The sequence below is a fragment of the Zalophus californianus genome, chromosome 11 (genome assembly GCF_009762305.2).
Source record: "Zalophus californianus isolate mZalCal1 chromosome 11, mZalCal1.pri.v2, whole genome shotgun sequence".
NCBI lineage: Eukaryota > Metazoa > Chordata > Mammalia > Carnivora > Otariidae > Zalophus > Zalophus californianus.
In genome coordinates, this window is record NC_045605.1 from 25,767,819 (window position 1) to 25,839,907 (window position 72,089).

Consider the following 72,089-nt stretch of genomic DNA (forward strand, 5'->3'; position numbering starts at 1 on the left):
TTTCCCTCTGCATCCTCCCCTGGCCTGTCTCCTTCTCTTAAAAAAAACATAGGGGGGAATGAAAAGACAATACTTATTAAAATGTGCCACTCACCGAAGGAAAAGACAATGCTTAAAATTTACCCCCTTCCTCTCTGAACTTAATTCTAAAGTGATCTAGTAGCCTGGGATCAATGAAATAATTTTCTTTGCCTGTTACTCATTCTATATAGACCAATTATCATTAGAATCCACATCAAGATGAATCTAAAGTTAGAAAAGCCCTTCCTTTAGGCTCTCGTAGGCTCATTACCTAAGCAATGAGCCACCTGCCACCCCGGCCCCATCCCAGCCAAGTACTGGTTTTCTACTTTCTGGTTGTAAGATATTACTGAAATGCTACCAACAAGTCTCTCATCAATAAACTACAACTTCAGAAAGATTCAAAGCAACTTCTAAAGATGCAACCCACCCCTTAGGAAGTAGTCTTGCACAAGAACCTGCTTCAATAGCTCTAGGATCTGATGAGTTTCTCTAACTAGCTTCCTTTTTATCCCTTTCAATCTTAGGGACAGGGGCGCCTGGGTGGCTCAGTCGTTTAGCGTCTGCCTTCGGCTCAGGTCATGATCCCAGGGTCCTGGGATTGAGCCCCGCATCGGGCTCCCCCAGCTTGTGCTCACTCTGTCAAATAAATACAATCTTAAGGAAAAAAAAAAAGTAAAAAAAAAAAAATCTTAGGTACAGTGCTTATGGAATCTGTGCACTTTCAGCTCTTTTCTTCCTCGCCCAGGAAGCTGGCATTTGCCATCTAATGAAAGACTCTCTGGTCTGTGTACACTCAGTGGATGCTTATTTAAGTGATGTGTTATTCTGATGACTTTCTCATCCACTCCTCAACCAGCACCACCGATTTCTTCCTTCCAGCCAACAATAAATAACAACAGCAGGAAGTTTTACTCCATAAAGCATTAATAAGATATTTTAATGAGAAAAAAATCTTAGTCTTATGTTTCTATTCAAAGACACTCAAAACTAGTTTTTCCCTGCCCATCCCTTCTAACTGCAACTTTATTTGTGACCATGTAATAAAGGCCAGTTTAAAGATTTTTTTTTAAAAAGTTTAAACCTTTTTAAAAAAGATTAAACAACCAGGCTAGCAAAAAAGGTACTCAATACATACTTTCCTTATATCAAACAAGCTAATATTTCAGTACAATGTAACTATACAGAATATATACAATACACATATGTTCACAAAGCAAACACTATAGGCTCAGAACAGATTTGAAAAAACATGATATTCACATTGATTACAATAACTCTAAAAATGATTGTAACGTTGAAACGGCACTTAGTTTACAAAAAAGTCACAAAAATATATATATATATATGAAGTCACCAAGAACTATGGTTCCTGTAAAATACTAATAGCCAGATACTAGTATATAAAATGTGAAGTTCTGACATTGTATACATTTTTAGGAAATAAAAGAAAACAAAATCCAAAACCATTTTCGTTATTATTGAAAGTCAAACATGCCAAGTAACTTTAGCTATGGCCACTGTCACCAAGTAAAGCCATATTTAAATGAGATGACAACTGGATACAAAGCTGGTGAACTGGGGACTGGCACAGTTAAGAGTTGTACTGGTTCTAGGAGAGGGTAGAAGACATAAAAACACTCACCAACATACTTTAATTCACATTTCTGCCCCCAGCATTATCCTCCCCCGAGGGTTTCACAAAATGCCAGTGCCCAAAAAGAATCATAATGCTGCAAGGTAAAAAAGTTTCCCCCAGACTTCCTTGATGTTGGCCTATAGGAAAATATTAAGCATGCATCGGCTAAACAAAGCAGTCAGTCACCCATCTGGAAAACTGTGGTGCACAGTTTCCTCCCAGGCTGGTTGTACTAGAAAGTACTCCAGTTTTTAAATGGAGCCAGATTTATATGTTAGCTCTGTAAAATATTGAGCTACTGTAGCAGCAAATATGAAATTACAGAAACAAAACCACAATTTTATTTAAAAATTCATTTCTGTGACATCAAAACCATTTTTTCCTTCGTATCTGTCTCCTGTAACCAGACATCAATTTCTTCTATCACTGAAGTATGGTCAATTTCAATTTCAATCTGACTTTCTCATTATGCTGCTATGGAAAAAGACAAGTCCTAGTCCTGGAAAATTTTAATTTACTCTTAAAAATGAGAATTCAGGAAATTCAAAGTAAAAAAAAAGTCTGTTCTAAAAGTATCTCACAAATATATATATTTAAATATTAAAATAGGCTACCTAGGATTTTTATAAAATGGCTTTTGAAAAGATAGTAGAGGCACAAAGAAGCCATATACTATCTTCCAACTGGACATAAGGTGCCACAAGAGGCAGGCAATCTCTATCTGATGCAAGAGGAGGCACCAGTAACAACAGAAAAATCAAATATATTATTGGGACTTGGATTAAAACCAAAATTTACTCTATCAGGGACTGTTTTGTTCTTTTTCATTATCTTGAAATATATGCATTAGAAGCCATCCCTCTGTATAAGGAAGAAAATGAATACAGTTTATGATCTTAATCCTTCCAAATACCTGGTGGCATTCATTTTAGGCACCTGAAAGATGAAAAGCAGTGCAACTTTCAGTAATTTAATGGACTACTCTCAGTATGAGAGACTTTACATAGCATCTATCAACTTGAAAATTAAATTGATAACTGAAATAAAACAAAGTTTAGAGAAAACATATTATAACCTAATCATAGAAAGGGTTCTCTCTAGAAAACATGTTTCTAGGAACTGCACGAAAGGCTTCCCACCTTTAAATGAACACAGCTTCCACTAATGCCAATGGAAACATGTGTTAAGGGGAGATGACTGGCTCCTCTTAAAATAGGGAAGATTTATCCTTCCTTAGAAGGTGATGTACTTTGGTAACCTGAACATTCAATTACAGGATGATTTTTTAGCTTGTTTAACTGGATTATGAAATCTGGATATAGTTAGACCAGCATTCGGAAAAACAAGGATAATTTAATAAAAGTCATGACACGAGCCCCTCAAACCATCAAGCAGCGATTTTGTCAATAAATCCTCACAATTGAACCCAGGGCTTTAAGCTTACTTAGCAAAATCAGTCAATTTAAAAGAGAAAGGCAATAATCAAAGAATTAGATTTTATAAACCAGGCACTTCAAACTGAAATTAAAAGTTTTAAAGTTCAAAAAAAATTTTTTTTAAGTTTTTGTTTTCAGTCAATGGTCTCAACTTTTAAATTCTTTGTAAACTATTATGTACACAGGAACCTTGGTATTAGTTGTAACTGGCATGGGGCCTGCACAGAGGAAGCTTACTTAAAGTAGTATGAGCACTTTAAGTTAGTTTCGTATTTTGGATACTGCCAAACTGAGATTCCAATAATATCGTCTGACATCTCTGCAGAGACTATTTGTAAAGACCTGGAACTGTTTTCTTCTATCATAAAAATATAATCACTACAATGTAGTGGAAATCTCTAACTGTATTAGTATGAGGTAAAAAAAAAAAAAAGTACAACTAGGATGTTACTAGGAGTCTACATCCCATAATCTAAGCTTAACTCCCCCATTAATAAATCTCAATACATTTATAATCTACGAAAAAATATCCACAGAATGTCTGTTCCTTAGTTGAACCTGGAAATTGGTTCAATTCCACTTCATTGTTTAATCTGAACCATTATTGCTTTTGGCAAATTCAGCCTGCTGAGGACTTTCCAAATAAAAACAGCTTATATCACCACATTCAGTCAAGCAAAATGACACTAAAAAAGTGGGTATAAGCAAAATAAAATATAAATTTAAATTTTGACCATTTTAGCTTAAAGCTAAAGGAGTATTCTTAGCTATAAATATTCCTCATGTGTTTACTATAATAGAACTCTTCCCAATTTTGTTCCACTGCTTTAGAAAAGAAAAATCCATAGTTTCTATATATTCTTCTCTCAGTTACTTTAAAAATCTGAATATATTATAAATAAAGTATCTTATGTCAATAACTTATAGTGAAAATCACATTTATTACCTTTTAGCAACTTTGGGTCACTTCCAAATGCAAACTTTACTAGTCAACCCCCCCAGTTAATATTAATATCCAGAAAACTATTCTCCCTCACTTGGATGTATATTTCAGTTATAACTTCACATTTTGCAGATGAGTGAATTTAGTTCTCTTCATCGACTCATCAAATCTCAAACTCCTTTAAGATATTACAGTTTCAGGATTGTTCATTCATCGAGCAATAACCATGATTCTCTCCATGTGGTATTGTACAGAGCTGCCATTACCTTATAAAGTAATGCATTTTTCAGGGACTACAAAGCTAAGAGACTAAAATTCATCAGGGAATCTTCAAAATAAAAGCCGCTAAACAAAATAATTGGCCTCTATTTAGATTGAGTACAAAAATAGTGAGAGATCAAATAAAAGACTGAAAGTGTTAATACAGCTTCCAAAGTTTCCCAGGGAATCGTTTATACAATGGGGAGAGTCTGGCTCAGGAGTCAGAAGGTAACAGAGCTACTAATGATGCTGCATTAGATATGCTGACTAGTCCATTCCATTTGATAAAATATTTTAACAAAATGCAAATTTTTCTGTTTGTTTTTAAAACCAAAGGGCATGTGTCATAACTTGGAACCAAACTACTTAACCCAGAATGGTTGATGAAAGGTTAAAATATAAGACTGAATGAGGCTATTTAAACATTTAGTACACTTTGACTCACTGAAATTGAGAACTTTAAAAACTGGCAATGTAACTAAATGTGCAACTAATTATGTGAAATACAAATTAAGAAGATTACTTGAAATTCCAAATAAGAGAAATTCATTTAAGTGTATTTGTGGATGATAATCTCCATCTATATCCATTTATAAAAAACTTGAAATAAAAACAATATTAATCCTTTTGTTTCTGAATTATTACAATCACTGTCATGCTAGATGCTTCCCCTGTTAGAATACACCCCTAAAAATGGAAAGAATGACTGTAGGAGCTGTAACGTCCAGTATCACAGCGAGCATCTTTACTCATTTCTAAAGTGTATCACACCTTTTTGGTAGCATAAAAATGGAAAATAAATGCTTTTCTTGTATAAAATACTTGGTTTTAAAAAGGCAATTTATCCTGCATCCTAAAATTTAAGCCCTTTAAATATCACAAAGTTACCCTCTTGGGCCTTAACAAAGACAACTATGCTTAAGTATTCTAAACTGGAATTTTTTATTTAGTTTCACTGGCAATTTCTAACGGATGGGATAATATAACTGGCTTTCATCTCTTTGCAATGTTTTCCATATATTCTGGTAAAACTTATACATTCAGGTATCCCCCCTCTTTGATGAATTTTAAATAAACCTAAATAACACTATATACAATTATCCCTTGCAGCTTAGTTTCCTAAAACAGATCCATAAGCTAAAAATCCTTAAACCGTCTATCAGGAAAAATGTGGAGCCTCAGTAAAAGAGAAAAAAGGCCTTTGTTTATATATCATTTTATGTTAAATACTTGTTAGCTACCTGTATTGATAAGATTTGGGGAATAAACAAACCAAGTATACATTTTCATAATATATTCAAATTTTTCATTAAACCTGGAAATCTGTGCATTGTAATAATTTATAATTACCAATGAAAATCTCTAAAGTTTCCATTTGGGAAAGAATAGCCAGTAGTGGTAATCCTACATTTCTGAGAACACAGACCACTTCAGAGCTGCCAAAATTGTGGGCTCTTTTAACATAGAGTTCTCAGGATAGGGGATGTGCTTAAACACTTTCAACCATACAAATCCCCAGTTTTCTTTTCTTTAACCCTATTTCTCTTTTTTTCTTCCTTCCTTCCTTTTTACTTCCTTAAACAACAACAACAACAACAACAAAAAACACCACAAAAATTCTTAGAACTGAAGGCAACAATGATTCCTGGTCATAATTTTACCTATTCTTTGTTTTACCAATATAAGATTTTAAAAATTAACTCCAAGGTTTACCCATTGGTAGGCATAACAATTTTCAAGAATATGTATGACATTAAAAATAAAAATTCCTGACCTTTCTAGCTGAGACACAGCAGTACTGTTACTAATTAAGTATCACGGTCTGTGGCAAAAAAGTAATTCAACCCTATTAGTAAAGAAGCATAAATGGTGGAAGCCCATCATAACTTGTGTATGTTGTTCTTCCTGAAGGTAATATACCTATGTTTGGGAGCAAAGGGGGAAAACAGGTTCAAGACGGAGATAAGGAGTTAGAAACAAGTTAAAAACAGCAGAATCTAGAAAAGAATGTTACCTGAAAAAAAAAAATCTTCAATGCATTTACTTTCCCTTCCTTTACAGTTGTGGGAGGAAAATCAATCACAGAATTAAGCCAATTAAAAAAAAATGAAACAAGTAAAATCACTATAACTTAAAAACTAATTTTATTATTAAGGTCTAGCACCCGGAAAAAATTCAGATCTCGTGTTTTGAATAAGAAACTATTTAGTTTCTTTTTCTAATTTAATCAGGTGTTTTCATAATAAACTTTGGGTATATACAAAGAAAAAAAGTTACTCAGAAGTTCATTGTTCATGGACTCATGAATATTTAGGATCAAGATCAGTGATGCTTTAATGGCACCAGATGAAAAGTATACTCCAGTCTAGAATATCACATAAATTTCAACTATAAACAGGAAGTTTCATTTTTTAGCAGCAAAAGAGGTGATATTAATTTAAGGTTTTTAGTTTTTTGTCTTAACGATTCTTTTTTCTCCTAGATTGATGAGTCATAGATCATTAAAGCCTCTTCTTATCTTTTACATTATTGCTTACATTGTGTAAAAACTACATTAACCCTTTTAATAAACTTGGCAATGTCTAAAAATATTTTGGAACAAAAAACAAATTATCACCGACATATGGAACTTTGTAAACAATCTTAGTTGGGTTAAGAACGTAACCTTAAGAGAGAATTCTTTTATTTTGCCCAAATCAGCACAATAGAAACATCCCCAAGATTACATAAACCTATATATAAAATATAGAGTATCTCCAATATTTTTCCTTTATATGATATCATGCCAGTATATGTAAGAGGAAGTATTGTTCATGGGGCAAGAGGAAAAATGATTTAGGCAATGACCTAATTAGCCAGGCACTAACATTCAAAGACCAGGTAAACAACAATTTTAGTCAGAAAAGCAGTATTAAAAGAGTTCCTATAAAGCTGAGATTTATGTACTTCATTTTCCACTCCTGGTCATTTCATGCACAGCCTGACTATTCTCAATCATGTTTCTCTGATTTCACAGAAGAAAGATTATTTGGAGTGGTACTAAAAAAGTTCAGGGAATGCCTATCCCAACACCAAATTTTAACCGTGAAAAATAATAGAAATGGCAAAGCTTAAAAAAAAAAAAAGAGTACATTGGATTTCAGAAGTATTTACCCTAATAATTTTTAAGAAAGCTTACCGTAAATATTTCCAAAACCAACAGGCTTTACAAAATATTGTACAATGTCCTGTGAATAGGAGTAAACATCTATTCAGGCTACCTGTCAAATTCTGTTCAGTAATTTGTTTCTGGTGTACCCTTTCTTCTCAGGAAGGTCAACAATCGTCTGAATTCTTTTTTACCTAATGATCTCGTTAGCCTATTTTTAATAATAGAAGAAGAAACTGATATATGCCTTAAGTCAACTGGTTCTCCTTAAGTCTCATAGTTTCAATTATGTTTCAACATCATGTTATTGTGCACTTACAGAAGCAATCTCTCAGTCATGAAAAATAAAACATCAATTGTGGGGCTTACAAAGTAAAAAGGGAAATTCTTTCCCAAACCCTTTTTTGTTTAAAAAATTAAATTAAATTTAAATGTACAAGACCAAGCACAGGCACTTTCCAAAAACCAAAAATGAAGCCAAACCATGAAATTACTCAATGGTTATAGAAGACAGCTCTGATTTTGGGGGGTCATCTCTGGTTGCCTCAGTACAAGCACTGGTCTTTGGCTGCTCTGGCATTTCTTCCTCTTTTTCTGCCAGCCCACCAAGAGACCCCAAGGGGAAAGTGTTTTCACAATTCTGGGTCGAGGAGACCTGCGAAATTACAGGCATTTGAACAGAGGAGCTGCTTTCAAAACTGTGTTCTCCAAGATCATAATGAACAAGGGTCTCTTCTTGCTCCTGGTTTAAGTAGTCCGGTACTAGGAAATCACTAGATAAGAGGCAAAGGATGAAAGAGGGAGTTAATTTTCAAACCAGTAATAAATTAGCCACAATAAAAAGACCTGATTTGTAAAGCAAGATTGGGATTTTTCATTTCTCTAATTTGTGACTGATTATAATTCAGGATTTTCAATTTCTAAACTTTCCTAAATATGAACCAAAACCATTCATAAGAACCAAAGCACATCAACTCTCTCTACCACCAATAGATAAGATTATCACCTTGTCATTTTAGACACCCAAATAGCCTTTCTTGTTTTATATAGAAGAGTATCTGTATACAAACAAATGCAATTAGCATGCTCTCCACTTAAGCAAAGATCATTTATACTTATGCTTAACTTTTCTTGGATTATATACTAATTAAGAGGTATATAAACTTAGCTTTTTATTACTTCCTGGATATAAGTTAGTTAAGAAACTAAGTCCTTATGCATAAATGGCATTATATTTGAGAGGTATTTATTAGTATTGAAAATATTTAATATTCTATTAGAATAATTAAATATTTAATTTTTGAATATGGACAGTAAAATATACCAAGATTTTAACAACAGTGGATATTATCCCTGAGTGGTGAGATCAGAAAAATTTTAAATTTCTTATATTTTATACTTTCCTACATTTACTAATTTTCTATATGCATTTTTTTGTAAAAGAATAAACATTTAAATCTTGGATGCTTTAATTAAATATTGCTGAACTAAAAGTTCATTCTACTAGGAATGTCAGTAACTAATACATTTAAGAAGGTTATTTTATAATTCGATTGTCCAGTATTAATAAAATAATTAAAATCTGTTCATCTGCAAGCAATTTAAAATGTCCTATGTTGTATTTTCTAAAAAGTCTTCAGGTGTTAGATAGGCATGGATGACAGAGGGCTCTGCACAGGGAAGACACAGGCAATAGGAGTGGTTAACTGAGATGCTATTTCACTTCTGAACAAACAAGGTTTGATATGACATGTAGAATTTAGGTTTAGTAATAGGACAACCAGACAGACATAATTAAGCAAAATGAATGTCAGGTTTGGAGAGAAAAACAAAATCTATGCAACACTTTGGAATTTATTGAAAAATAAGATTTAAAAAATGAAGATGGTTTAAAATTTAAGAGTTTAGGAAGATTTCATTTTATAAAAAACAAAGGATTCCTACAGATCTGTAGTTCTGATAAAATATTAAAAAAGATGACAGAATTTTATACCTAGAGACCTTAGAAATCATCTTTAAAGCTTACATTTTATCTTTCTGTTTCAAACTTCTTCATTTATAAAGTGACACGTTCAAACATAACAGCAGTTAGTGTGGTAGAGCCAGAACTAGAACCTGATTTCCTTGGATACTCTATAAATCAGAAAGGAACTCTATTATAATAAATTATTAATATTAAAAGCATGGAGCTCTAAATTGAGAGAAAAAGGAAATTTGATCTAAATGATCATATCCATCCTAGTTGCTGTCGAAGATTCTTTCTTTATTGGTAAATATATGTTCCTTTATATAGAATTTTAAAAAATGAGAAGTGGTCAAAAATTTTATTGACATCCAAAGAGTCTGAAGTAATTCAGTACCACTAAGATCATCTGGCATGGTAAATTTTCCAATAAGGTCTATATTAATTTAACCTTATGTCATTGAAAAAACAAAAACACAAAAAACAAAACAAAAAAGACAAAGCAAGAAGTAAGTAGTCTACTTCTGTAGGGAAAAATTTCTAATACCAACTAGAAAAATATTTATAATTGTATATACTTAGAAGATTCAGCAAAATTTTATCAGATCAGGAGATCAGAGTATGGACAGTGGGAATTTAAAAGGAATGTGACTGATTAGCTGGCAACCTGATAAAAAACACAGCAGGCTGCCCTAAAAGCAGGAAAAGAGAGTTTAGTCAGCAGTTTTCCTGGTTCGTTTTTGTTGTGCACCTCACCTGCTCTGGAAGTAGTTTGCTAGCTCTGACGCTTCATGGTTCAGACTCCTCAGGTGCACGATTAAATTTCCAGAGTTGGTGAACATGGCGCCACATGTTTTGCACTCGTAAATCCGAGGCTTGCGGATAATGTGCCGGGAAACCCTCATGTGGTGTTTATATTCCCCGAAGGAAGTGAAAGTGGCACTACATATCTGGCACCGGAAACAGCGTTTACCTTCATGCTTTAGGCGATGCATCTTTAGCGAGTAAGCCCTGGTGAACTTTTTCCCACAGCGGTCACACTGAAATGGTTTAATTCCTACAAAATCAAGCAAAACAAAGTATTATCTAAAAACAAAATAAAATGAAAGGTCACAAACCCCACAAATTTCTGAATTATAATTTTGTAGCAATAGGTAATTTAAAAAGACAAAAATCACCAGCAAAAATGGATTCCAATTCAACATCTCAGAAAAGGTACAAAACATTTGAAAAGTCACTAGTGCTTAAAAAAAAAAATAAAGAAAGGCATTAGAGGGAGAGGTAAACTCGTTAATATATAGTGAAGTTGATTTTTTTTTTAAAGATTTTATTTATTTAATTGACAGAGAGAGAGAGACAGCGAGAGAGGGAACACAAGCAAGAGGAGGGTCAGAGGGAGAAGCAGGCTTCCCGCCGAGCAGGGAGCCCAATGCGGGGCTCGATCCCAGGACCCTGAGATCATGACCTGAGCTGAAGGCAGTCGCTTAACCAACTGAGCCACCCAGGTGCCCCTGAAGTTGATTTTTGAATATTCTTCTAAATCATCTATTTTCTAGACTTCAAAACAATTTAATCACAGTATTTAAACAGAATTGAAATCTCCATAAAACATTATTTCAATTTCATTAAAGTAGTACAGTTTATACTGAAAAGATGGAAAAGGACCTACTCCTCGTTCCCTGAGAAATGAGAAGAAAAAAGGAAAATTCTAACATCTCTGAACATAATAATCATGGTAGAACTATTATTTGGTGAATTGAGTTTTGGGGCATTTAATGTAAAGTGATAGAAAAAATATGCAGAAACTAATATGTGAATTTTAAAGGGTATTGTCTCTTCCAATTAATTATCACAGATTTGGCAAAAAAAATTTAAAAACCTTCAAAATACAATCTGTTGATTTAATAAAGTCATAGGGAATTGATGTTAACTCAAGGACTATTAGGCTTATCTACGGCACAGGAAAGTAAGATAAAAACAATAACTCAGCTGAAAACAGTAGCAAAGATTTCTTACTCTATCAGAGGTCAGTGTTTTACCCACAAGAGTTTTGTTGCCTTTATATGATCACTGAACTTAAATTTCAAATCTGTTTTATGCGTCATTTATTAAAAATCTTTTATACTAAAAAATACTACAAAGTTGACTAATCAGGGCACAGAGAAATTTAGGATTACAGAATTGAAATTAAATTATTGTTATTAAATTTTAAAAAACACTTATTTGGAAATAATTCCAACTGTAAAGAGAAGTTACAAGAAAGTACAAAGAACACTAATAAATACCCTTTTAATTTTACTTGCTCTACCATCCATATTTGTGCTTCTCTATTGCACATATACACACAAACCTAAAATATCAAATACTTTTTATGTATGTATTATACACACATACCCCTTCAAATTTTAATCTGAATACTTATGCCTGTGGCAAATGTGCTAAGCAAACAGCTTTCTGACACTGTACCATTTAAGCAACAAAGGCTTATCTGATTTCTCAGAAACCTATTTTTTAAACTCAAAAATAGCTGTTTTATATTTTTAACTGGGATTTCTAAATATGTTTCAAGTACTCATTTATACAACAGTAGGGAAGGTGACATTACCTGAGTGGATGAGCATGTGCTGTTTTAGGTTCTGAATACGGGTGAATCGTACCCCACAAGTTGGACACTGAAAAGGTCTATCTGGACCATTTGGACTTGGTCGTTCTGTACTGCTGGTAGAAGGAGCAATGTAGAGTTGGTAGGGATACTGAACATTTTCCAATCTAAAAAACAGACCAAAGAAGGCAACCAGATTCTGATTTTTAAGTTGAATAAACATTTCTGCACAACTTTAAATGAACAAAAGAAAAATGACTTTTTGAGAGTTTAACTGTTATATTAAAAGTTTCGTTTATGGCAATATGAAAAACAATGTTATTGTCCAGAATGTCCAGTATCTTAAGTAACATATCATAAATGATTTTACCTCAGGCATCCTTAATCTCTCTAATCCTTTCCTTCCTAATACTGCTTTAATTTAGGTCTTCACTAATACAAGTTGAATAACTCCCTCTCTTTAGCCCCCCATCCCTCCAAATCCATCTTTCTGTTTCAGTGATCTGATTAAATCAGCCCCCTCTTAAATCCTGCAATGGCTTGTTACCTTCAAAGTCTAAACCCCTTTGCAAGGCATAGGAGATTCTTATGATCTGGGTTCTGTGTACTTTTCCAGCCTCATTTCTTCTCATATTCCCCAAACATACCAAATACCAAACAGTTCCTAATATTTCTCTCTCAGTGATGTGCTTTTGTACATTTAACTGATGACGATGCTGTTTAGAGATGGGTAAGACTAGATGAGTGGGATTTAGGTGGGGAGTTAGAAGTCTTGGCCATGTTAAGTCTGAAATGCCCCTTATACATCTACACGGAAATATGAAGCAGGGAGGGACAGTCTGAAGATAATGACTTGGGAATTATGGGTATATAGATGAGGATTTGGCAATCGTTCTCTGTAGTAAGTCAAAAAATAAATATTTTTGGCTTTGCACATCACATGATCTCTGTTTCAACCACTCAACTTGGCCATTCACAGGCAATACATAAACAAATGAGCATGGCTTTATTGGAACACTTGATTTACAAATAAACGGGGTGAACTGGAATTGGCCTGTGGTTCACAGTGCACCGATCCCTGATATAGATACTATTTACAAGTAATGGGCCTGGGCAGTTTTAAAATGTCAAAAAACCTTGTATAGGTGGTCTCATTCATGATATAATGACCTCTTTACTCTGAAAAATAAAATGAGGTACAATAAACTTCTTATATAATTCCCAGTTAAAATGTTTGGATTTATAGTTGCAAACACACCCCTTTGTAAGAACATGACATACTACATCGGTACTAACCGATCGTCATCATCTGCATGAGCATTAGTGCTAGAAGTGCTTTGAAGTGTAGGTAACCCTTCAGTGACGCCTTCATCTACTGAGCCTGTGAACAGGACAAAAAGAGCACAGCTGTCAATACTGTGGTATAAATAAGCCAAGATATTAATTGCAATCTGTATCTCCAAGCCCCCAAAACACAGAACATAAAGAAATCTTTAAAGAGAAATCATATGTAAAACAACAGCCTTATATTACTACTTAAATTCTTTTAGGAGTATTTCTTTGATATAAATTTCAGAAACAAGCAGATAAATTCAAATGTAAAAAAAATTCGCATAAAATTATAACAATCATTTAAAGAAGCACTATTTTTATTTTTGAAAACTTTATTGTGAGAAATGACTGTACACAGAATTTTTATGTAGAATTCAAGAGACAGCTATAAAGTGAATACGTATCTGTGCAACCTCCATACAAGTCCCACTAAAATACTGTCAGCATCCTATTAAGTCCCGTTTACCCTACCTTGATCACAAATCCCTCCTTCCAAGAGGTAAACTTTTCTATCTTTTATGGTCATCATTTCCTTCCCTTTTTTCCTGTCCCTCTTCCTTTTAAAAGTAATTTTATTTCCAACACATGTACCTATAAACTATTGGTTGCTTCTTGCTGGAACAAAGCCATGAACCATCTAGGGCTGCTTTTACACCAGTAGCAGAGCAGAGTCATTGTGGTTGTGAGAGAGACCACATGACAGCTATGCCTAAAATACTATCATGCCCTTTAAGGTAAATCGGCCACCCTCACCATCAACAGTACAGTTTAGTATTACTGCTTGAAACTTTATATAAATTGAATTACACTGTATATATTCTGTCTTCTTTCCTTCCATATTGTGGACTGATCCATGCTATTACAGGTGAAAGTTTACATGTTTGTAATATTCATAATCTATCCATTTCATTCTTAATGTACAGTTTCAGGCTATTATGAACAATGCTGCTGTGAATATTCTTGTACACATAACTTAATGCACGTATGCATTTTTTTTTAGGGTATCTATACTTAGGAGTGAAATTGTTGGGTCGGGGCACCTGGGTGGCTCAGTTGGTTAAGCATCTGCCTTCAGCTCAGGTCATGATCTCAGGGTCCTGGGATCGAGCCCATGTTGGGCTCCCTGCTCAGAGGGGAGCCTGCCTTTCCCTCTCCTCCCGCTTCTATCTCTGTTACTCTCAAATAAATAAATAATCTTAAAAAAAGAAATTGCTAGATCACAGGATATGTGTATCTTTATTAGAAAATGCTAAACTCTTTTCCAAAGTGATGGTACTAAATTTACATCACTACTTGCAACGTATGAGAGTTCTGTCATTCTACGTCCTTAGCAATACTTGGTATCATTGAGTTTTTTTAAGTTTTGCCCATCTGGTGGGTGTGTAGCAATATTTCATTGTGGTTTGAGTTTTATTTCCCTTATTACCAATGAGGTTGAGCACCTTTTCAGATATTTATTGAACCACTTGTTTTGTGAAATGTTGTTATTGAGTTGTCTGCTTTTTATTATGAGTTTTTTCATATTTCAGTGATACATGTTACAAATATTTTTCTCTCTTCCATGGCTTGTCTTTTTACTCTTTAGATAACCAAAAAATTAAATTTTAATTTAACTGAATTTATAAGTATTTTCCTTCATGGCTGTGTCTTTTTGGTCTTGTTTTTAAAAATCCTGGGGTGCCTGGCTGGCTCAGTCAGCGGTATGATTCTTGATCTTAGGGTTGTGAGTTCGAGCCCCATGGTCAATGTAGAGATTACTTAAAAATAAAATCTTGGGCGCGTGGGTGGCTCAGTTGGTTAAGCGACTGCCTTCGGCTCAGGTCATGATCCTGGAGTCCCGGGATCGAGTCCCGCATCGGGCTCCCTGCTCAGCGGGGAGTCTGCTTCTCCCTCTGACCCTCTCCCTTCTCATGCTATCTCATTCTCTCTCTCAAATAAATAACTGAAATCTTTAAAAATCTTAAAAAAATAAAAATAGGGGCGCCTGGGTGGCTCAGTCGTTAATGTCTGCCTTTGGCTCAGGTCATGAACCCAGGGTCCTGGGATCAAGCCCCATATTGGGCTCCCTGCTCCGCGGGAAGCCTGCTTCTCCCTCTCCCACTCCCCCTGCTTGTGTTCCCTCTCTCACTGTCTCTCCCTGTCAAATAAATAAATAAATAAAATCTTTAAAAATAAATAAAAATAAAAATCCTTCCCTACCTCAAGTAATCTTAGGAGATTTTGTTTTACCCTTGACATTTAGGCCTTTTCTTTAATCCACCTGGAGCTGATTTCATAATCAAATACATTTACTAAAAGTCTGTCTTTTCTTCTCTCTCTGCAGGCTTCTAAGTGTATGGGTCTGCTTCCAGGTTCTCTATCAGTCCCATCTGCTTGTCTGAACTTATATTAATGCCAATCTTCAGTTACCAGAGCTTTATGATCAGATAGAGCAGTAAGTCTTCTCACCTTGTTCACTTGCTTCCTGAACTCCTTGGCTATTCTTGGCCCTTTGTATCTCTTTATATATCTTAAAATGAGTTTGTTAAACATAAATGATAATAATCATTCTATTTCCCCTCTTCTTTTAGTTTGGAAATTATATAATCTTTCTCTATTTTTACTGGTTACTTTGGAAATTAAACACATAATTACCAAAGTCTGAAGTTAAACAAAACCTTTGAACATTAAGTATCTTAGAACGGTTTAACTCCATTTTCCACACACTCTTATTTTGCAACTTATGAAGTGTGATATTGTACTTTGTTTTGATAAAGTCCCACAAAACATCATTACTCTTTCACGCAATGTTCACCTACATTTGTCTATATATTTTGTCCTTTGCTCTTCACTCCTTCTTGTATATTAGGCTTTCCATCTGTGCTCACTTTGCTTCTGCCTGAAGTCCATCCTTAAGAATTTTCTTTAGTGAGGATTTGGTGATGATAAACTTATTTTTGTTTCTTTGATAATATCTTTATTTCACCTTCATTCTTGGAGAGATATTTTCACTGTGTGTAGACATCTAGTCTGCAGTTATTTTCTTTTAGCAACTGAGGATATTATTCCACTGGTTTCAGAAGTCATTCTTCTGAAGGTAATGTTTTGTCTTATTATTTTCTGAATTTTCTCTATGTGTCTAGGTTTGTATTTTTATTATTCCTATTTGGGATTTGCTGGCCTCTAACCTGTGGATTGGTGTTTTTCATCAATTCTAGAAAGTTCTCAGCCATTCTCGTCTATTCTTAGGGCTTCATGAAACCTACGTTTGTATCGTCCATAACTCTTATCCCCTTCTTCACAGTAGTTTCTACCATTGTTCCTGTGATGGTTAATTTTGTGTATCAACTTGACTGGGCTAAGGATGCCAAGATACCTGGTAAAACATTATTGCTGGGTGTGTCTGTAAGAACATTTCTGGAAAATATTAGCATTTGAATCAGTAGACTGAGTAAAGAAGATTGTCCTCACCAATGCGGGTCAGTGTGGTGGGGGGGGGGATGTTTCATCCAATCTGTTGAGGCCAGCCAGAATAGAACAAAAAGGTAGGACGGCAAATTTGCTCTCTTTCTGCTTGAACTGGGATATCCATCTTCTGTTCTTGGACACCAGCACTTCCAGTTCTTGAGCCTTTGGACTTAAGACTTATACCATCAGCCCTCCAGTTTTCGGACCTTCGGATTTGCACTGGAATGACGCCACTGGCTTTCAAGGGCCTCCAGCGGGTAGATAGTAGACTGTGAGACTTATCCTCCATAATAACATGAGTGAATCCATCCTAAGAAATCTCCTTCTATATACCTATATATATCCCATTGGTTCTGTTTCTCTGGAGAACCCTAATACAATACAGTCTTTCTCTGGGCAGCATTCAGGTGTTTCTTTTAAAGATTTTATTTGTCAGAAAGTGAGCGAGAACTCGAGCATGCACAAGCAGGGGGAGCGGCAGGCAGATGGAGAAGCAGGCTCCCTGCTGAGCAAGGAGCCTGACATGGGACTTGATCCCAGGACCCTGGGATCATGACCTGAGCTGAAGGCAGACGTTTAACCCACTGAGCCACCCAGGCGTCCCACAGGCAATTTATCTTCTGATTCACCAATTCTCTTTCCTGCAAAATCCAATCTGCTGCTAAAATGTTGACAGAGTTCTTTATTTTGGTTACTTTTTTCTTTTCTAGAAGTCCTATTCCCCTTCCCCCTCAAATCTGCTACAACTTTTTACAGTATAATGTTGTCTGTAATTATTGTTCAAGCTTGTTTATTTCATTAAGCTTGGTAAGCATATTTATTTTATTCTGTGAAAACTATGCTGATTTATTTCTGTGGCTGTTTTTGTTTTCCTGTTGGTTCTCTCTCTGCTGTGTTTTCTTGTGTGCCCCGGTTGTTTTTCAGTGGTTATTGCCCTTGAAAATGATTTGTAGAGTGAATGATTTGCTTAGGATGGATATGCCATCTTCCAGAGAAGCTTTTATGTTTGCTTCTGCTAGGTTCCTGGAGGGCACTACCTAAACCAAATTCACTGAAATTCCCTGGCCTATTTGTGCAAGGAATAATCAGGATCAAAATCTGCAAGAGGGCTGGTCAGTGGCCACAACTTCTCAGAGATGTGTTTTTTACCCCTTTTCCTTTCCATCTTCTACTCTGCCCACTGCCAAGGCAGCTATTTCTACAGTTCTCTGGAGTCTGGAGGAAGGGGAGCTGATTTAGTTGTAGTGGGGAAGTCCTCTGGGGGTCCCTACTTAGTGTAGAGCAAAGTCTCTAAGACTTCACAACTTTCACATACTCTGGGCCTTAACTGCTTGTTTGCCCTGTTCTTTGAGTTGATGAACCAAAGCCCATTTGTGTTCTGGCAATCTCAGGAAACAACTGGTTTTAGTGCTTGGATATCCATTTACGGGCTCCCCTTACCTCGTTTAATCTGGCAGTTCCCCATCTTTTTTTTTTTTTTTAAGATTTTATTTATTTATTTGACAGAGAGAGAGAGAAAACACAAAAGCAGGGGGAGCAGCAGAGAGAGACAGGGAGAAGCAGGTTCTTCACTGAGCAGGAAGCCCGATGTGGGGCTCGATCCCAGGACCCCGGGATCATGACCTGAGCTGAAGGCAGATGCTTAACCGACTGAGCCACCCAGGTGCCCCTCCCCGACTATCTTTCAAACACTTTAAAGGTAACTTAAAAAAAACCCCACATTGTTGTTTTTAGTGGGAGGGAGAGCCGAACGACCTAGCCCGTTCTCACCAGAGACTGAACTTTGCCAATGTATTTATTGTATGCAAATAAGCTGTGCTTTACCAAATGAACACATCTAAATTGAGGTTGTGTAGTTCACTTTAACAGCAAGCATGCTTTTGGTTGCAATATTTTAATGAAAGCTAAAATAAACTAATTGTAACAGTTTGCAAAATACCAAATACATGTGGATATTTAATAAATATCATCTGTTATTGGACCTGTAGAATGAAATTTCCTTCTGATGAAAACTTAGAATCCAGTACTTCAGTTTTCCCCTTTGGAACACTTGAATTAGCTGACATTAAGAAATGAATACATTTTTCCACTTAAGTAAAATTTTCCAAAAAAACAAACAAAAAAACCTAATCCCTTTTAAGGCATCCAAACTTACTTTATTAAGTCATTTGTGCTAGAAAATTTGTGACATTTTGCCTTGACTTCTTAAATAAAGAATACTAAATATAATTTTGTTTCTTGATGACTCATGGTAATCATCAAGGACACCGATTATTATACTATGTTCTAATACAGGGACAAGACTTTTGAAAGGACACAGGACTATGTGCATTTACATTCATCCCCAATTGCATTTGTATTCTTCCTGCATACCTCACACCCCCCAACCTCATTCTTACTGGTGTGTGTTTAGCATTTTTGTGTGTGCCTTTCATTTTCTCTTTCCCTTACTGTCAGAAGACATTTATGTTCTTCCTCATACCTACTTATCCAACTTTTTTCCAATCCTTCTGATTTGTTTTTAATACAGATTGGGGGGCCAGATACTGCTGATTTTGTTTAAGAAAGAACTGTTCACTTGTCAACATTTCCTTCCCCATTCTCATTTTTTTCCTTAAAGAGAAGGGAACTAAACACTAACATTTCAATCTGTCCTAGGATAAAAACTGGAAAAATCCCAGTATTTGGACCTGGTCACCATGGACACACACAAAAATCTACTTTATAGCAGGATTCTGCAGCTATTCAGAGTGCAGGCAATATTAAAGCTTACAGGCAAAGACCTGCAAAAAAAGGACTGGAGGTGTGACTAGAGCAAGTCAGGAAGACTGATCTAACTGACATTTGCTCCTCACGATCAGACCACACTACTTCTAGCGGGGGCGGGGTGGAGTCTTGGTGAGGTGGAAATAAAAACCACTCTGCTTTGGACTGATCCTAGCATCGTCAAGAGTTTGCTTAAAAAGCTGGTCAAAAAATAACTAAAATGGAGTATAAGATACCCTAGCAGATGGCCCCTCTTAAAACAACATTCTCCTCTTGCCCATGGTTATTAATGCACCAAAAGCTAAAAATAAAAACTACTCCAAGTTAAATTAAGAGTTAAAAAAGCACACTTTAAGAATTCTCTCTGTACTGTGGACATTATAACACATAGTGTTACATCACTTATGCAACTATTGATAAAAATCTTGTAAATTTTTTACCAAGGTGATGGTTTTTGCCAATAACACAAGTAATCATATGAATTGGAATTTAAACCAATTTAATAGCAGGATACACAAACAGTATTACTTTTCTTGAGATATAGTGATGCTTGTTAAATTATGAAAATGGCGTTTCCTTTCTACACTACAGGGATTCTGCCTGCAGTTATACCTTCTCCATATGATCAATGTTGTAATTCCACCATTATTCTAGCTGCCCACCTCAACAAATTATCTATTCACTACTGGTACTGAGAAAACTGTCAAATTATCTCTTACTATAACTGACCCCTGTAACAATTGCTTTACTTTTGATGGCAGATTTTAAAGTTTAGAAAAAACTGAATTCCTTTAACATAGTAAACTGTGGATTATCTAGAACTATTTATTTTGTCTTTAGTGCTGCTAAAGATAATTGCTTTAGTGCCTAAAGATAATTGAATACTTCAGGACAAATAATAAAGCCATATCATGAAGTCTTTCTCACTTAACAGTATTTTTTCTTAAAACTATACCAGATATTGATGACCATCTTTTTGAGTACCAAGACCCAACGAAACTTGGCAGACTTTTTTTCTCTTTTAAATTTGCTGTATTTATTGCTTCTATTTGCCCTAAACTGGGGATGTCAGATTTTACAACCCCCTGCTGGGCGAACTGGCAACAAAAGGAACTTAAAAGAACAGGTAAACTCCTATCTGAATAACTTCGTGGATAATCAAATTATTATTTTAGAATTTTGTAATAATGGGTGCCTGGGTAGCTCAGTTGTTAAGCGTCTGCCTTCAGCTCAGGTCATGATCTCAGAGTCCTGGGATGGAGCCCCACTTTGGGGTCCCTGCTCAGTGGGGAGTCTGCCTCTCCCTCTCCTCCCTGCTCGTGCTCTCACTCAAATAAATAAAATCTTTAAAAAAATTTTTTTGTAATAATGAATGTGTTAAATATTAGATTCTCAGTCCCTAGGAAAGACAAACTACCTTTTAGAGATCTTCTTTAGTAAGTTAGTAGTAAAATTAAGTACTCTTCTGAAGTACTCTTATAGAATACAGAAAAAAGGTACCGTACATATTTTTCCTTTCTCCTGCCCACATTTTTTGACTGCTTACTATACTATACTCCAGGAATTTAACTTTATTGTAAAGTTTTGTTTTATTGCATAGATTTGGAGCTAAGATAGGTTAACTGACAGTGATTAGTATATTTACTTTGAAGGCAAGGAAAACAACTCCTTTGGATTATTTGATTATATGATATTCAGATCATAGTTATTCACATGTCAGCTTTATAACAGAATCTACATATTTGATAATATAGAGGAAATAAATCATACTTATGTAACTGATAGGTTTATTCTATTTAAGTTCCTATCTTCTCTATTTAATCATGTTAGTAAGATAGGCAAAATCTCAACTGATTAGATATACCTGAGAGTGGTAAAATCAGACTATTTCACATGCCTAGTTAGCAAGATAATGAGTTAGATTAATATTTGGTTTCTAAGTTCTCAGATAAAATGATTAAAATAGCAATATTCATTAAAGAGTTCATTATTCAGAAGGTGTTTTGAGGATTAAAGATTAGTAATTTAACAAAAACTTGGTCATATGAACAAATAGCTAACATTAAATATATTATTGAATGTGTGGTCACTGGAATTCTTCAAAAGTATCCTGACCCATGTCCATCGATAGATGAATATTGTTAAAGATGTGGTATGTACACATGTACACACACACACACACACAGAGGAATATTGCTCAGCCATAAAAAAGAATGAAATCTTGCCATCTGCAATATCATGGATGGATCTAGAAGGTATAATGCTATATGAAATAAGTCAGTCAGAGAAAGACAAATACCATATGATTTCACTCATATGTGGAATTTAAGAAACAAAACAAATAAAGGAAAAAAGACAAAATCAAAAAACAGACTCTATAAATATAGAGAACTAATGATTACCACAGGGGAGGTGTCTGAAATAGGCAAGAGGGATTAAGAGCACACTTATCATGATGAGCACTGAGTAATGTACAGAATTGTTGCATCATTATATTGTACACCTGTAACTAATATTAACACTGTATGTTAATTATACTGGAATTAAAATTTAAACAAACAAAAATCTTGACCCAAAGACTTAAATATGATCTTTAGTTGGTGCTGTGAGTAGAACTATGTCTCCCAAAAAGCCATATTCAAGTCCTAACCCCTGATACGTAGGAATGTGACCCTATTTGGAAATACTGTCTTTGCAGATGTAATCAAGTTAGATGAGGTCATCCTGAGTAGGGCGGGCGCTGATCCAAGGACTAGTGTCCTTATAAGATAAGGGAGATTTGGAGCCAGAAACACAGGAAGGCCACATGAAGATGGAGGTAGAAATCAGAGGGATGCAACTACAAGTTGAGGAACAGCAAGGAGTACTCGTAACTGCCAAAAGCTAGGAAGAGGCAAGAAAGAATCCTTTTCTACAACCTTCTGAGGGAACATGGCCCTGCCAACACTTTGATTTCAGAGTTCTGACCTTCTGAACGATGAGAGAATAAACTATTGTTTTGTATCATCCAGTTTGTAGTACACTTTGTAGTGACAACACTGATAAACTCATACAGTGGGTCAAAATTCAAGAAATCAACAAAGTTAGAAGTTAATATGGCATTCCTGGTTCTCCAATCTTTTGGAGAACTCCTTATTATTCTTTCCTGGCACTTCTTCTCTCCCTGAATATAGATATTTCTCAAGGATCAGTCCTTTGGTTTTAGCTTATATATATATTTTCCTGTTGAGATTCAATCTGTCACTGCTAAAAGAAAAGCCCTAAACCGGTAATCTTTAGTCTTGATTTCACCAATCTTGCTTTTTCAACTGCTTTGCAGCATGACATTACTTGGTCATCACCCAAGCATAATTCACAGACTTGACCTTATTGACTTACTCTTAAAACTAGGTTCCCATCTTCTTCCATTGATTTTCATATTTATAGTAACTGAATTTAACAGACTTCTATCTGTTATATAATTACCATTATTTTTTGTAACATTAAGAAAAAGCTACTGTAGAAAATTGTAAGACATATCTCTATTTAAATATGAAAAATGACAGAATCAGTGAATAAGATGTTATCACTATTTTTCTAGTCATCTAAAGTTCTCTAACCCCTCCCAATCCCTCCATTCACATATTCAATATCATTAGGTAGTAATGATTCTTCCTTTATGAAGTCTTTTATTTCTTTATAGTTTTACTCTAAGCATCTTCATTCATACAAAAACAATTCTCCTGTAACTAGTTTCTGTCTCTCTGCCCAAACTCCCCTGCATACTAATATCAAATTAATTTTCCTAAGTATCTGTGTCTTATTTTTATTCCCTTTAAGGTAGACTCCTTATTACCATGAGGATAACATTCAAGCTTATGTGGTCTAACTGTGGCAGACACTGCTAGTTGCACATGGTATCCATGCCCCTCCAATCCTGTTTGAGGCAGCTATATATCCAACTAATATACATATCTTCTCAGATTCCCTTACAGCTAGGAAAGACCAAATGACATAATCTGGCAGCTTTTTTAAGGATTTCTGGGAACATCTGTGCTTTCTTGATATAAGCACTGCCCCTTGCTAGAATATGAGGCTAAAGATGAAGCAAGCATCTTGTAACTAAGAAGCAATAAGCATATCAATGAAACTGACAAACTAAGGATGGTGGATTATAAATATACAAGGGACACAGGCCAGACTGATTACACTGTAAAGCCACCATACCAGTCCTGGACTTCATACTTCTGAACATTTTATGTGATAAAAATAAAACCCGGTTTGGTCTAAGCCACTTTGATGGGATCTGTTATATGTAGTTAAATGCAAGTGAAATCCTAAGTGAAACTAGTGTTTAAGATTCTTCATGATATGCTCTCAACTGCTCATTTTGTCTTATCTCTCATTATTTCCAATACTTGCAGGCTTCCATAGTTTATTCACATCATTTTAAACTGAATTTGCCGCTTCCCAAACACGCAATGGTTTTCCACTTCTCTGGGCTTTTATTCATTTTCAAAGGTAAGTCATTCCCTCTCCTGGGCAAACTCATACTTACTAAGATCCAGTTCAAATATATAGTGCTAACTTGCTCTTTCCTTTGTGACCCTTAACACTTTGTTCCTATCTCTAGCCTAGTACTAATCACTGATTTACACCTCTGCTTCCTCAATTAGACTATTAAACCCTCAGATGGAGGCACTATGTCTTTTTTATCATATATCCCCAATGTTTGGCACAGGGTTAAGTTTTCAGTAAATATTTTGACAAAGAATAAAACACTAACCGGATTTTTAAAAACTGGTATATTCTGTATTGAAAATAATTCACAATTCACATATAACATAATCTGTCTCTGACCCGTCAGAAATTGTTTAGCTATTTTCTTTCTCAATGCATAACTTGTAAAAAAAAAAAAATAGTACTAATAGTATCTAAAAAATCCCAGTTACTGTGTTTTATTCTTTTTCATGATTCCTACAGGATCCAGCACACAACTTTTATCTAAAAGGTACTTAAAAATGCTCAAATTGAAAAAAAAATACTCAAGGTGACTTTACAATATCATGAAAAAACACAGAAGACAGTGTACCTATGGAGGAAGACTGTGGGCTAATCAGAAGGTCTTCTTGGACTTGTTCACTTCCTGGCACTGTCTGCTGATCACTCAGTGAACTCTGAGATGCACTGACAGGCTGAGACACTTCCTCATGGACCTCCTCATCACTTAACCTTTCTACTTTGACCCGGACATCTTCTTCAGTACCCAGAGGCAAGGTAGTTTTTGTGCTCTCACAAGTCACATAATCAGTCATTCTTCTCCCTGTCTCAGATGGGCCAGGTAATTCTAAAGTCCGGTTATTTTCTGCCTGCTTAACCTTATCAGGCTGAATCCTTCGATCAATTCCAAAAGGAAAAGTCCAGGGAAAAGCTAAAGAAGAGTCAACTGGTTGATTTCTATTTTCTGAGTAGGAAGCTGAAGAATTCAATACTTGGGGAGAACTTGTTTGCGTGCTACACTTTACAGGACTTTCAGGAGACATAACAATGTAGCTTTTGCGCTTTCTCCGGGACTCTCGGCAGACAGGAATGGTTCTTTCTACCACACTGCACTCTGAAGACACAGGCGAAATACTTCCATCTCGAGAAGTAAAATTGCAGTTAGAGTTATTTTCTTGTCCAGCATCTAGACCCTTTTCTGGTTGGCTGTTGGGTGTATTCCATAAAATGCTTGATTTCATGAACTCTGAGCAGGTGCTAGCAACACTAAACATTTGCATATAGCTGGCTGCAGCTAGAACATCAATGATATTTTCTGTGTTAATTGACAGAGTGGCTGTGTAAGCATATTCTAAAAGGGGTATAAAGCCAGTCACTGTAACATGATGCAAATCCAACACATTCTTGTTCTCATCCTCTGCTTGGCCTACAAGTTTGGTGCGAAAGAAATCACTGCAAGCTGCTAGTACCACCTTATGTGCCCGGAAGATTTTGTCCTGGACACGAATTGTGATATCACAAAAATGTCCATCATTCCGCAGCATATTAAGCTTTCCAAGCATTTCCTGGCTGTGGGAAGAGGAGCTATGAGTAAATGTTTTCACACCCATCTTTTCCTTCCTCTTCTACAGATGCTCTTCAAGGATGCAAATGAATCAGAAATGTCCTAAAAAACACATAAAATAAGCATTAATTGACAGTGTAGTGATTGAAATAGAAGGTGATTTACATTATTTTCATGTGGCCACTGTGCTAAATAAAAAAAGCTTAAGGATGGTAGAGAGAAAGTTCAAGGTAGGGAATATATTAAAATACATTCTCCTTACCATCCCCCCAAACTCTCCAATCAGTGGAGTCTATAAGCTAATGTTTTAATGAGCTGAATAGTTTTAAATAATAAGTTTGTATATAAGACAATTATACAGATTTACAATTATAGAGTTCTCTCTGTGCCAAACACTGTTCTAAATGCTTCATAATTGATATTTTAGTTGACTGTCCTATCTATCAATAAGGACATTATTAGTCCTGTTTAACAGAAAAGGGTTAACTATTTTGCTAAATTAGAAAGTTCTTAAGTGGCAGACCAAAGGTTCAAATCCAGACAGGCTGGCTCTACAGCTTCCCTCTTAACCTTAACGCTATATACTGCCTCTTTTAGGATATAAAGTGATTAAATATAGGGGGTTAAGACTTCAAGTTTTAGAATGTGATAGGCCTGGATTCTTTCCTCAACAATTCCTCCATGGTTGTTACCTGTAACAACCTGTTACCTGTAAATGAAACAATATATATAGTAATGCTTAGCGCAGTACTTGGTGCTTTGTGAATGCTCAACAAATGAAAGCAGTTATTTTTATTGTTTATGTTCCTAATACAATGAAACACACTTTCTGGAAATAAATTTATAAAAAAATGGCTAGTAATCAATTGATTGGATTTTCCCTTAAAAAGAAGTTAGTTTGCCTTTATTCGATTTCACATTTACTAAAAATACAAAAAACTGACATTCTCAAATAGTTTTAATTTAGCACATCTAATAATGCTTCAGTTTTTATAGTATTTTTCCCTAACCTCTTTTTACACCCTCTATGTGAAGTCAGGGAGGCCTCTTGATAAAGACAAGAAAGCTAATGCTCAGAAAAGTTACGTGACTAACAAATGACAAACAAAGCTACAGTCTGGGTCTTTTGACTCTTAGATCACAGTACTTTTCCAGTGTAAAAAAAAATACAACTATGTACATTAATTATTTTATCTGTTATAAATAACTTTTTTATTGTTAGTACTGAAATAAATATAAAACAAAGCCACTTTGGAAATTGGTTAAAAAAGATTTCAAATACTTCAAAAATACAGCCATCAATTTTAAAAGATGCTAAAGATGATGAGTCTTTAATGGACCTGGAAAAATGTTTGGTTCTGAGTATTAAAATGAATGAACAATTACTGATATATAGTGGACACTCAGTAGTACATATTACTATATATTTGGTGAAAAATGTGATGAAAGAGTATTTGTATCCACATCACAGACACAGAACAAGAGAACATGAGGTCTTAACCTGAGATTTGTGGATTCCCTAAGGGAGCCACGATCCTTCTGAAACTGTATACAGAATAATGTCTGCAGGTATGTACAAGAGCTTTCATCATATTCAAGGGAATCACTGGTAGGAGTATGGGTATTTATTCTTTTTTTTTTTTTTTTGCACAGTTATCAAATTTTTTCTTTAAAACCCCAGCATACTGCTACAAAACTGGGGTTTCAGGTCTTCTTCGTTCAAACTCTGAAGTCATACACAGTAGGTCTACTTTTTCTTTTCCCTGAAAAAGGCCTTCAAAAACTGAAGATGGCAGTCACATGCCACTCTTTCCTATGGTTTCTCTTCTTTAAACTAAACATCCTAATGCCTTCAAGTGCTCCTTAAAATTTGATTAACATCCTTGTTCTCAACCATCTCCACTTTTCAATGTTCCTTTAATAATGGTCCCCAGAACTGCATGCAAATATGGTAGGTATGGCAGTATTAAAACTGAGCATAACTTTACTATTTTTACCTCCCTTGTTTTGGGCACAAATATTAGTAAGACTGAATCAGGTATTCTAACAGTCAAATTATAACTGATTTTCTCAGTAGAGAATTCACCAAATGTGAGACACTTTATTATGTGAAGGGAAAAACTTAAGTACAAATAAAACATTATCCTCGACCTCACTGAGCTTACAGTCCTTATGAAAAAGACATGTTCTTAACTGAGACTACAAAGGTATGCAGCCGTGCTATGTGAAAGCAATGAAAAGGTAATTAATTCTGAATGTACAAGGGAGAAGAGGCATCACAGAGGATAGGGCCTAATGAAAGTAGAATTCTGCCAGGTGATAAAGCAGAAAGGAGTTCCACGCTATCATGGGATCACACATGATCTCAGTGAGTGTTCACCATCCTGATGTGCTTCCCTGTGCAATGTATATACTGACAAATTATTAATAGGCACGGTACAACATTCTAAATGTGAGCATGCACCTGAAACTAATATAACATTGTATGCTAACTATACTGGAAATTAAACTAAAAAATTAAAAAAAAAAATAAAGGGCACCTATATGGCTCAGTCGGTTAAGTGTCTGCCTTTGGGTCAGGTCATGATCCTGCGGCCCTGGGATAGAGACCTGTGTCGGGCTCCCCACTCAGTGGGGAATCTGCTTCTCCCTCTCCCTCTGTCCTCCCCATCTCCCCCTGCCTTCCCCATCTCCCCCTCCCCCCACTCATGCTCACTGTCTCTAGTGCTTTCTCTCAAAATAAATAAAATCTTTAAAAAAAAAGGGTAAAAGAAAATGTGAGCATGCAGAGGGTGGTGTCAGTTTAAACATTAAACAATCCATTAGATAAAAATCCCTTTGAATGTACTATGCAGATAAATGTGTATGTAAAGGGGAAAAAAGAAAAAAAAAAAACCTTAAGATTTCTAGCTGAATAAGGTCACTGAATATTCTAATATGGGAAGACAAAATGATCAGCCTGGGATAACACAACAGAATGGATAAAAGGCATAAAGCCCTGTGCCAAGACAGCCAGGTAAGGCCACTGAAATCATTATCTTGATTGTTATCAGAGATGAGTTCAAATATAAATCTACTTCATATACCCTTCCCAAAGACAAGTAATCACAATACACTAGGCAGCTAAAATTGGTCTAAGCAAAACCACTGTTTAATGTGTTTGCTGATTCTCTCACAGGAATGAGATGAAAAGGAGGAAATGTTCTGGCAAATAAATGGAGTATCAGAAGTACAAGATAACCATCATTTAAAGTCTTAGTATGAACTCATAAGGACCTAATGAAATCTTATTCAGTAAGTACGAGTAGCCACTGGGGAGTAGTACAGTCTTATCTACATTTTAAAAAGGTTATTCTGATGGCAATATAGAGGGTAGATTTGAGGGTGGCTATTACAACAGTATATGATAAAATAAAATCAAACTAAGTGGCACTGAGGATAGAGAAAATACATTTAAGAAATATTTAGGAGGTAAAACCACCTTCTATCAGGGATGGGGTCAGGGAGTAGCTAGGAGAGAAGAATGTGACCCGAGGTTTCTAATGTGGGGGACTGAGTGGATGGTGTTTTCACCAAATAAGAGAATGAAAGAGGAAGGATTTTGGTAGGGGTTAATGATGAAGAGAAAGAATATTTTGGTTTTAGGCATACTAAATTAGAAAAACTAAAGAGGAATGTTTGTGTAAATTTATATATGTTGCCCATTTTTTAAAAAAAAGAATTTATTTCTTTGACAGAGAGTGAGCACAAGCAGGAGGGGCAGCAGGCAGAGGGAGAAGCAGGCTCCCCACCGAGAGGGGAGCCTGATATGGGGCCTGAGCCGAAGGCAGACACCTAACGACTGAGCCACCCAGGCACCCCTGAAGTTGCCCATTTGGATGTGGAGTTCAGGAAAGAGGTTAGGGGTGGATCTAAATACTGGATCTTACATAAGTCACTGATAAATCTCATTCTGTTGATTTTGTTAGAACTAAAGACAACTAAAGAACGTATAGGGAAGAATGTGAAGGCAAGTTGTGAGAAGCTCAGAGAGCAGGCAGAGCAAAAGGATTCAGTGAAAACACTTTTTGGCATCTAATTTATTATTATTATTTTTAAAATCTTTTGTTTTCCCATGCTTTCTTTCTCTTTCCTTTTTTTGAAGATTTTATTTGAAGATTTTTTTTTTTTTTAATTTGACAGAGAGAGAGACAGTGAGAGAGGGAATACAAGCAGCGGGGAGTGGGAGAGGGAGAAGGCTTCCCGCAGAGCAGGGAGTCCGATGCGGGGCTGGATCCCAGGATCTGGGATCATGACCTGAGCCGAAGGCAGACACTTAACGACTGAGCCACCCAGGCGCCCCTATTTATTTATTTGAGAGAGAGACAGAGATAGTGAGAGGGGAAGAGAGGGGGAAAGCAGGCTCCCCACTGAGCAGAGAGCCCAACGCGGGGCTCGATCCCAGGAGCCTGGGATCATGACCTGAGCCAAAGGCAGATGCCCAACCGACTGAACCACCCAGGTGCCCTTAATTTATCTTTTGATCCTGTCAGTATCTAGCACGATAGACACAAAAAAGGTTGTGAAATATGTGAATGGATAAATATACATCATAAAATTTCTATCTGGTTTGGTGCATATATATATATATATATAAATATAAAATGCCTATATATATTATCAGGGTTTAAAGGTAAAGAAAAAGTTACAAATGAAGTCAGTTGTTTTGAGAAGAGATTAGGAGCTATTTGTTTTATGGTCTGCTTCTCCTCCCAGGCAAAATCTCTGAGTCAGAGTTCTGGAGCAGAGGATGGAGATAAAGGTAAGCTCCTCTCCCAGCAACACCTCGGCTCTAGAAGCTGAGTGCTTGGTGGAGGGGACAGTAACTGGAGGTCCTCTAGGTTTTACGTCTCTGGCACGGAACCATCACTTCATGAGCTGGGGCAAGGATGACTGGGTTCCCAGTATTCTCAGTGAGCTGTACCAGAGGTACCATTAAGTGGGGAATGGGTAAAAGAAGGGAGGCCCAACTTACCAACCTCACTCATTGTTACAGTCATTGTAAATGGCCTAAACACACCAATTAAAATAAACTGTCAGATTGGATTAAAGAGACAGAGAGAAAATTATCCAAATATATAATGTAGGGCGCCTGGGTGGCTCAGTTGGTTGGGCGACTGCCTTCGGCTCAGGTCATGATCCTGGAGTCCCGGGATTGAGTCCCACATCGGGCTTCCTGCTCAGCAGGGAGTCTGCTTCTCCCTCTGACCCTCTTCCCTCTCGTGCTCTCTATCTCTCATTCTCTCTCTCTCTGAAATAAATAAATAAAATCTTTAAAAAAAAAAACAAATATATAATGTATACAAGAAATTCATTTCAAGCATATTTTAGGTGGGTTAAAAGAAGGCTGGGTAAAACATACACCAATCAAACACTAATCAAAAGAAAGCTGTAATCAGTCAATTCATCAGGAGTAAAGCAATTCTAAATGTGTAAACACCTTAAAAAAGAGTTTCAAAATACACAAAGCGAAAACAGGGAAATGAAAAGAGAAACAGACAGGTCCCTCAATTTTATTTGGAGATTTTAACACTCCTGCCTCAGCCATCAATGGAACTAGTAGACAGAAAATAGGCATAAGATATGGAAATGAACAACACCATCAACCAACTGGATAAAACTGACATTTATAGAACATTCTAGGGCGCCTGGGTGGCTCAGTTATTAAGTGTCTGCCTTCGGCTCAGGTCATGATCCCAGGGTCCTGGGATCGAGCCCCGCATCGGGCTCCCTGCTCCGTGGGAAGCCTGCTTCTCCCTCTCCCACTCCCCCTGCTTGTGTTCCCTCTCTTGCTGTGTCTCTCTCTGTCAAATAAATAAATAAAATCTTAAAAAAAAAAGGAGGAACATTCTACCTGATAACAACAGAGTACGTATTGTTTCCAAAGCATGTTCTCTGATCCTAATGGAATTAACAAGAAAAAAAAAATCCCCAAACACTTGGAAATTAAACACAGTTCTACTAACTAATCCATGGGTCAAAGAGCAAGACTCAAGGGAAGTTAGACAATATGCTGAACTGAACAAAAATCGAACATATAAGAATTAATGGGATGCAGCTAAAATAGTGTTTAGAGAGTGTGATACTCTGGTTTATATTAAAAAATATTTGTTCTTTTTCCCAGTTTCTGGTACAGAGCCCCTATAACCTTGGAATTTCCTAAGTGATGAGGGCAGCAAAGGTGTGTCTTGTTAGTGACCTAACTTTTAGACCATACCTAAGGATGGGGACTAGTTGCCAGGAGAACCAACCATGTGGTTTGGAGGGATGGAACTTTCAGTCTTACTCCTCTGACCTCTGGGAAAAAGGCCTGGAGGCTGACTCTATCAGGTTTATGGAATCAAGCCTACACATAACTCCAAAAGAGGTATGGGGGTTCTGGGTTGTTGAACATGTGGAAGATTTAGGCAAAGTGGTATATTTGGAGAGGGCATGGAAGCTCTGCATCCTTTCCCTGTAATTTTGCCTTATGCATCTTTTCCATCTGGTTGTTCCTGAATTATATATCCTTTTATAATAAATTGGTAATCTCGTAAGTAAAATGTTTCTCTGAGATCTGTGAGCTGCTCTAGCAAATTAAACCCCAAAAGAGGTTTTTTTGGAACTTCCAATCTATAACTGGTTAGTCAGAAGCACAGGTGATATAGAAGGCTTGTGACTGCCATCTAAACTTGCAGAGTGAGGAAGAGGGGAAATCTTATAGTATTGACCCCTTAACTGGTGAGATATGACACTATTTCTGGGTAGAGAGTGTCAGAATGGAGTTAAATTGTAGGATACCCAGTTCGTGTTAAGAGAAGTGCTTGTTGGTGTGGGACCCCTCTACCATCCACCACATTGGAAATGGGTGCAGAACCCCTTAGAGGGAAATTCATACTGTTAAAAGCTTATATCAGAAAATGAGCAAGGTTTCAAAAATCAGTAATCTAGAGCTTCTACCTTGAAAATCTAGAAAAGAACAAAATAAAAACAAAGCGCAGGTAGAAGGAAGAAATTAATAGCGCAGAAATCAATACAGTTGGAGGCACCTGGGTAGCTGAGCTGGTTTCTGCTCGGGTTGTGGGATCCTGCTCAGCGTGGAGTCCACCTGCCCCTTCCCCCCTCCCACCCCGCTCAGTGCATGTGCTCTCTCTCTCTCAAATAAATAAAATCTTAAAAAAAAGAAAATGAAAATACAGAGAAAAATCAATAAAACCAAATACATGTTCTTTATAAAGATCAATAAAATTCATAAAGCTCTAGTAAGACTGACCAAAAAAAAAAAAAGATAAAATGAATTACTGATATCAGGAAGAAAAAAAGGGTATCAGTTGTCCAGACCAGGCCCAAAATGGAGTTGCTTATGCTAAGCCCCATGTTAGCAAACTAGAACTTAACTAAGTTTTTGTGCTTGGCTCTTCCAGAAAAGTAAAGCCTACGCTAACCAATCAGCATTTGCCTGCTCAGCACAACCTGCCTCCAAGACTTTCTTTTGCTCCATATGAGGAAAGGAATCCTGCTTTAACCAATCAACAAATGCCTAGTATAAATTCCTTATTCTTACACATTTTAGTATAATTCTTTGGAGTTCCACTCTATAAGAGATGCTGCCCATTTCATGAATTGCTGAATAAAGCCAACCAGATCTTTTCAAAATTTATGATTACTGGATTTTTTTCCTTTTTCCTACAAAAAAAAAAGAATACTATGAATAACTGTACACATAAATTCAATAACAAAAACAAAATGGACCAATTCCTGAGATATAACTACGCACAAAATTCAACCAAGATGAAACAGATAACCCGAACAATCTTATTGAACTGATAATTAAAATCATTCTAAAGAAATCTTCAGGTCCAGATGGTTTCATTAGAGAATTCTATGAAACATTTGAAGAAGTAATGTCAATCATATAATGTCTTCCAGAGAATCAAAAGAGAACACCTCTCATTTTTTAAGTACAGCATTACTCTGATACCAAAGGCCAAAGTCTGTAAAAACAAACCCCAGAACAATATCCTTTGTGAACACAGATGTAAACCCTTAACAAAGTATTAGCAAATCAATTCTAGCACTACAAAAATAAAAAGAAAATAATACCACAATCAAGAGGGGTTTATTTTAGGATTACAATGCTGGTCAGCATTAAAAAAACCAGTCAATTTAATCCACCATATTCACAGTCTAAAGAAGAAATGCCACATGATAATTTCGATTGATGCTGAAAAAGTTTTGAAAAAAACTCAGCATCCCTTCATGATAAACTCTTAACTAAGAATAAAAGGGAACTTCTTTAACCTGGTAGAGAGGTTAAAAACCCTATAGGTAGGGCGCCTGGGTGGCTCAGTTGGTTAAGCGACTGCCTTCGGATCAGATCATGATCCTGGAGTCCCAGGATCGAGTCCCGCAGCTTCTCCCTCTGACCCTCTTCCCTCTTGTGCTCTCTATCTCTCATTCTCTCTCAAATAAATAAAATCTTAAAAAAAAAAAACCCTATCGGTAATAACATATTTACCAGATAAAGATTGGATACTTTCCCCCTAAGATCAGAAAAAAGGCCAAGAAAAAGAACCAAAAGGTATGTGTCTGTGTGTGTATGAAAGCAAAAAATAAAACTGTTCCTATTTGGATATGATTACCTACAACCAAGGAATTAGAAAAAATAAAAAAAGCCTCCTAGAATAAGTGACTGGATACAAGGTCAACATAAGAAAGTCAATTGTATTTTGATATAGTATCAATAGGTAACAGGAAATCTAATAGGCAAATCTAGAAACAGAAGTAGATTAGTGGTTGTTGAGGGCTGGGGGGGGTGGGGGAAATTTGGGGTGACAGCGAAAGGGTTCAAGTTTTTTGGGAGTAATGAAAATATTCTAAAATTGATTGTGGCGGTGGATGCACAAATCAGTGAATATACTAAAAAGTCACTGAATTGTACATTTTAAATGGGTGAATAGCATGTACAGTATGCTAATTTTAAAGCCATTACAAAATATAATTAAAATGAAAAACTCAAGAGATGAGTTGAAGAATTGAACAGAAGAATGGAGAGGACAGGTGAAAGAATCAGTAAACTTGAAGAAAAAATTAAAATTACTCAATTTGGATAACAAAGAAAATAGACTAAAAGTATGAAGAGAAACTCAGGGGCCTAGGAACTATAGAAAAGACTAACATTCATATCCTCAGAGTCCTGAGAGGAGAGGAGAGAGAGGGTAGAGCTGAAAAACTATTCCTCTCCCTCAACAAGAGGTCGAAAACTTTCCAAATTTGGCAAAAAACCTAAACCTAGAGATCTGAGAAGCTCAACAAACCCCAAAGAAGATAAATCCAAAGATCCATGCCTAGATACATCACAATCAAACTGTTGGAAACTAAAGACAAAAGGAAAATCTTAAAAGCAGCAAGACAGAAATGCCTCTTTACTTATAAGGGGAAAACAATTCAAGTAACAGATGATTTCTCATAAAAACTCATGAGCCCAGATGGAAGTGGCACAACACTTTGTAAGTGTTCAAAGAAACCGCCACTCAAGAATTCTATATCCAGTGAAAAGATCCTTCAGGAATAAAGGGGAAATCAAGATACTCGCAGATGGAATGAAAACTAGAGAATCTGTTGCCAACAGATCTACTACAAAAGAATGGGTACAGATTGTTCTTGAAATGGAAGGAAGAATGATAGAAAAAAATATAGGCAAGAATCTTTCCTCTCTTCTGACTTTTCTACATTATGTTCGACACAACTGAATCAAAAATTATAACACTGTTTGAGTGGTTCTCCAAGTATGTAGAGAAAATATTTAAGACAACTATTAAACAGGGGAGGGTAACGGGACTTTAAAAGGAGGTAAGCTTTCTATACTTCATTCCAACTGGTAAAATGTTGACATCAGTACACTATAAGACGTTTATTCATGTATGATGTAATTCTTAGGGCAAATTCAAAATAATCTATACAAAGAGAGATACTCAAAACACTGGATAAATCAAAGGGAAATTCTCAAAAAAGGTAAAAGTAATATACAGGAAGGGAGAAAAAAGAAAACAGGGAAACAAAAAGATATGGAACAAACAAAAACAAAAAATAAGATGGCAGTGTTAAGTCTGAACTTACCAGTAATTTCACTGAATGTAAAAAGTCCAAATAAAACCAATTAAAAGACACAGATTTGGCAGAGTTGATATTAAAAAAATAAGTCAACTACATGCTATCCATAAGAAACTCACTTCAAATATAATGATATAGGCAGGCTGAAAGTAAAAGGATGAGAAAATATAAAACTATACTTTTATGAAGTAGTCATTAGCCACATGTGGTTATCTTAATTCAAATTAAATAAAAATCAAATAAAATTAAATACAAGCTCATTTGCCTGCCACATTTCAAGTAGTATCTGTATATCAAAAAGCAGTTTCACTGTATTGGTAATGTACCCATATTACTCTCTTTAGAAAGTTTTCTAGAACTCTACTATAAAATAAAATGCCTAGATCATCTAAGCTATTTAATTAACAGCAGTAAATTAAGGTTTCTTTTTATTATGAAAAATACACATAAAATTTACTATTTTAACCGTTTTTAAGTGTACAGCTCAGTGGCATTAAGTACACTTATGCTGTTGTGCAACTATCATCACTACCCACCTCTAGAACTTTTTCATCATCCCATACTATAAGTCTGTATTCATTAAACAATAACTCCTCATTCTCTATCCAGCTCCTGGTAACCACCCTTCTACTTTCTGTCTCCATGAATCTGACTACTCTAGGTACCTCATATAAATGGAATCATCCAATATCTGTCCTTATGAGACTGGCTTATTTCGCTTAGCACAATGTCTTTAAGGTTCATCCATGTTGTAGCATGTATCAATTTACTTCCTTTTTAAAGGTTGTATAATATTCCATTGTATGTATATACATTTTGTTTATTCACCTGTTGATGGACATTTGGTTTGTTTCCATGGGTTTTAAATCTCTATTTAACTAAAGAAACCAATGTTTATCTCCAAATTCAAACAATCTCCAGGTAGAGAGGAATCTTGGAGGTCATCTAGTTCTAGAGTCTTCTAATACTTAAATCATTTGATGGACGCTGTCACAACCATGAAGTTCTGGTATTTCACTGTATCATTTTGAGTAAGGGTGGCTACTGTTTTAAACTGTTCATGTTTCTTTTTCCAAGTTGGCAATTATCATCAATATTTATGTAACTGTGACACACATGACAAATGTTCGTATGTGTGATATACCTCCGGGGGCAAGGCCAGATTTTTAAAAAATATTGTGCACAAAGTATATATATATTAACAAAATTTGCCCTTCTATTTTTTTAAAAAAGATTTTATTTATTCATTTGAGACACAGAGATACAGAGAAAGAGAGAGCACAAGCAGGGGGAGAGGCAGAGGGAGAGGGAGAAGCAGGCTCCCCGCTGAGCACAGAGCAGAGCCTGATGTGGGACTCAATCCCAGGACCCTGGGATCACAATCCGAGCTGAAGGCAGATGCTTAACCATCTGAGTCACCCAGGTGCCCCTGCCCTTCTAACCATTTTTAAGTGTACAGTTCAGTGGCATTAAGTAAATCCACACATAAATGGAATTCTCACATATGTGCTGAAGTGCAACCACATTATTTCCAAAACTTTTTCTGTGGCAAGGCCAGATTTTGATGACACTCAAAAGAACTGCAGGGAACAAAGGCAAATAGCATCAAAGACTTAATTTTGGGAGGATATTCCCAAACAGATTTTATAAAGTGTGAAAGAAATAAGTTCATCTATTTAAATATATTTTTAAAAATTTCATTTTTATATAAAGAAAATGAGTATGTTCAATCTCACTTATAAAAACTAAGCTCTGACACTAAGAAATCTTGATTTTTTTTTTGACTCTCTCCATAGACATTTAAAAGGCAAGCACATAGGTAGATAAAATTTATAGAATTACACTGTATGTTATGTTACTGCAAATTTTTTCATTGTATCATTCTTGCTTATAGGCAATAGGGATGTACAGCTCATACTTTGCTCACTCATCCTTCTCATTAAAAATTTAGATAAAATAAAGTTAAAGTAACTGTAATAATCACAAACTGATAATTCATAATTGTCACAACTATTAATGCTACTATACCTTAGTAAAAGTTCTTTACATAGGATGGGGCAATTAAGCCATGGAAGGCCCCCCCCCCCCCATTCCTTAAGCTCTAGCTTTAACTCACAACTGATAGAGTTAACAAGCACAAAACCTCTGGTAAGATCTGCTCCTTTGAGGACCCTAACTATAGCTGGTCAAGAACAGGACTTCATATAGCAACTCTGGACATTACCAGTCTTTGTAGATAGACTATGGAGAAATACTGTGTTTTGATATAGTGACTACTATTATTGTCTACAGAGGAACCATATGCCAGACAGAGGTTTGACTCTGGGACTGATACTACACTATAGATACATTCTCTTATACTATAACATAACATATGTTATATATAATATATAATATCTATAATAACAGATATTATTATTCGTGGCCTGAACGTTATCTTAGAAGTTAAAGAGATAAAAGATGGAGGAATAGATTGAGATGAGGCCATTTTTTCCCCTCAGCCGAGAAAAAACCCTCAGAAATATAATGAAAGAATTTGAATTTTGCATATGAAAGGGATATTAGATTATCTGTAGCTTAAGTTTTTTAGTTCAAAACATTTATCAGGTGCCAGATACTGTCCTTTTAAAAAAAGTCCAGAAAGATTAACCAAGTCAATAACCTAAGGGAAGATGGGAGTAGAGCCCACATTACTTGATTCTTGGGAGTCCACTGCTTTGTACAAAAATCACATTTAAAAACAGGACCGGGAGCCAGTACTACTAAATTACGACAAGTACTCTTTCCACTGATTTGATTAATAGTTTAAGAATAAAAGTGTAAGAACAATTGTTCTTAGAATAAAATTTTTATCTTACTACTTCTAGAACTCATATTCGATCTGTCCAAATTAGTAATCAACTACCCTGAAAGTGACAAGCTGCTTTTATACAACTAAAAAAACCAGACTGGGGTGGGAAAAAGTTAAGACTTGTTGCAGTAAATACCTTTCTAAATTGTCAACTGATACAAAGGCAGACAAATTCTATAACAAAATGATGTCTGAAAAAAAGAAATTGCTACTGAGCCAGAATTTTGAAAGCTGAATCTTAGTTGTACTATTTGCTGTAAAACCACCTAAAGAGAAAAAAGTAACTGTGAAAATACCCAACATCAGCCTATTCTGATGATCTGAAGGTCTCAGGAAAATATGTCTATAGTTACAACTTTCAATCTATAAATACAAAAATCTACAATAAAGCCTTTTAAAAACACTAATTTGAATTTTTTAATAAACTTACTAGCTCAAATCTTCCTAATGAACCATATATATACACACACACATATATACATATACATATGTATATGTAAACATATATATCTCATATCCTAACTAAATTTAAAATATATTTTTTAAAGATTTTATTTATTTATTTGAGGGGAGGGAGCACAGAGGGAGAGGGAGAGGGAGAAGAAGACTCCCTGCTGAGCAGAGAGCCTGATGTGGGACTTGATCCCAGGACCCTGGGATCATGACCTGAGCTGAAGGTAGATGCTTAACCAACTGAGCCACCCAAGTGTCCCGCTAACTCAATTTCTATTGAGGTTTTTAATTCTAGATATGTCATAAATACTCTTAATACCCCTGTCTCTTTGAACTACAGAAGATTGCTATAAGGATATATGTTGAGGGGCACCTGGGTGGCTCAGTCGTTAGGTGGCTGCCTTTGGCTCAGGTCATGATCCCAGGATCCTGGGATCAAGTCCCACATCAGGCTCTCTGCTCAGTGGGAAGCCTGCTTCTCCCTCCCCCACTCCCCCTATTTGTGTTCCCTCTCTGTCTCTCTGTCAAAATAAATAAATAAAATCTTAAAAAAAAAATGTATGTTGAGTCTTTTGACATAGTACTATGCGTTAATTAATTAAAAGAATTATAGGTTTTCACATTGCCCAAACCCAGTAACAAATTTCTCCACCTCATATATAATTAAACAAATTTCTCCACCTCATATATAATTAAGCTTTATTTCACTATATTTAATTGTTACCAATTAATATGTTAATGTTGCCTGGAGACAGCATGTATACTAGGAAGCTTTGTAGTTCAGACAGATCTAGATCTTAATCACGGTTAAATGAGATTAAAAATATGGAATGCATCCAATGCCTAGCACACAGTATTATTACAGTATGTACAGAACTAAGTAATAGATGAGCTATCCTTATTGATAGATCTCGGACTCTATCAACTCTGGTTGAACTAATCTTCATCTCTAACTCCATCATCCTTCCCGAACTTCAATTCTGGGCCTCTAAGGACCAGCTAGAGTGCTAGACAATTCCCTCTGAACTTAGTATCTCAACTGACACCCCACTGCAAAATTTCTAATTTTGTTAATGATGGATACTTTCAATTGCCTAGTCACCCAGCACTTAAAATCTAGTACTCATTTTTGACTCATCTCACCTCCTGTCAAAACCTGGAAATCTCTCAGCTACTGTCCCTTCACAGGCAAATTTAGAAAAATTACAGAAACTTTCTACTTATGAACATTTATTGATAAATCAAAGTCATACTCCAGAGCAGGAGTGCTAACTGTGCCCACTTCCTAAGATGATGAAAAATGGTCTTGCCTGGCCATTTAAGTCTTTGCTCTCTCATCTCCTTTAGTTTGCTCTCTCTGTGCTTAATTTTGAGGTGGTTATGGATACTATTAAATCCAGCACGGTCAATAAGCACAAAAAGCAGAAAAATGCTGAAAGTATACTAATAAATAGAGGTATGTGGGGCACCTGGCTGTCTCAGTTGGTAGAGCATGTGACTCTTGATCTTGGGGTTGTAAGTCTGAGCCCCACAATGGGTGTAGATATTACTTAAAAAATAATAAAATCTTTTAAAAAATTATAAACAGAGGTATTGATTATGGTGGAAATAAAATGCCAAGCTAAACATATTAATAAAGAATGAGAAAGCATGCTGCCCCCATGAATGGGATAAATCACTGAACAGCATGAATGATTCTGAAATAGCCACAAAAAATCCTGTAACATATGAAGATGCTATATCCATGTGATTAATTGATAATACTCAGCAAGTGACAAGAAAATGTGACTGGACAAATGGAAAAACTTTTGAGTATATGGCTAAAGTAACATCAACACTAGAGGGCAAGGTTTCAAACTCTTCAGTCTCAGGACTCCCTTGAATCCCAAATAGCTTTTGTTCATGTTTATCATATTATAAATCAGAAGTTAGATATGTAAAAAATAATTACTGATTCATTTAAAAATAATAAGCCCATTAAATGTTGACACAACATATTTTTCTAAAAACTACATTTCTCAGACCAAAAAAAGAAAAAGCAAGAGTGGCATTGATTTTGTAAATATCTTAAAATCTGGTTTATAAGACAAACTGAATTCTTATTTCTGCATCTGCATTCAGTCTGTTGTGATCTCACATATCAAGCAACTTCTGGAAACTCCACTGCATACTGTGAGAATAAGAACGAAAATACAAATATTTTAATACTGTTATAAAATTGTTTTGACCTTGTAGACCCTCTGAAAGATTCTGGGGACTGCCAGGAGAGTCCCCACACCACATTAACCACTATTTTAATGTTTAATGTTAAATCAAGAGATGGTTAGAAATGTGTAGACCAGAACTTAAAGGCTAAGCAAGGTGAGTCCGCTGATTAAACTTCTGACCCAGACCAGAAAAAGATGCTTCCTTATCTTCAAATCTGCACATGAAAAGTAGTAAAATCCACGGTCACTTAAGATAATCATAAAGGAGTGTCATATGTCATGTGTGTGTGGAGGGGAGGATTGGGAGGACCTGCTTCAACAAATCTGCAATGTAGACATAATAGTTCTATTTAGGTAAAAGACAGTCAAGAAAAAGTTTTACCTGGCTAACAGGAATGGAACCTGCTGGGAGCCCCAGGGATTAGAGTTAGGTTTCCTAGCTGATTTAAACAAGCAAAGAAACCACAAAAAACAAGCACATAAGCCTAGAATTATGGGGGCCATCTTGGAACCATAAGGAGACATCTACGGATGGCAAAGCAAAAAGTTGAGAACTTGGGTTCTTGATGATGTCACTCAATTGCTGAATAACCAACTCTGAAGCTACCTTACTCCAGGATTTGTTTTGTTTTTGTGTGAAATAATAAATGTCTTTAATGTTTAAGTCACGTGATTCAAGGTTTTCTGAAACACAAAATGAATAGCCACATACAGATGTCCCATAGGTACTTCAACAGGTCCAACTGAATTCATCATCATTCCTCACCTTTGTACTCTTCCTCTTGAAGTTCTGTGGCCAATGATACCACCAATCCAAAAAGCAAAAAACCTGGGAGTCATCTACGACTTCTGCAATAAACTTAAAAAGCGCACTCCCCCCAAATGTGTCCCTGGAGTTTGCAAATGTTACCTTTATGACAAAGACTGCAGGTATGATTAAGTATCTTGAAATAGGGAGATTGCCTGGAATACCCAGGTAGGCCCTAAATACAAACATTAGCATCCTACAAGAGAGAAGTAAAAGGAAATCTGACACCCATATCAGAGAAGGTGATGTGAAGATGGAGCAGCAATCAGAGTGATGTGGCCACAAACCATACAATACCTGCAGCCACCGGAAGCTGGAAGAGACAAGGAATGGATTCTCCCCTAGAGCTTTATGGAAGCCACTCACAAGGAGTGGGTACCTGCCAATACCTTGATTTCAAGGCAATGATACTGACTTTGAACTTCTGGCCTCCAAAATCCTGAGAGAATACGTTTTTGTTTTAAGCCATCCAGCTCATGGTATTTATTACACAAAAGCCACAGGAAACACATACAACTTCTATCTTTCTCTTTTCTTCCTAACACAGCCTTGGTCTCTAAGACCTATCTCATATCCACCTATTCCTTTCTCCATTAACCATTGCTTTGGACTACTTAAATATCCTGACTGGTCTCCTTGCCTTTAGTCTCACCAACCCTGAATAAATCCTTCACCATTATTCAAATATTCTCTAAAATATAATCATCTGAGTCCAACACTTACTACCTCATGCCTTATCACAGGAAACAACTCCTAAACGGTACACTTTATTCAACACTTTTATATACATTTGATATTGATTTCAAAATATAAAATCCTTGAGGTAAGGCGGATTATCCTTCTCCCATTATGCTGATGAGGAAACTGAAGCAGAGAGAATAAATGACTTATCCAAAATCATGGCTAGTAAATAACAATTTATATCCTGATGCTAATCTTTCTGTCTCGTATTCTCTCCACTCTATTACATTTTTTAGATGCTTTAGGCTGTCTTTCCCTCTCTACTCTCCAACATCAACTCTTTGCTCCAAACTGATTTTTATTTTTCTCCAAATATATCATACACATTTCCACTTTCCCTACCTCTGATCCCTTCTTAGAATCCCCTCCTTATCATTCTCAACAGGTCAAATACAATACTTGTTCTTCCTTCTACCCTAGATGTCAGCAATACCTCTCATTTGTATGGTACTTTTTAGATTATAATGTGTTTTCAAATATATTTTCTTTGGATCTTAAAAACCTTGTGAAATAGATGAGAAAAACCCTTTGGAGATGAAGAAAAATAGTATCAGAGAAAATAAGTAGCCTAACAGGGGCTCCAAATCAGCAACTCTGACTTTAAATCCTGTCCTCACTCTATATTAATAAATGCTGCCTTCCCTTCACCTAACTTCTACAGTATTTTCTGTCTTGCCCCTAATTTGGCATTTGATATAATACCAATTTAGGATTACCAGGGCTTATTCCCTATCTCTCCGGGGACAATTCCAATATATTTCTGAAATCAGTCATACCTGTGTTCTTTAAAACTCATTTTTTTTTTAAGATTTTATCTATTTTTTGACAGAGAGAGACATAGTGAGAGAGGGAACACAAGCAAGGGGAGTGGGCGAGGGAGAAGCAGGCTTCCCGCAGAGCAGGGAGCCTGATGCGGGACTCGATCCCAGGCCCCTGAGATCATGACCTGAGCTGAAGGCAGACGCTCAACGACTGAGCCACCCAGGCGCCCCATAAAACTCATTTTATAAGTACTTGAGATATAATTGATGTACAATAAATGCATATAAAGTGTACAATCAAGTCAGTTTTAACATATACATCATCACCACAATCAAGATATGGAAAATTTCTATGACCCCTGAAGTTTCTTTGTGTCTTTTTGCAATTTCTCCCTCCTACCCCTCTCTAGCAACTAATGATTTGCTTTTCATTTTAGATTAGCTGCATTTTCTAGAATTTTATATAATAAAATTATACAGTACAGACTTTCCTACTTATCTGGGTTCTTTCACTGGATATAATTATTCTGAGATTCATCCACATTGTTGGGCTCAAGAATTTTTATTCCTTTTTATAGATCTACCAGGATCTGTTTATCATTTAACTGTTGACAGACTTTCGAGTTATTTCCGGTTTGAGGCTATTACAAATAAAGCTGCTATGAACATTTATGTAAAATCTTTTTTTAAAAAATATTTTATTTATTCATGAGAGACAGGTAGAGAGAGAGAGAGAGAAGCAGAGGGAGAAGCAGGCTCCCAAGGAGCAGGGAGCCCGATGCGGGACTCGATCCCAGGACTCTGGGATCATGACCTGAGCCGAAGGCAGACGCTTAACCATCTGAGCCACCCAGGCGCCCTATGTAAAATCTTCATTTGGATACACAGGGAGGTTCTTAGTAATTTCTGCTTCTACACCATTTACCTATTATATCTTATTAGTAACGCTGGTTATTACAGTGCAGTGATTCTCATTGGGCATTCATTTATGGCCACAAAAGGACCACTGCTCTACCTCAGTAGTTTATTTATAATAGGCAACCAATTGTTTACAGATCTGTGGTCTTATAGATCCACATGCTACTTAAGAGGCTGAGGCTGTGTGCATTGTGTATATTCTGCCTAACACAGAGAAGGCATTTAAAAAATGCTGAATAAATGTTTGTGGTTTATAGTGCTTATTTCTGGAATAAGCATATTCTTTTATATTGAATTACATTATTAATAAAATGTAATTGCAAATGATGAATAATAAAACTTGGAAAAAATATATGAAGAGTTTAACATATACAATATACAGATATTTTATAGAAAACCTGTTAATATAACTGGTTTAAGAACAAAGAGCCATAACTAAAAATAAAAATTTCATGTTAAAACTACACAGAAAATGTGTATGAGTGAACTAGTAAAAATTGCAACTCAATTACTTCTCTCTAGAAAGTTAAAATAAGATATTTTTCACTATTTTTTTAGAATCAATTTTTCTTTACAAATATTATAGTACCACAATTTAAAATTTTGTTCTAAAGCAAAAAACAAATACCTGTATTTTTCTATGAAAGGAAGTACACTTTTTAGAATAGATTCACGTTGAGTACTCCTATTTGAGAATATGCTTTCACTTTCTCTAAACAGTAATAAAAGTATATGTGATCTTTAATATGACAATGCTTTATTTCCCACAGTTCTTCCTTTAGTGTTTATTAAGTTTTCAGGCAGAATTTCAAATGGATTGCTGTATCTGAGCTATAAAAAAAAAATCATTTAACTTTTATAACTAGCCATCTTTTAATCAAACAAAGATTTTTTAATCATTTTACTACATAAAGAAGTCCCTTCTAGTTCAGAGGTTAAGGAACAGACTGAGATTTACCTGGATTTAATAAATCAGTTAAACCAGTAACTGAACTATTAGAATTTCCTCTCATTGCTGGTGGCCACAGAGTCATGCTGATTGTTATTTTCTACATTAAGGAAAGATTAGTTAATATATATTGAGTAATTCACCAGGTATCTTTACCTTACTCTGGGCTCATAATTCTAAGAAAGGGGTTTTTAAAATCCAGTTATAAGTGAGGAAATCAAAGGTTAAATTAACTTACCCTTTGTCCTATATATAATAAAATTGGGATTTGAGAGGTCTATTTGACTATAAAATTCAAATTCCTAGTCTTTTCTCCCTATCCCATCATGTTATCATTCATAAGGATTCAATCACAGTACATAAGGAATATCAGCTGTTAATTATCAATTCATTATTACTAGAAAGCAAGCCTGAAGAAAGGACAGATCTGATTCACTCTTTCAGATCCTTACATGAGCAAGTTAAATTCAAGTCAGTTTTAGCCAATTAGCATTTAAAGAGTTTTTTTTTCTTCCCTAAGGAGTTTTTAAGCACTCACATCAAGTACTCAAGAGTTCCAATGTGTTTCCCTTGGAATATGTACACAACTACAGTGGCTTTACTCAACAGGTCTCTGCACTGCTGTCTACTTTAAACGTGTCTTATTATGGATTGAACCACGTCTCCCCCTCACCCCAATATGTTGAAGTATTAACACCCAGTACCTGAAACTGTTACCTTATTTGGAAACAGGCTCTTTACAAAGATAATCAAGTTAAAATGAGGTAATTAGGGGGACGCCTGAGTGGCTCAGTCGGTTAAGCATCTGCCTTCAGCTCAGGTCTTGATCCTGGGTCTGGGGAGCGAGCCCCGCGGTGGACTCAGCTTCTCCTCCCTCTGCCCCTGTCCCCAGCTTATTCTTTCTCTCTCTCTCTCGCTCTCAAATAAAAAAAATCATTTAAAAAACTGAGTAATTACGATATCCTTACATAAAGGGGATACTTGAAGACACACACACAGGGAGAACACCAAGCGAAGATTGGAGACCCACTGCCACAAGCCATGGCACTAACAGAAGCAAAGAGAATGACAGAGAATAGATCCTTCCCTCATAGGTTCCTTCCCTCAGAAGGAATCAACCCTGCCAACAATTTGATTTTGGACGTGATTTAACTACACTAAATTTTAATGGACTCAACATTTCAACTAAAAGACAGAATAGGAATAAAAAAGTAGCCCAACTGTATGCTTTTTTAAAGAAATAAGAGGACACAGGTATGTTAGAAGATATACCATGCAAACAATAAAGATAGGCAGGCTGGAGTTCCCTATTTTTAACATCAGATAGACTTCAAGACAAAAATATTACTGGAGATACAGCGGTGTATAACAGTAAGAAACGTGTATGCACCTAATAACAATGCTTTAAAATACAAGCAGTAAACACTGACAGAATTATGGAGAAAGACAACACACAATAATATTTGGAACTTTTAATATCCCTCTCAAGAGCTGATAGAACTAGTCCCCAGCCCAAAGTCACTAACGACATAAAAGATCTGAACAATACTATCGACCACCTTGACCTGATATTTATAGCGTAGAATACACATTCTTTTTAAGTACAACACAGTATGCTCATTAAGACAGCTCTGCTGGGCCATTAAGACAAATCTTAACAAATTTTAAAGGAATGAACGCACACAGAAAATGTTCTCTCTCTCTCACACACACAATTAGAAATCAATGAGTTATCAAGAAAATCCCAAATATTCAGAAATATTAAATAATCCACATGTTGACTGAAGGAATCAACAAAGGAAACTGGAAAGTGTTTTTAACTGAGTAATAATTAAAATATATTATTAACATTTGTGGGATATTGCTAAAGCAGCGCTTAGGGTAAAATTTATAGTTTTCAATATACCTATTAGAAAAGAATGTCTAAAAATCAATGGCCTATAACACACTTACCACCTCCTACCCATCAGGATGGCTCTTATTAAATAAAACAAAAAACAATAAAACACACAAAAAATAGCAAGTGTTGGTGAGGACGTGGAAGAAAAAAATCCTTGTGCACTGTTGGTGGTAATATTAAGTGTAGGCATTGTGGAACACAGTATGGGGGTTCCTCAAAAACGTAAAAAAAAAATAGAATATCATATGATCCAGCAATTCTACCTCTGGGTATATACCCCAAAGAACTGAAAGCAGGCACATGAACATATATTTGTACACAAATATCCACAGGACCATTATTCACAATAGCCAAAAGGTAGAGATACTCCAAGTGTCCATCAACAGAAGATAAACAAAATGTGGTATACACATATAATGGAATATTATTTAGCTTTAAAAATGAAGGAAATTCTTGGGGCACCTGGGTGGCTCAGTTGTTAAGCATCTGCCTTTAGCTCAGGTCATGATCCCAGGGTCCTGGGATGGAGCCCTGCATTGGGCGCCCTGCTCAGTGGGAAGCCTGCTCTCCCTCTCCCACTCCCCCTGCTTGTGTTCCCTCTCTCACTGTCTGTCAAAAAATAAATAAAATCTTAAAAAAAATGAAGGAGATTCTGATATGCACTACAATATGGATAAATCCTGAGGACAACTATGCTAAATGAAATAAACCAGTCACAAAAGGACATTTTCTAATATGAATACGAGGTTTCTGGAGTCAAATTCATAGAAAACAAAGTAGAAGGGTGGCTTACCAGGGGCTTGGGAAGAGAGCAGAATGGGGAGTTACTGTATAATGGGTACAGTTACAGTTTTGCAAGATGAAAAGAGTTCTAGAGATGAATGGCAGTGATGACTGCATAAGAGTGTGAATGTATTTTATGCCACTGAACTGTAAACTTAAAAATAGTTAAGGTAGTAAAAAAAAAAAAATCAATGGCCTAGGCTTCTCCTTGAAGAAGCCAGAGAGAGTGCAAGGCATACTCAAAACAAATAGAAGGAAATAAAGCACAGACATAAAGTGAATAGGAAACAGACCACAGAACAAGTTAAAGCCCAAACGGTCCTTTAAAGAGAATCTTCAGCTAGAATGCAAAATTGATAAACTTTCAAGGAAAACAAGAGGAGGAAAAAGAGGGTGGGAGGCAGCAAAAATAAAATCTGGAAAAAAGATATTCAGAAGGATCAGGATGGCAGAATGTTCCAGAAACCAAGAGTGAAGAGTATTTCAAGGAGTGGTTGTCAGTGTCAAATGCTGCTGATAGGTCAAGTAAGATATAAACCAGTCTATTCGACTTAGCCACAAGGAATTACTGATGACCTTATAATAGCACATAGTAGAGTCAGACTGCAACAGACAAAGATAAAGAGTGTAGAGAAATGAGAAGTGAAAACTGTAAGTAGAGGCAATTCAATCTGAAGAAGTCTGTTTCTAAAGATAGAGCAAGGGAGTTAGCTGGAGGGAAATAAGGGCTCAAGGGAGGATACTGGTATTTTTATAGAATGGGAGAAACTAGAGAATGTTTTTCCCCCAGATATATTGTTTTTATTATAGTAAAATATAGTGAGAATGTTTTGACAGTGGTTGGAAAAGACTAAAAGAAGGAAAAGTTAAAGACAGAGGAAACCGATAATAGACAGCACAAGGTCCCTGGATAGGGAGAAACTGGATTCAGTGCATGCGTAAAAAAATTAGCCTTAAAACAGAAGGAGACCCAGTGATTGGAAAAAAGAGAAAAAGAAGGGTGCAGTTACAGTTAAGTTTATAGGTGGGTGGTGACAAGTAGTGAGAGTTCTTGTCTGATAGCTTTGGCTTTTATGTCATTTCTCTTTGAAACTATAGGTAGAGGTAGACTGCTGAGAAGAGAGGAGATAAAGTACAATTTTGAGGAAAATGAAACATGAGAAAAGTGTGGAGAAAAAAACCCCAGAAGGATGGCTAGGAGGTATTGAAGACCCAAATAAAATTGGAAGACCACAAATTTGTAGTGGCAATAATTACGGCTTTTGAGTTTTATCTCAATAAACTGCCAAAAAATAATCAATGGCTTTGAACTTTTTTTTTTAAAAGCATAATCATTACTTAGTACTTATATATAGTACTCAATATATGCCATTGTTCTAGGTACTTTTTATATATTAAATAATTTAATTTTCACACAATCTTGGGATAGGTATCACCTGGTATCTTCATTTTACCAGTAAGGAAAACAAAGCACAAAGAAGTTAAGGGAACTGGCCCAAGACCACACAACCAGCAAGTATTAAGAGTCGAGGTCTGAACCCAGTCTGTGCTCTTAACACTATGCTGTACTGGCTCTCAAAGTAAAGCTAAGTAAACCTAGTTGAAGGAAGTAGAAAGAAATGAGGGAAAAACAATAAAAAACAAAGAGGCAGTGATTCCTGTAAATAGAAATAATTCTCATACAGGTATGGTTTGTATAGTTTTATAAGGCATGTAAAAGGCATCAAAAATAAAAGCAACTGTGCTCACAGAGTAAAAGAAAGCCACAAAAAAGGAAATGAGCAGTGTTGGAAGATCCAAAGCAGAAAGGAGAGAAGCAAAGAGACAAAAAAAGGGGGGAAATAGAGGTAGTCAAAACGTAAAAAGGAGAAAAAGATAAAAGTAGAAGAAATATACAACACACACACCCCTCAGTAAATAACACAAGTAAAAGAGAAAAACGAAATGGAAGCAAGTGAGTCCTGAAAACTCTAACATTTTATTTTATTTTTGTTCAGACCAAACATTTCTCAATTTTATCAAAGAGCAGAAATACAATATTTAATAGATACTAGTACTAAATATGCTTGCTAAGAGTAGGTGAGGATCAGACACTTAGATTAAGATCTGAAATAAGAGGAAATCATTTAAAAAGGAATTATCTAAAGTTGTTTCAGAAGTCAGAGGGGTAGAAGTTCCACAAAATCCTGATCCCAGGGATTCATAGTTATATGGTTATATGCTACCCCAAGATATCCGTAGTTATGCTGAATGCATCAAAAACAATCGAAACCAAATGAATAGCAAATTCCCTCAACATACAGAAATACATACATTTCAAAAGTTATAGGATAGCAATACAGAATACCGAAATTACAGACTGATTAGTTATAAAACATTTTTAAGTTTTTAGAGCTATACCAAAAAACTACTAAAATAGAACACTCAATGTGGAAACAAGGATGATACTATTCTCCAAGAGTGAGACATTAATAAGTTTCATCTATCAATTTTCACTATTCTAAGACAGTTATCAACATGAAATACCATGATGATACAAGTCAAGTGATTTACTCCAGAATCAGTTATGTAAAAATGTGCTAGCTAAGGTCACCCTTGGCACTAATAATGTTAGTGAATTAATGTAATAATATGCCCTTCAAGCAGGAGTATAATATAAAGCTAATGTACACAAGCATTATTTTAGATCCTGTGACTAAGAATTTAGGCTCATTGCCTAAAATGGGGCAACACATTTCCAATATAAAGAACAAAGAAAACTAATGTGGCTTTCAGTTTAACCAGGGGATAAACTTCCCCCAACCATTCCTAGGTACACGGAGAACTGTTCTGGTTGTCAATGTGAGGCATTTAAAGTAAAAACACCCCTTTATAAAGCTTATATGAAAAGTATGCTTGGTAGTAGTCTACAAAATATCAGAACCACAGGGGGGAAAAAGTATATATATACATTTGATATATGTAATACTTATAAAGATATTAAAAATTATAGCTGGAAGGAGCCTAATTAATTAGGGACCCCCTAACTAATGAAGTAAACCCCTTTACAACAGTCTTTGACTCTTGACCATTTTCAGTGACAATTTTTATCCTTTACAGGGCTAGGAAGACTTACTAAAAATTTAAGAGAATCATTGTAGGCATGGAGGATATAGCACGTTACTGGTTTTTACACAGTTATCAATAATGTTTTATAATAACAATATATTGTTAATCACTCCCTCTGACATTTTATTATGAAAAATCTCAGATGGAGCAAAATTTAAAGAATTTTACAGGTGAATACATGCATAACCATACCTAGACTCTATTGTTAACGTTATTATACTTGTTTTATCACATATCTATTCATCCACCAACCCATCTTGATTTTTGATGCTTATTTATTTACTTATGTAAAGATTTATCCATTTATTGAGAGACCATGTAGGGGGTGGGGGGGAGGGGAGGGGGGGCAGAGAGAGAGAGAGAGAGAGAGAATCCCAAGTAGACTCTCTGCCAAGCACGGAGCCCGAAGTGGGGCTCAATTCCATGACCCCAAGATCATGACCTGGGGTGAAATCAAGAGCCTGGCACTCAACCAAATGAGCCACCCAGGCGCCTTGATGCTCCACTGTTTAAATGCCTATTAAAACGGTATCTAAATGCAGTTTCTGAAGCAAAGTCTAATATACTAAGGATGTGTAAGAGATAGGACAAGCACTTGGGGCTGTTGGCATACAATCTTCAGTGTTGCTACAGGACAAACATCAGTCATGTACTTCCTTTAATTCATGGTCAATGAAATATATTTCTTATTACCCATTATATTTAGCTATGAGGTGTACCAAAGTAGTAAAATGCTAATTCTGAAGACAGACTTGAGTTTGACAGGTGTATTATCAGTTTCCTTACTTGCAAAATAAGATATTAGCAGCAATATCAAAGAGTTAATGTGAAATTTAAATGAGATGCTGTAGGCAATGTTTAGTATAATGCTGGCTTTTTGAAAGGGCTCAACAAATGTTAGCAATTATTGTTAGTGTATTTTCCCATTTGTTCTACCACAATTGGTTCTACCTGTTATGTGGTTATACATACCTATGCAATTGTTTGTGGCATTTTCCCCCTTACTTTATGTGTTCAAATACTACTAGGAAATCTATTTTACTGAGATTAAAGAAAGAATAAGTGAATGGGTACAAAGCACAGGCATTCTCCATTTTCCCACTCCATTCCCTGAAGGAAATATATGTTCATTCCATTACCAAAAACAGTGATAGTATACGCAGAGGAAAACACATTGGGCGCATCTTTTGCTTTTTATAGCACTGGGTGACAGGTGACTAAGATAAACTGAACTAATTGTGCTCTGCCCACTTTAGACAACCGCTGCTCCCTCCTAAACCCTCAAACACATAATTATAATTTCTATCAAATTTTGCCCAATCCAAACAAAACGTGCTGTTGTCACTGATCACATGTCCAAATGTTTTTTATATCTACAGACAACATATGTATGTCAGTTTTTTTATTTTTAAGGATTTTATTTATTGTTTGACAGAGACACAGCGAGAGAGGGAACACAAGCAGGGGGAGTGGGAGAGGGAGAAGCAGGCTTCCCGCAGAGCAGGGAGCCGGATGCGGGGCTCGATCCCAGAACCCTGGGATCATGACCTGAGCTGAAGGCAGACGCTTAACGACTGAATCACCCAGGCGCCCCATGTATGCCAGTTTTGTTTGTGGCATACGAGTAGACGGATTCATAAAACTTCCACCATCTACATACCTCTTTAAAGACTTGATTTTCAAGTAAAGCCTGCAGAAGCAAGCTTGAAATCTACTTTTCTGCTCACCTTGAAGGATTAGTCTTAATGCTTTCTCTTGGCCAGAGGAATCAGAATCTAATTGCAAAATTTAAAATCACTCCTATATCACTTCAAGGAAGTAACATACTGCTAAGCCTTCTGCAATTAAGACATATGAGAATATATTAGATACTAAAGGGTATACTTCATCTTAAAAATTAATTTGGGTGAGGCTTCTTTAACCATACTTTTAAAAATAATTTTGTCTTTTGTTAAACCATATATTTGACATATTCAAAAATAAAGATAACGCCAAAATAATAAAATCAATGAACTGTATCAAATTGGTAGCTTAACTAAGCAGAAAAGTAATTCAAGTGACTTCTGAACATCATAAGTACTCTGATTATACACCTTTATATAATATATTCTAAGGACAAAAAAAATGCAAAGAACTCCTAAACTTTACTGGGAAGTTTATTGATAGTAGAATACTGTTATGGTGATTCTGAAACGACTTTATGTATATAGAATAGGATTAATGTATATCAATTTTATTAGGCACCAAGATTTTCATTTAAGAGACAAATGTAAAATCAAAGAAGTTAAGGAAAAGTCTGCTATGTTAAATTTGAATTGGATATATCACTATGAACTTATGATTCAACAAACAAGCGAAAAACCATTTTTTAGTTCTCTCCTCTGAAAGGGCCTCGAAGCAATGACACTCCAGCAGCAATGAATATGTCAACATCCTGATCTTGGTTTCTACATACCATTTCTCATCAAAAAGAACCAAGACTCCTTAGATAAACAGCCCATTCCAGATCTAGAGCAAAGAAAGTAACAAGGTAAGCCTAGGGTATCTTGTGCCAGAAAGCACTCCAAGAATGCTCCAATGGCAAGCAGGAGTGTTTAAAAAAAAAAAAAAAAAAAAAACACAGGAGCCAGGTTGAAAGGGTTCCTATTGGGACAATTTGATCAAAAAGAAAAATGACTGTAACAGTTATAAAAAAATGAATAAATACATTAAAACTCATGAGTCCATAGTGTATCTCGCAAAAAAAGAAAAAAATGCCACCCCTGGGGGTAACTATTTCTCCAACCCTTTCTTTGAATATTGATAAAGGGAAGAAATTAAGCATTTACTCTGCATTTTCAGGAGGAACTTTAGTTTACCCCTAATGAAGGAAATCTTTTTTACATTTTAATCTCCAGTAAAACTGATTTAATCAAGACTCACCAAGGAGTGTTAAAATCTCTAAGCAAAAGGTAGCCAGAAACAGGATATTTGCTTGGTGTCAAAGTATTACCACAAAGAGCAAACCACACCCTTATAATAGATTTGGTAGTCACCACTTCAGTGGTCATTTGGCATCACTAACAGTGTAGCAATCTGACATTACATACCAGTTTATGAAGCAGTATGAACTACACAGTATCACCTATCAAATATTCTTGCCAAAGAAAGTTTCACCTCAAGCTAATCAAGTTTTTCTTTAGACCTAACTTCCAGTAACAGAAATTCAAGGGGGTAGGGGGAATAAATTAAATGCCACTATGAGGAAATAGACAAGTCTAGAATGTGGGAGCATTCTATAAGACAACTGGTTTGGTCAATTAAGTGTCAGAAAAAAAGGAGACGGGTATTATTCTTTTTAAAAGGACTAAAGGCATAATCATCAAATGCAATACATTAATCTTGGCTGAATACAGAAGGGGACAAATTTCTCAAGGAGATTTTAGAACAAACAGGAAATTTCCATATGGATTGTTAATTTAGAAAGGTGTTGACAAGGATGTTGGGGATAAGTAGGAGAATGTCCTTTATTTTTAGGAAATGCATGCAGAAATAGTTGAGGGTCCTGATGTTTGTAACTTTCAAATGGTTACACACAGACAGTGAAAGGGAGAAGTGAGGAGGGAACAATAAATGTTACTGAATCTACACAGTGGAATATTCACTATTTCTCAATTTCGTAAGACAAATTTTTCATAATAAAGTTAAAAGTGTTCCCGTACTGAGAGGCAAAGTAGAAATATACCTACGCTGGAATTATATCTGGGTACAATTTTCACTTCTAGCTGTGTGATTTGTCTCATCTCTATAAAATTCAAGTTAACAGTATCTAAGTCATTAGGTCGTTCTGAGGACTAAGTAAGATCACATATGTAAAATGCCTGTGTTGCACAAAATAAGTAAATCTAGTTTCCATAATGAATGAACGTTATCATCCTAAAATACAAGACTACAGGAAAACATTATTTTCACATTGCGTGATAAGGAAACTACATTAGTTACAATTAAATATTATTAATCCACTGGCAGTCAATGTGAAGTAATGAGGGAAATGAAGATTTATATAATACCTTTTTTAATAGAATAATTCTAACTGAAAGCTGAGGCAAAAGGAAATCACAAAAATTTTACCTAGCCAAACTATTTGCCACCTATCAAATTATTTAGTGTGCTTATGGTATTAGTCTGTATCTGAAAAAACCTGTAAGAAAATAAGTGGAAGAGAATCTTTTCCTGACCTCAACAGATTTAATCTACTTATATGTTGAAAAAACTTAAGTTTTTGTCTTCATTTCTCTAAGTTCCAATAAAGTACACAATTACTAGTCTTTATTCTAAATTCTGGTTAAGATTCATAGAACTCACAAGGATGCGATTTCCTTTCATCAGTTCTAATGTACTTGTCATTTCACTGGCAGGTAACCCCTTTTTCTGGCTAGGCCAGCAGAAAATGACTAGATGCAGAGTGATCCTCAGGTAGGGAAGAAAAAGAGGTGGTGTTGTTATTTTTTAAGAGTGCCATCCTTTTCTTCCAGTACCAGAGAAAAAGCAGCGGGGGGGGGGGGGGGGGGGGGGGGGGGGACAGGTCTCGGGCTCGACCAGGTGAGAGGAGGTAACACGTCTACCTTCTTTGGGTTAGGGTGTTTGGCAAATGGGCATGCAAATGATGGGGAGCACCCTGGACGATCGGGGGTGATTCTCCTAACTGGGGGGCCCCAATGCTAGTCTCCCTCCCTGAAGGATTAAATGCCATTGAAGGGACCCCTATGGGGTGTCTCCCTGAGCGGATGGGGTGACAAGACCAGGCTTTCCTTTCCGTCCAGCGCCCAGATGGGGGGACGCGTGGTGTCAGCCCCTCGGCGGGCGCAACCCGAGGGCACTGACGGCGAGGAGTGGCTGGTCATTGACCCCACTGGGGCCAGGCGGCCCGCTCGCCCTCCCCTCCCCATTACCTGAGGGCGGCGGTGCCGGGGCCCGGAGGCCTGGTGCTCCTCCTCCTCCTCCCCGCCAGGCTGAGGCGGCGAGGTGGCGGCGGCGGCGGCGGCGACAGCCCGGGGGGAGGGGGCGGAGCGCGCGGCTCGCTGCCTCTCTCCTCCCCCGGGAGGCTGAGGGGACCCTATCTCGGGCCGCCGCGCCTAGGCCCGTGGACAGCCTGTGGCTGGGGCATGGCGGCACAACCAGCAGCGTGCCTGCGAGGTGGGAGAGTGCGAAGCGGCCGGAGGGAAGCACCCGCGGCGCTCGGAGGGGCCTGAGGGGAGGAGCGAGGGGGCCCGGGGAGCCGCGCGCGGGCGGCCGTTGGGGGCGGTTGGCCGAGGGCAGGCGGCGGTTTGGGGAGCGCGGCGACGGCTCGCGTTTTCTCGATGGGGCGGGGTGGGGAAGGGGAAGGGGACTGAGGGGAGGGGAGGGGGAGGTTGGGAGGGAGCCGCCGCCGCGCGCGTGCGGGCCGGCGCCGCGGCCGTTGCCGCTCCGCTCACTCCAGCCTGTTTGGGGGCACTTTGTTTGTGTCCCACAATGCTCTGCGCGGGCGGCCGGGCTGTGGAAGGGGAGGGAAGGTGGGCGGGGCACAACGAGCTCGGGGGCGGGGCGCCAGCAGGGTGGGGGGGGTGGGGAAAACGCGGTTAATGCGCAAGCGCAGAAGAGGCCGCTCGGGGTCCTTGGGACTTGAACTGTGGTTCAAGTGGGTGTTTGGGTCTCCTTACACACCCGTGGGTTTTGACACCGTCTGTGCGTGTTTGTGTATGTGCACACGTGCGGATTTACATTCGTATGCGGCAGAAGTACTGCCCAATTTGGCCTTCCTCTAGCCGTCTTCTCAGCCGGCTCTCCACTTACAGTGACAGAAGCGTTTCTGGGCATGGTTCACGCTTATTGCATTTTTTTCTCTTTGAACTGAAAACGAAAGAAACTCCTCGTTTCTCGAGTGGTTTGTGTTAGCCGGGCCGAAACCGGAACACCCAGCCCCTTTCTCTCGGTAAGGGAGGTTAGCCAGTAGTCCACCCATTTTTCACACTGGGAAACTGAGGCCTGCGAAGACAGGTGGCCAAACACGTGAGGGATGCGGTCGCTTTCTTTGTAGACAACTGGCCCGCGGCCTGTATCCCCGATTTTGGAACCGCCTTTAGAACTGGCATTCTTTCAATGCCCTAAGATTGTTCTAGCCTTGCCCTGAGCGATCTGGCAGGAAGTGTGGTTCTGAAATGACTGGAGAAATCAACACCCAAATCTATCTAATTTCCCCAACACGGGGGCACCTAGATCTGTTCCAAAAAAATATGCCTATTCTTTCCACAACCTCGAATCTCATTTTATTACACCATCACTTTCCTGGGCCTTACCGCTGCGGGGCGGGGGGGGGGGGGGGGGGCGGGTATTGTGCGGGGCACCGCAAAGTGACCGGTACTGCCTGGGGGATTTTAGAGTTCTTGGTCAACTGCAGAATCTCGTAATATGTTAAAACATCCAGAACCCTAATCCTTTTTTCCCCCAGGCCTGGCGGGACTGAGACCCGGCAGTGGGAGGGGCGTTCACCGCAGGCGGAGGGCGCCCCAGGTGCGTGGAGGCGGACTGGGGTGCGGGCCTGAAGGCCCAGAGCATCTCCCGCTGTCTGCTTTGAGTACTTTGTTTTCCCACGCCTCCAGCTTTTAAACTGAAAGACTTCCCTCCAAAGGGCTTTTTGTGCAAGGTGAGTTGACGTCCTGCTTCAAGTGGAGTGGATTTTTTCTCTGAAACACTTGGCAATATCTAACATTAACCCCTTCCCTAATCCCTTTGATGAGCAGCCAAGCATCCTGGCACCCTAATTCTAACAATTGAACTGGGCTTTAGAAATAAAGGCAATAAAAACAACGTCTAATTTTATAGTCCTTTGCAGTTCCAACAAATTCTCAAGTATGTAAAATGTTTAATCCTCATGGCAACTATACTGTATAGGTTGTACTGTTACTCCCATCATGATTTTTATTATTCCCATTTCAGAGATGGGGAGAGTCAGAAAGATGTGAATTAGGCCCAGAAAGTGTGTGCCGAGATTTGCAGAAGGGGAAGAAGAAGAAGGCGGAAAGCACCCTAACCTGAGGAGAGGGATGGTGGCGGCAGGGCAAGAGGCTGCGGAAGGAGCAGGGTCTTGAACCCCTGGTTTGGTGTATGTTAGACTGTGAGCACGACATAAAAACTGGAGAAGAATCAGGGTGGGAATCAAGTAGTCAAACAAATCCCATCTACCTCTCTTAGGGCATGTGGTAAGACAGTTAATAAAAGACATTAGGTAAATCTTTACTGTTTCTTAAGGGACCCAGGTAGCAACTCTTTTGGAGGTTAGACACACACAAAAGACTTTCCTTGCTCTTCGTTATTCTCGCCTCTCCTTTTCCCTCCCTTTTGTGCTTTTCAATTTTACATTTAAAAACTCCATCGGGCGCCTGGGTGGCTCAGCTGGTTAAGCAACTGCCTTCGGCTCAGGTCATGATCCTGGAGTCCCAGGATCGAGTCCCACATCGGGCTCCCTGCTCGGCAGAGAGTCTGCTTCTCCCTCTGACCTTCCCCCCTCTCATGTGCTCTCTCTCTCTCATTCTCTCTCTCAAATAAATAAATAAAACCTTTTAAAAAAAAATAAAAAAAAAATAAAAACTCCATCGTCCTCTCACCCCACCTTCACCCCAGGCCTGGAGGATCAGTTAACCAACAAATGCCTGGCTGTTGGGCCCTAAGGGCACAGTGCTGGAGACTTGGAGAGGGTGTGAGAAAAAAATACAGAGATTAATTTTGTAGGAGCCCTCTCTGTGTTTTGGCTTTGGGCAGGGTCAGTTTCTGTGGCTACTGCAACCTCCCACCTTTTTCTTCTGGGGCGAGAAGAGACTTGCCTTTGGGTTGGTGGAGTAAGTAGGCCTTTCTTTGGCACTAGGTTAAATAATACTGCTGTGGGATTTTATGAAACCAGAATCCTCCACACAGGTGAAACAAACAAATGGAGACCTCCCAAGGAACTTTAATTATTAACCTGGTGTAGATGGTTCTGAGGAATTCAGGTTCCAGCAAATAGCTCATTTCAGCCATGAGGTGTTTTGGGGACCAGATTCTGGCACAAATGGCAGTTTCTTGTAGTAGGCCCTTAGAACCGAATGGAAATTTAGTTGTTCAGTCCATGACTTCTTTTAGAGCAAAAGTGCTTTCTACTCAACAGAAAGATCTCTAGTCTGACTTGAATAATCTCAGGGGAGGAGAGCTCATTACTGCACAAATCATCCTTGCTCTCTTATTAGATCATCCCAACTATATTAAAAATAACTAATCTTGCCCCCCATTCCAAAATTTGCACCTCTTCTCCTATTCGCATTTCACTGCCCACTCAGTCGAGCAACTCATCTCAGCTACGTCACTCTATTACATCTCAATTCTAATCTGTCAACAAGTCTTGAATTTGTCCAATCCTGTTGCCACCATCTTAATCTAAGATATCAATAGTTCATGCCTGGAGAATTATAACATCACTGTTCTGGTTTCCCAAATACACTCTTTTCTTTCCTGCATTCTCTACACAGTAGCCAAAGTGATAATGCATAGTGATTATATTGTACAGCAACTGGATTCCTATTGTTCTTAGGATAAAGTCCCAAACCTTTAGCATGGCTTTTACAACACTATACAATCCGAGTTCTTTCAAGATCTTCAGCTTCATCTGTCATTGTACTCTGTCAAGGAACATGCCTGTCACAGAATTTTTTTTCACATCTCCTAAAATGCCACACTCTTTCCGCCAATGCACACATTCTTCCCTCTGTGTAGAGATACTTTATTCCTTAGCTAATACCCATCAATATTCAGATCTCATTTATATATGAACTTTACTGAGATGTGATTCACATGCCATACAATTCACCCATTTAAAGTGTATAATTCAACACTAATCCCAGAGCCTAGTACAGTGTCTAGCACATAATAGGTATTTGATACACATTTAATGGACAAATGAATCAATAATGAAATAAATGAATGTGAAGGCCAGTTTTATCAACCAGTAGAACAGCAGCTTCCCAAGACCTGTGATGTCAGGGGAAAAGCTTTCCCTTCAATAAGCATCCCCATTCCTCCATAAAAATACCAGAATACCCAAGTTCAGAGTTCATCCTTTTGATTTTTCAAGATTCTTCAGGTCTTTAAGATGCAACTATTGAAATACAACTCATCTTCAGAAGGGGAATTGGTGTTTTAATTTTTTTTTAATTCAAGGAAGTAGGTAGTGATTTAATCTCAATGATTTAATTTTAATCCTTACGTCTGCACTCAGTCCCACCTCCCCACCAGATACAATACAATTTTTTCCCTTTCACATGATTCACAGCCAAACTTCTCAAAATTATTATCTACACTCAACTGTTCTTCATTTTTGAACCTTCTTCATTACTTCTTAACCCCTCTAATTTGATTTTCCCTTTCATCCACTAATATCTCCTTAAAGTCACCAGTTATTTTGCTGTTGCTAATCCAAAGGGTATTTTTCACCATCATTTTACTGGATGGGGCAGCATTTGGTCTTGTTGAACACTCTTTCCAACTTGAAGCACTCTCTTCCTTGTCTTCACTGATATTCTCAGTGTGTGTCCAAGGTTGAGAACTATCTTCCTAGGCCAGTGGTTCTCAAAATGTGGTACTCAGGCCTACATACAGCATCAGCATCACCTGTCAAATTGTTAGAAATGCAAATTCTTAAATCATACCTAGACCTATGAATCAGAAGCTCTGGGGTTAGGGCCCAGCAATCTGTGTTTGGTATTTTGGATCTATGTTCAAGTCTGGGAATCAGTGCCCAGGCAATCCCATCCACTTGCATAAACTCTGAACTACTGATTCTTAAATGTATACCACTAGCCCAGATCTTTCTACCCAGTTCCCAATCTGCCTATCTAACTGCTTACTATTTCTACTTTGCTTGGTTTAATCAGAGACATCTCAGAGTCAATATGTTCAAAATAGATTAATGGCCTTTTGGTCAATATAGTTCTTGCTCATTGTTTTCTAAGGCACTGAAGGGTACCACTTCAGATCTAGACTCAAAAATCAGAAACCCAGCATCATCCCTGACACCTCCATCATACTTACCCTTACCAAATATCCAATTTATTATTAATTTATATCAATTTTGCTTTCCAAATTAAAAAAAAAATTTTTTTTTTACCATGGAGAATTTCACACATATAAAACATAGAAAGAAAAGTTAAAAAATATAAAAAATATATAAGTATGTACCTATCACCCAAGCCACCACATCCAGCCATGACCAATAGTGCCTCATCCATATCCCCAGTCATTTTTCCCTCCCCATATTATTTTGAAGCAAATTGCTGTTATCATATGATTTTCTATGTAAACATTTTAGTCTATATCTCTAAAAGAGATAGTCTTAAAAAAATGCCACAATGCTATTGTCATAATTAAAAAATAGCAATGATTTTGTAATATAAGATATTTACATTTCCAATAGACTCATAAATGCTACTGTATATATAGATTTACAATTTGCTTCAGAGTAGAACTATACTGATTTTGGTTGGTATATCTTTTTTTTTTTTAAAGATTTTATTTATTTATTTGACAGAGAGAGAGAGAGACAGTGAGAAAGGGAATACAAACAGGGGGAATGGGAGAGGGGGAAGCAGGCTTCCCACTGAGCAGGGAGCCTGATCAGGGTCTTGATCCCAGGACCCTGGGATCATGACCTGAACTGAAGGCAGATGCTTAACTGACTGAGCCACCCAGGTGCCCCTGGTATATCTTTTAAATCCTCTATATTTTTGTCTCTGTTCCCCAGTAATATTTTATTTTTATTTAAGGAACTAGGTTGTTTGTCCTGTAGTTTTGGCCACAATCTGAATTTTGTCAGTTGCATCCCCATGGTGTATTTTAACATGTTCCTTTGTCCTCTGTATTTTTTATAAATTGGTAGTAAGCCCTAGATATTTTCTCAGATTCAAGTTTAATTTTTTTGGCAAGATATCTTCATGGGGGTGGTATGGTTTTCCATTAGGAGACATACAATGTGTGCTTATTTCTCTTTTTCTAATGTAATCTCTTTTTTGGTAACTGCTATTGAGTTATGCCTGGAGCAATTCAATTCATTGGGAATTTTAAATGGTGATATAATTCCATCATTCTTTATGTATTAGTTGCAATATTTCTGCAGAGGGAAGCCACCCCTCTTCAATTATTTGATTACTTAGTGATTTAGTTTATATAAGAAAGCAGGATAAATACTTGCTTTTTTCCCTTTTACTAAATATCTCTTAACCCTGTCTACTTCTCTCATTTTCAACTATAACATCCTGATCAAAAATCCTTTTAACCTCACCTCTAAGATCTTGAATCTTTGTTATCCTACTCTTCTTACAAGATCCTGAATAATCTGGTCCTTGACTATTTCTCCAGTCTCATTTTATGCCTCTTTCCTTCTCCTTTTCTTACTATTCCAAACCGTACTGACCTGTTTTAATTTTTTAAATCTTCAAGGTCTTTCCCATTTCAGGGCCTTTGCACATGACCCCTCTACCTGGAAAACTTTCTTCAACTTCCTCTTTCCATACTAACTCCCACATTGCTTTCTTAAAGGAAGTTTAGACTGATATACCCATTCTAACCTCTCATATCACCTTCTACTTATCCGTCATAGCGCATCTCATAGTTTGTATTTATGTGACTATTTCTTTTATATTTGCCTCCCCCACTGAACTGTAAGTTCCATGAAGGGAAGGACCATGTCTCTTTGGGTACCGTATTTTTTTTCTAAGCTTAACTTAATGCTTGGAATACAATAGGTGCACAAACAGTAAAGGTTGAATTTAATAACATTGGATTGAAGTCAGACTTGTGAAAAATAAAATACTTTGTCTCTATTTGTAAAGACTAAATATACCTAACATTTACTGAATGCAATCTACTGTTCTAAGTTCTCCTACTATTCACCACAGCCATATGAAGTGGACTTTATAATTTTCTCTACTTGACAGATAAGGAAGCAGAAGAGAGGTTAAGCCATTTGCCCAAGCTCACATAGATTGTAAATGTCAGAGTCAGGATTCAAATCTAAACAATCTTGATCTAGAACCCTAGATTCAGGTTAAAATCCTAATATATTACAATCTGTAGGAAAGCACTACACAATGTCTACATTAGAGAGGAATTGACCTCAATTTTTTTGAATCCTAATTTCAAAAAACCAGTGAAGGGGCTTTTGGTTTAGCTCAGATCAGGTACTTATCCCTAAACCAATCAACCTAGATCAAGGCGATGGGCACTATAAGAGCATGTAGCTTTCATGCCAGATATGTGGATGCTGAGGAGCAGTTTCCAGGAGAATGGGGCATGCCAGGCAGATAATCTCATAGTAGAGTACACACATATTTCTTCCTATATATCCAATTTCATAAATTCCCTTGTCCAACGTAATGCAGTTGCATCACACAGAACAACCGATAGCTTGCCTCCTCAATGAGAAACATCCAGAGACATGACCGGCTCTACATTTACCTCTGATTCCCAGAATCAACAAAATCAAGTCTGGATATAGTTGTACACAATTTTGCAATCTATGGGCTAAATGACAAACTTAATGACCCTCAAGAGAGTAGAGTCACAACCTTTGCAAAGGTTCTAAAGTCTGCTCCTGCCATGTGAGAAATTATCTTGGGGCACCGGTAGTGAGAAGTAGGGGGAAAGAGGTAAGGTAGATTAATATGCTTTGATACGGTTCAAGTGGAATGGAAGAACCATACTTCCTGAATATGGGTCATACAATGTTCATATTCCTCTTTTCCCCTCCTGTGTCAGCTTTCCTCACCTTTGGTGAGGTAATAAGGATCAGAATTGAATTTGAGCAAGGGGTCCAACAGACTGAAGTTGCGTGGAGCCAACATACACAATTGTCTATTAGAAAGATTGCAGGGTCAAGTATACCTACCTAATCAATAGCTGTGTTTCATCAGCTAGCCTGATGATTAGCTATGGATTTGATTTACATTTCTGGAGCAGAGTACAAGTGGGGCAAGAATGGTATCATCTATGGATGGCTGATTTAAGACCTCATAAATGTTGAATACTAAATGTACCTTGTGTATATTTAGTGAATTGTGAATACTTGGTACATCTTGGTTCTTCCTTCACTTTCTAGTTCAGAACATGTGTGCTCTACTTACTTTTATATCTCTTTAACATACCCCATGTGCCATTTGTTTCTGTATTCAGTTTCATCTAGCCTCCTTATTTTTTGTTTTTCTTATTTTCTATAGCAAAATTGAAAAAAAATTTAAGTTTTTACTTATTTTTTATTATAAGTAACCTCTACACCCAACATGGGGCTTGAACTCATGACTCTGAGATCAAGAGTCACACACTCTTCTGACTGAGGTGCCCCCAAAATTCTTAATAATACAACAAATGCATATTACAAATTTAAAAATCATGTATAGTTAAAATGACCTTTGAAGATCTCTTAAATCTCCACAAAGCAAAATGTGTTGTATTTTTGAGCCATATTGGAGGCTGACATGCTATCTCTCAATAAAGTCCAACACAGTGGATTTTTTCCTCCCATGTTGGAACAGATTGCTCATTCTTCTACTGAGCACCAGAGGAAGTCGTTGGATTCTATTTAGGGACTCTAGCCTTGTACTCAGACTGCTAGGTGGCCACACCGTGAGAGGCCCGAAACTGAGACCTGCGGAGGACACATTCATGTCTTCCATCTCCTGCTTTGAGCAGTCACTTGCTGAGTGAAATGATCTGATGCTGCTTTCTCTCAAGCTCACTTGAATTCACATGAATTACACATGTGTATGTTGCTCTAGAGTATAACAAATATAAAGTGATGAAAGACAAACAGGATTTCCATAACTTAAAAACCTTTTGAAAGAAGAAAAGAGAAAGCAATGTATAGTGGTCATTGGTACAGATCTTGTATCTTGCTGGATGAGATAAGGTAGATCATAGGACCAGCAAATTTCACAGGCATTCATTTGTTAACTCACCTCCTTAATAATGGAATAAGTTCAGTATGTGTGCCCCAGGTTCCATCTCCTGGGAGAATTTTCCATGCTTATATCACACAGGGCCATCCCTGAGAAAGAACTTGGGGTGATTCCTCTGAAGAGGACTTGACCGTTTTAGTGGTATACTCTCTGTTGGTGAATATATTTGGGCTGTCATTTGTCTTAAGGGTTAAGCAATAATCAACAGCTTACCATGCAAGGATTGAGGGGTTTTTGGTTAATACTTCTTTTCTTTTTTTTAAGATTTTGTTTATTTATTTGAAAGAGAGCTTGAGTAAGCCAGCACGAGCAGGGGTGAGGGGTAGGGGGAGAGGGAGAAGCAGGCTCCCAGCTGAGCAGGGAGTCTGATGCGGGGCTCCATCCCAGGACCCCAAGATCATGACCTGAGCTGAAGGGAGATGCTTAACCAACTGAGCCACCCAGGAGCCCCTGGTCAGTACTTCTTTAAGACCTTAGTTAGCTGCCTGTTGCTTTCATTTTGGGGGACAGTGGGTTTGTTAATAACACAATCTAGAAGTCATTTATGGTGAGGAGCATAGGATAATGATTTACCAAACCTGTAACAGATGGTCATCTTTGGATCAATGAAATATTGCCCAGTGGTGGGTAATACAAAAATAGAATTCCCACAGTAGCCATCTGGATGGTGGAAAAAGGTGTTCCCAATTCCCTTAAGTGTTTTCCTAATGCAGGCTTGTAATCATATTACATTTTGTTTGTCCATTTGTTGTTTTATTCTCCTAGATGACTATTTCCTAACATCTTTTCTGTCAAACCCCCAATACCTTCTTTCCTACTCCCACTCACAATTGATGACCACCATAACAGTAATTACACAAATTTAGTGGCTTAAAACAACAAAATATTGTCTTTTAGTTCTATGGGCCTTGACACAGGTCTTGCTGGGCTAAGATCAAGGTGTAGGGGCTGTCCCTTTCTGGAAGCTCAAGGGGAGAATCACCTCCTTGCCTTTTCCACCTTCCAGAGGCCAACTGCATTCCCTGGCTCTCGGTCTCCTTCTTCTATCAGCAAACTCAGGAACTCTCTGACCATTTTCCTATCGTCACAGGTTCCCAGACCCAATCTTCTGTTTCCCTCTTCCACTTTTTTCAGTAACAGTTTTTCTGAAGATCTAATTCACCCATTTAAAGCGTACAATTCAACAGTTTTAGTATATTCATGGAATTGTGCATTTTTCACCACAACCAATTAGAAAATACTTTCATCACCCCCAAAAGAAACCCTGTACCTTTTAGGGGTCACCTTTTGTTTTTCCCCACCCCCAAAGCTTGGCCACCAATAATTGTTCTGTCTCTATGGATTTGCCTATTCTGGACATTTGGTATAAATGGAATAATACAATATGTACTCTTCTGTGCCTGGCACTTAGCATGTTTTCACAGTTCATTCATGTTGTAACATGTGTCAGTATTTATTTCATTTCCCTCTTCCACTTTCGAGGACTCTTCTAGAGATAAAATCCAGTTGCTAGAAAGAAGAATTTCTCTCAGCAGTGGAAGGAAAGAACGGGAATGAGAAAAATTGATGAATACCCATAAAAAAATAGAGCACACTAACTTTTTATTTTATTTTATTTTTCTTTGTTAGTTACTCTTTTCTGGTTGTTGACAAAATTCCCAAAGGATTGATTTCAAATATCAAAAGAGATTTAGGATTTGATTTGCTTTAGGCAAGATATATTAAAAGTCCTCTTATTTCAAAATGAAAACCAGTTTGGAAAGCTTCCAGGTTCATCAATAATTGGTTTATTCTCACAAGCCTTATTATATCAAGGTTGAGAGGGCAACTGCTCATATGGTTTCCTTTTGATGTGTAGAGGGGCTGCTCCATTCCTTAAATTACCCTGTGTTGGAAAGAGTATACTTCCTTCTACAATAGGATTCTACATTTAGACATCAATTCCTTTAATTTAAGGCAAATTCTCCCTTCTGTTTAGTGGGATCACCAGTCTATATCTGTACATCAAGCATTTTTCCTGAACTCTGTAACTAAATAGCTATCTGTTCCTGCCCCTCAATCACTTCAAATGCAACATTTCCAAATAAAAAAATGATCTGTCTTACCCTAGACTTATTTCTTCCTCTGAGTTTCTCATTTCAATGAATTGTACTACCATTCACCAAATTTCCCATCACCCATACCTAACCAGTAACTAGTCTCCTGACTTGTTATCGTGAACATTTGTTAACTCTGTCTACTAGTCTCCATGGCCATTACTGGCACCTTAGTTCAGGCCCTTCGCCAGTTCTCACTTATATGACTGGGGACTTGATCCCCTCTTCTGTCCATTCTCCACAGTGTAGCCAGGGAGGGCCATTTAAAGACCTAACTGATCACATGACTTCTTTCTAAAATGATATACAATGTTTACTCATTGCCCTTAGGATAAAGTATAAACTCTCATATGATGTAAGATACCCATTTTCTGAAACTTGTTCAGCTCTCCTATTCTTCTTCCTCTCTTTACCCAACCATCACCAATTTCATATGTTATCATATTTTCCCAATCTGCTCATATTCTCTTTACTGACTTGTGTCTTTTTACGTACTGCTTCTCTTGCCTGAGAAACTCTTTTCCCCTTTCCCCTGGCTAACTCATATATGTTGAGACTTGGCTTGTCACTAATATCCTTTGGAAAGGATGTTTCGAGATATTTCCTGCTTGAGCTAAATGCTCCTACCTAGGTGCTTCATAAATTCCATATACTTAACCAATATCATGGTACTTATCACATGGCTTTATCTATTAATTTTACTTCCATGCTTTTCCAGGCAGATTATAAGTCCTTTTTTTTAAAATTTTTTTATTGTTATGTTAATCACCATATATTACATCATTAGTTTTTGATGCAGTGTTCCATGATTCATTGTTTGTTCATAACACCCAGTGCTCCATGCAGAACGTGCCCTCCTCAATACCCATCACCAGGCTAACCCATCCCCCTACCCTCCTCCCCTCTAGAACCCTCAGTTTGTTTTACAGAGTCCATCATCTCTCATGGTTCGTCTCCCCCTCTGACTTACTCCCCTTCATTCTTCCTCTCCTGTTATCTTCTTCTTTTTCTTTTTTCTTAAAATATGTTGCGTTATTTGTTTCAGAAGTACAGATCTGTGATTCAACAGTCTTGGACAATTCACAGTGCTCACCGTAGCACATACCCTCCCCAAGGTCTATCACCCAGCCACCCCATCCCTCCCACCCCCAACCACTCCAGTAACACTCAGTTTGTTTCCTGAGATTAAGAATTCCTCATATCAGTGAGGTCATATGATACATGTCTTTCTCTGATTGACTTATTTCACTCAGCATAACACCCTCCAGTTCCATCCACGTCATTGCAAATAGCAAGATCTCATTCCTTTTGATGGCTGCATAATATTCCATTGTGTGTATATACCACTTCTTCTTTTTTTAAATTTTTTATTGTTATGTTAATCACCATATATTACATCATTAGTTTTTGGTGCAGTGTTCCATGATTCATTGTTTGTTCATAACACCCAGTGCTCCATGCAGAACGTGCCCTCCTCAATACCCATCACCAGGCTAACCCATCCCCCTACCCTCCTCCCCTCTAGAACCCTCAGTTTGTTTTTCAGAGTCCATCATCTCTCATGGTTCCTCTCCCCCTCTGACTTACTCCCCTTCATTCTTCCTCTCCTGCTATCTTCTTCTTTTTCTTTTTTCTTAAAATATGTTGCGTTATTTGTTTCAGAAGTACAGATCTGTGATTCAACAGTCTTGGACAATTCACAGAGCTCACTGTAGCACATACCCTCCCCAAGGTCTATCACCCAGCCACCCCATCCCTCCCACCCCCAACCACTCCAGTAACACTCAGTTTGTTTCCTGAGATTAAGAATTCCTCATATCAGTGAGGTCATATGATACATGTCTTTCTCTGATTGACTTATTTCACTCAGCATAACACCCTCCAGTTCCATCCACGTCGTTGCAAATAGCAAGATCTCATTCCTTTTGATGGCTGCATAATATTCCATTGTGTGTATATACCACTTCTTCTTTTTTTAAATTTTTTTATTGTTATGTTAATCACCATATATTACATCATTAGTTTTTGGTGCAGTGTTCCATGATTCATTGTTTGTTCATAACACCCAGTGCTCCATGCAGAACGTGCCCTCCTCAATACCCATCACCAGGCTAACCCATCCCCTAACCCCTCCCCTCTAGAACCCTCACTTTGTTTTTCAGAGTCCATCATCTCTCATGGTTCGTCTCCCCCTCTGACATACTCCCCTTTTCTTCCTCTCCTGTTCTCTTCTTCTTTTTCTTTTTTCTTAAAATATGTTGCGTTATTTGTTTCAGAAGTACAGATCTGTGATTCAACAGTCTTGGACAATTCACAGCGCTCACCGTAGCACATACCCTCCCCAATGTCTATCACCCAGCCACCCATCCCTCCACCCCCAACCACTCCAGTAACACTCAGTTTGTTTCCTGAGATTAAGAATTCCTCATATCAGTGAGGTCATGTGATACATGTCTTTCTCTGATTGACTTATTTCACTCAGCATAACACCCTCCAGTTCCATCCACGTCGTTGCAAATGGCAAGATCTCATTCCTTTTGATGGCTGCATAATATTCCATTGTGTATATATACCACTTCTTCTTTATCCATTTATCTGTCGATGGGCATCTTGGCTCTTTCCACAGTTTGGCTATGGTGGACATTGCTGCTATAAACATTGGGGTACACGTACCCCTTCGGGTCCCTACATTTGTATCTTTGTATACCACATCTTCTTTATCCATTCATCTGTCGATGGACATCTTGGCTCTTTCCACAGTTTGGCTATTGTGGACATTGCTGCTATAAACATCGGGGTCCACGTACCCCTTCGGGTCCCTACATTTGTATCTTTGTGGTAAATACCCAGTTGTGCAATTGCTGGATCGAATGGTAGCTCTAATTTCAACTGTTTGAGGAACCTCCATACTGTTTTCCAGAGTGGTTGCACCAGCTTGCATTCCCACCAACAGTGTAGGAGGGTTCCCCTTTCTCCACATCCCCGCCAACATCTGTCGTTCCCTGACTTGTTAATTTTAGCCATTCTGACGGGTGTGAGGTGGTATCTCATTGAGGTTTTGATTTGGATTTCCCTGATGCCGAGCGATGTTGAGCACTTTTTCATGTGTCTGTTGACCATTTGGATGTCTTCTTTGGAAAAATGTCTGTTCATGTCTTCTGCCCATTTCTTGATTGGATTATTTGTTCTTTGGGTGTTGAGTTTGATAAGTTCTTTATAGATTTTGGATACTAGCCCTTTATCTGATATGTCATTTGCAAATATTTTCTCCCATTCTGTCGGTTGTCTTTTGGTTTTGTGGACTGTTTCTTTTGCTGTGCAAAAGCTTTTTATCTTGATGAAATCCCAATAGTTCATTTTTGCCCTGGCTTCCCGTGCCTTTGGCGATGTTTCTAGGAAGAAGTTGTTGCGGCTGAGGTCGAAGAGGTTGCTACCTGTGTTCTCCTTTAGGATTTTGATGGACTCCTGTCTCACGTTTAGGTCTTTCAACCATTTGGAGTCTATTTTTGTGTGTGGTGTAAGGAAATGGTCCCGTTTCATTCTTCTGCATGTGGCTGTCCAATTTTCCCAACACCATTTGTTGAAGAGACTGTCTTTTTTCCATTGGACATTCTTTCCTGCTTTGTCAAAGATAAGTTGACCATAGAGTTGAGGGTCCCTTTCTGGGCTCTCGATTCTGTTCCCTGGATCTATGTGTCTCTTTTTGTGCCAGTACCATACTGTCTTAATGATGACAGCTTTGTCATAGAGCTGGAAGTCTGGAATTGTGATGCCGCCAGCTTTGCTTTTCTTTTTCAGTATTCCTCTGGCTATTCGGGGTCTCTTCTGGTTCCATACAACTTTTAGGATTATTTGTTCCATTTCTTTGAAAAAAGTGGATGGTATTTTGATGGGGATTGCATTGAATGTGTAGATTGCTCTAGGTAGCATTGACATCTTCACAATGTTGGTTCTCCCAATCCATGAGCATGGAACGTTTTTCCATTTCTTTGTGTCTTCTTCAATTTCTTTCATGAGTATTTTATAGTTTTCTGAGTACAGATCCTTTGCCTCTTTGGTTAAATTTATTCCTAGATATCTAATGGTTTTGGGTGCAATTGTAAATGGGATCGACTCCTTGATTTGTCTCTCTTCTGTCTTGTTGTTGGTGTATAGGAATGCCTATAAGTCCTTTATTGACAGAGACTATTTTATGTATATCTTTGAAAGCTGAGGACCTACCATACCAGAGAGCTGACAATTGGTTAGTATTCAATAAATTTTGGTTGAATAAAGGGAAGAAAATTAAATGACACTTAATGGGTGGTTTGGGAGGGCTATGAAACATGTTTCATCTTCAATATAGTTAAAAAATTTTTTTATTGTGGTAAAATGCCTATGACAGAGAAATTACCATTTTAACCATTTTTAAGTATACAATTCAGTGACATTAAATTGTTTTGCAGCCCTTACACTAACCCTTTCCAGAACTCTTTCATTAGCCAGAGAGAAACTCTGTATATATCAAATAATAACTCCCCGTTCTACTCTGCCCACAGTCCTTGGAAATCTTTATTCTACTTTCTGTTTCTATGATTAGCCTATTCTTGGGTAACTCATAAAAGTGTAATCATGTAATATATGTCCTTTTGTGTCTGGCTTATTTCACTTAGCATAATGTTTTCAAGGCTCATTCATGTTGTAGCATGTACCAGAACTTCCTTCATTTTTAAGGCTAAAAAAACATTCCATTTTGTGTATATGCTACATTTTGTTTATCCATCATCTGTTGATGGACACTTGGAGTGTCTC

At 37.2% G+C, this 72,089-nt stretch overlaps 1 protein-coding gene across 2 annotated transcripts; it reads right to left on the reverse strand.

The window, feature by feature from the left end:
• Window positions 1-942: 942 nt before the first annotated feature.
• Window positions 943-56,611, reverse strand: ZBTB44 (zinc finger and BTB domain containing 44). 2 transcript variants are annotated; one of them, XM_035722691.1, is made up of 6 exons: window positions 56,143-56,611; window positions 24,630-25,703; window positions 13,310-13,394; window positions 12,017-12,180; window positions 10,168-10,468; window positions 943-8,221 (listed from the first exon to the last, which is right to left on the reverse strand). In XM_035722691.1, exons 2-6 carry the CDS (start codon window positions 25,645-25,647, stop codon window positions 7,939-7,941), a joined length of 1,851 nt encoding a protein of 616 aa, XP_035578584.1. In that variant the 5' UTR covers window positions 25,648-25,703; window positions 56,143-56,611; the 3' UTR covers window positions 943-7,938. The 2 variants fall into 2 exon arrangements, with proteins under 2 accessions (XP_035578584.1, XP_035578585.1); XM_035722692.1 differs by having other exon boundaries at window positions 7,651-8,221; window positions 10,385-10,468; window positions 56,143-56,586.
• Window positions 56,612-72,089: the final 15,478 nt, after the last annotated feature.

Excerpts from the sequence above, each read along its gene's own strand:
- ZBTB44 (XM_035722691.1), bottom strand. The coding sequence starts at position 25,647 with ATGGGTGTGAAAACATTTACTCATAGCTCCTCTTCCCACAGCCAGGAA. Across the intron at positions 10,469-12,016 it reads GCACATGCTCATCCACTCAG|GAATTAAACCATTTCAGTGT; the intron begins GTAATGTCACCT and ends TTGATTTTGTAG. Across the intron at positions 8,222-10,167 it reads GCAAACTACTTCCAGAGCAG|TGATTTCCTAGTACCGGACT; the intron begins GTGAGGTGCACA and ends CCTCTTATCTAG.